Below are 72,089 nucleotides of genomic sequence, written 5' to 3'. Positions count from 1 at the left end.
TACTTTATTACATTTACATTTTAGTCATTTAGCAGACATTCTTATCCAGAGCAACTTACAGTTAGTGAGTGCATACATTTTTCATACTGGCCCCCAGTGGGAATCAAACCCACAACCCTGGCGTTGCAAGCGCCATGCTCTACCAACTGAGCTACAGGAGGCCTAAATGCACTGATCAATTTGATGTTATTTTAATGGACAAAAAAATTGCTTTTCTTTCGAAAAGAAGGACATTTCTAAGTGACCCCAAACTCTCCATCCAACCTGACATAACTTGAGAGGATCTGCAGAGAAGAATGGGAGACACTCCCCAAATACAGGTGTGCCAAGCTTGTAGCGTCATACCCAAGAAGACTTGAGGCTGAAATCGCTGCCAAAGGTGTTTCAACAAAGTACTGAGTAAAGGGTAAATGTGATATTTCAGTTTTACATTTTTTATAAATTTGCAACAATTTCAGAAAATCTGTTTTTGCTTTGTCATTATGGGGTATTGTGTGTAGATTTAATCAATTTTAGAATAAGGCTGTAACGCAACAAAATTTGGAAAAAGTCAAGGGGTCTGAATACTTCCCGAATGCACTCTAAATATGTATCTCTATCTCTGTATCTGCGCCTCTCAGCAGCGTAAAAGAGGGGGTGGGGTGGGGGGACAATGCAAATAGTCCAGGTAGCCATGATTAGCTGTTCAGGAGTCTTATGGCTTGGGGGTAGAAGCTGTTAAGAAGCCTTTTGGACCTAGACTTGGCGCTCCAGTACCGCTTGCCATGCGGTAGCAGAGAGAACAGTCTATAATAATAATAATAATAATATGCCATTTAGCAGACGCTTTTATCCAAAGCGACTTACAGTCATGTTTGCATACATTTTTGTGTATGGGTGGTCCCGGGGATCGAACCCACTACCTTGGCGTTACAAGCGCCGTGCTCTACCAGCTGAGCTACAGAGGACCACGAAGGGTGGCTGGAGTCTTTGACAATTTTTAGGGCCTTCCTCTGACACCGCCTGGTATAGAGGTCCTGGATGGCAGGAAGCTTGGCCACAGTGATGTATAGGGCCGTACGCACTACCCTCTGAAGTGCCTTGCAGTCGGAGGCCGAGCAGTTGCCATACCAGGCAGTGATGGAACCAGTCAGGATGCTCTCGATGGTGCAGCTGTATAACTTTTTGAGGATCTGAAGACCCATGCCAAATCTTTTCAGTCTCTTGAGGGGGAATAGGCTGTGTCGTGCTCTCTTCACGACTGTCTTGGTGTGTTTGGACCATAATAGTTTGTTGGTGATGTGGACACCAAGGAACTTGAAGCTCTCAACCTGTTCCACTACAGCCCCGTCGATGAGAATGGTGTTGATGTGAGCCATGACCAGCCTTTCAAAGCACTTCATAGCTACAGACGTGAGTGCTAAGGGTCGGTAGTCATTTAGGCAGGTTATATTAGTGTTTTTGGGCACAGGGACTATGGTGGTCTGCTTGAAACATGTTTGTATTACAGACTCAGTCAGGGACATGTTGAAAATGTCAGTGAAGACACTTGCCAGTTGGCCTGCGCATGCTCGGAGTACGCGTCCTGGTAATCCGTCTGGCCCTGCGGCCTTGTGAATGTTGACCTGCTTAAAAGTCTTACTCACATCGGCTACAGAGAACGTGATCACATAGTCATCCGGAACAGCTGATGCTCTCATGCATGCTTCAGTGTTGCTTGCCTTGAAGTGAGCATAGAAGTGATTTAGCTCATCTGGTAGGCTCGTGTCACTGGGCAGCTCGCGGCTGTGCTTCCCTTTGTGATCTGTAATAGTTTGCAAGCCCTGCCACATCCAACGAGCGTCGGAGCAGTTTTCTAGAGTAGAGTCAAGTAGAATCGAATAAAGTAAGATTTGTTGTTTTGTTTATCTCACATTTCTTCAACTCACAGGGCCAAACATTTCACACGGAAAAAACTGTATCGAATAATATGATGTTTGAGTGGTGAATATATTTATGTAGCATTGAAGTGTGAGTATCATCTCCACAGATTGTTATTATTTCCAATGCTTTCTAATCAGGCCAAATGATCCAGTGCCTTGCAATCCCGCAATCTGCCCAGCCACAACAACACCTCATCAGCCTGACCTGCCTGTGTGAGCAGTGGAAAAGCCACAAAAAGCCTTTTATTAGTGTGAAACTCTAGTAAAGCAGGTGTACCCTGGAGAAAAGGATGGACAGCCGCACGATAATTAGGGGTTTAAACAACAGATGCTAAGATTCTTCGGAGCAGTGTCCTACCTACCTACATCTCACGTCTCACACACTTCCTGCAGCTGTTACCAAGACAGATGAATGTGAAAGAGAGGCTCTGTCGGCATGTATGTATTACAGGAGGTTGGTGGCACCTTAATTGGAGAGAACGGGCTCGTGGTAATAACTGGAGCGGAATCAGTAGAATGGTATCAAATACATGAACCACATGGTTTCCAGGTGTTTGATGCCATTCCATTTGCGCCTTTCCGGCCATTATTATGAGCCGTTCTCCCATCGGCTGCCTCCACTGGTATGTATATATATGTGTGTGTGTGTGTGTACCTACATGCATATAGTATATGTTTGTGTATATGTACTGTATGTGTTAGCGGGTGATGATAACTATTTGTTTGGCTGAAAGTACAAACAAATGGAAAAGACGACTCTGATTTACTTTATACGAAGATCACTTAATTATCATAAACAGAATACTTGTTTGTTTTTGCAAATCTTGCCACATTCTCTGAGACACATTCCCTGTGACATGTTTGTATAATGTTGAGTTCTATTTCTGTACTATATGCAGATTCTCTTTGCCTGTTAAAATGTATCAATGGACCACCCAGGAGTTTTACACAAATCAAAGGGACAGAGGGGTTAGTCTAGCAACAAAGGACTGCACGTAGTGACACTGGGAGGACCTGAAGCTATAATCAGTCAATGTTCACGCTCAGTACCGCTAACATATACAGACGCCCCCACACGCCGCACACATGCACAAACACACCTCATGGCTTTGACAACACGGTCATATGTCATATCTTGTTTTGTGGAGGGTCCAGGGCTGGCTCTAATCTTTTGGGGGCCCTGAGTGAGATTTTTATTTATTTTTATTTTTAGGGGGTAGATCAGCTTTAATATTGCAGATAGATTGTGGCTTCCATCAGTGTAATTGTCTGCATCATTTCCAATCCCCCATATACAGTGCCTTGCAAAGGTATTCATCCCCCTTGAAGTTTTTCCTATTTTGTTGCATTACAACCTGTAATTTAAATGGATTTTTATTTGGATTTCATGTAATGGACATACACAAAATAGTCCAAATTGGTGAAGTGAAATGAAAAAAATAACTTATTTAAAAAAATTCTAAAACATTTATAACGGAAAAGTGGTGCGTGCATATGTATTCACCCCCTTTGCTATGAAGCCCCTAAATAAGATTTGGTCCACCAATTACCTTCAGAAGTCACATACTGAGTTAAATAAAGTCCACCTGTGTGCAATCTAAGCGTCACATGATCTCAGTATATATACACCTGTTCTGAAAGGCCCCTGAGTCTGCAACACCACTAACAAGGGGCACCACCAAGCAAGTGGCACCATGAAGACCAAGGAGCTCTCCAAACAGGTCAGGGACAAAGTTGTGGAGAAGTACAGATCAGGCTTGGGTTATAAAAAAAGATCAGAAACTTTGAATATCCCATGGAGCACCATTAAATTATTTATAAGAAAATGGAAAGAATATGGCACCACAACAAACCTGCCAAGAGAGGGCCGCCCACCAAAACTCACGGATCAGGCAAGGAGGGCATTAATCAGAGGGGCAACAAAGAGACCAAAGATAACCCTGAAGGAGCTGCAAAGCTCCACAGTGGAGATTGGAGTATCAGTCCATAGGACCACTTTAAGCCGTACACTCCACAGAGCTGGGCTTTACAGAAGAGTGGCTAGAAAAAAGCCATTGCTTAAAGAAAAAAATAAGCAAACACGTTTGGTGTTTGCCAAAAAGCATGTGGGAGACTCCCCAAACATATGGAAGAAGGTACTCTGGTCAGATGAGACTAAAATCGAGCTTTTTGGGCATCAAGGAAAATGTCTGGCGCAAACCCAACACCTCTCATCACCCCGAGAACACCATCCCCACAGTGAAGCATGGTGGTGGCAGCATCATGCTGTGGGGATGTTTTTCATCGGCAGGGACTGGGAAACTGGTCAGAATTGAAGGAATGATGGATGGCGCTAAATACAGGGAAATTCTTGAGGGAAACCTGTTTCAGTCTTCAAGAGATTTGAGACTGGGACCGCTTATGTCACTTATGCTTGGAACCAGCCCTGGGAGGGTCAATTTAGGTTGATGGCATCAGGTGGCCAGCTGTATTTGCTTGGTCCTGATAGTGGAACTGGGGAGCCAATTAACACACATTCCTTTAACACACTTTCATCCTCTCTACCAGGTCACAGCCATGTTAAATTAGTACACATCCTAAAACAAAGAGGATAAGCACACCAGTATTAAAGTTACAGTATTGTACACATTAAATTAGGTACCATCTGTAGATGTACTACAGACGATCTACAGAATATCAGTAACATTTCAACTATTGACTAACCCTAACCCTAGCCCTAACCTTAACCCTTACCCTAACCCTTATTCTAAGCCTAACCTTAACCCTAACTGTAACCTTAGTAAGCAGTTGCTTATCAACATATAGTTTGTTCATAGTATGACCATCTGTAGATCATCTACAAATGGAAAATCCAGACTATCCAAATAAAGTGTGACAAGTTATTTTGTGCTCCCATGTAGTCTGTGGAGTGGGGTTGGAAAGCCCTCCATGACAGTTGATGAGTGCAATGTGACACTGACAGCCTCTCCAGTGGAGTGGAGGTGTGTTTCAGGGGGTCCAGTAAGAAGCTATTCCTCACACCCCAACTCAAATGTCTGTTTGCTCGGCATTAACAAGTGTGATCCAGTTAGCCTGTGCTGTGGCTGGTTGGCACCCCACTGGAACCCCCAGGCTGAGGCTTTGAAGTGTCCGGCCGTCCCCCAGACAGGACGGGGCTGTGTGGAGGGGAGTAGGGCGTCGGAGTGGGGTAGGGTGGACCTTCATGAAAGGTGGGGCCAGAGCAGCCCAGCAGTTAGCCCAGCAAGCGAAGTAGCGGGGCGGAATCAGGATACCCCAGTGTCAATATTTGTCAATGCTCCAGTGTTCAATTTTAGGTACTGTGGCGGTTAACTTTTTATCAGATATTCAAGGGAGGAAAATGTTGACTTTAAGTGTAAGAGCTGGGATCAGCTATGCAGTCGCAGATCTTTGATTCAAATTGCTCACTTCATCTGGTGGTTTATTCATCTGAAATTAGTTGTGACTTTTTAGGCAGTTGGAGAGTAAAAGAGAAAACAAGTGATTTTTAAGGTGTGTGGTCTCACTAAGGAAATCAAATCAAATTGTATTATTGTATTAAAATATTAATGAATTAAGAAATAGCAGAACGAGCGACGTCAGAGTCCGGAATATAAATATATATGTGTATGTATGTGATGGTGTGTATAGACATTATGGACAGTATATGAATAGAAAAGGTGTGTATAGCAGTAGTTATATAGGATGAGCCTTGACTAGAATACAGCATATATACTAAAAAATATATAAACGCAACATGCAACAATTTCTAAGATTTTACTGAGTTAAAGTTCATATGAGGAAATCAGTCAATTGAAATAAATTAATTAGGCCCTAATCTATGGATTTCACATGACTGGGAATACAGATAAGCATCTGTTGGTCACAGATACCAACAAAAAAAAGGGCCTCACAATGGGCCTCAGGATCTCGGCACGGTATTTCTGTGCATTCAAATTGCCATCGATAAAATGCAATTGTGTTTGTTGTCCATAGCTTATGTCTTCCCATACCATAACCCCACCGCCACCATGAGGCTCTCTGTTGACAACGTGGACATCAGAAAACCGCTCGCCCACACGACGCCATACACGTGGTCTGCGGTTGTGAGGCCGGTATGGTAGAAAAATGAACATTAAATTCTCTGGCAACAGCTCTGTTGGACATTCCTGCAGTCTGCATGCCAATTGCACGCTCCCTCAAAACTTGAGACATCTGTGGCATTGTGTTGTGTGACAGAACTGCACATTTTAGAGTGGCCTTTTATTGTCCCCAGTACAAGGTCCACCTGTGTAATGATCATGCTGTTTAATCAGCTATGCCACACCTGTCAGGTGGAAGGATTATCTTGGCAAAGGAGAAATGCTCACTAACAGGGATGTAAACAAATTTGTTCCCAAAATTGGAGAGAAATAAGCTTTTTGTGCATAAAGAACATTTCTGGGATATTTTATTTCATGGGACCGACACTTTACATGTTGCATTTGTATTTTTGTTCAGTGTATATATGAAGTGGGTAAAACAGTATGTAAACATTATTAAAGTGACCAGTGTTCAATGACTATGTACATAGGGCAGCAGTATCTACGGTGCAGGGTAGAGTACCGCGTGGTAGCCGGCTAGTGGTGACTATTTAACAGTCTGATGACTTGGAGATAGAAGCTGTTTTTCAGTCTCTCGGTCCCAGCTTTGATGCACCTGTACTGTCTCCGCCTTCTAGATTGTAGCGGGGTGGACAGGCAGTGGCTCGGGTGGCTGAGGTCCTTGATGATCTTCTTTGCCTTCCTGTGACACTGGGTGCTGTGACACAAGCAGTGTTCCCCCAGTGATGAGTTGGGCTGAACCCACCATCCTCTGGAGAGCCCTGCGGTTGCGGACTGTGCAATTGCCATACCAGGAGGTGATACAGCCCGACAGGATGCTCTCAATGGTGCATCTGTAGAAGTTTGTGAGGGTCTTAGGGGCCAAGCCCAATTTCGTCAGCCTCCTAAGGTTGAAGAGGCTTTTTGTTGACGTTGAGGAAGAGGTTATTTTCCTGGCACCACTCCTCCAGGGCCCTCACCTCCTCCCTGTAGGCTGTCTCGTCGTTGTTGGTAATCAAGCTTACCACCGTTATGTCGTCTGCAAACTTGATGATTGAGTTGGAGACTTGGGTGGCCACGGAGTCATTGGTGAACAGGGAGTACAGGAGGGGGCTGAGAACGCACCCTTGTGGGGCCCCCGTGTTGAGGATCAGCGTAGCAGAGTTGTTGTTGCCTATGTTCACCACCTGGGGTCGGCCCGTAAATAAGTCCAGGACCCAGTTGCACAGGGCAGGGTTTAGACCCAGGGCCCCGAGCTTAGTGATGAGCTTGGAGGGCACTATGGTGTTGAAGGCTGAGCTGTAGTCGATGAACAGCATTATTACATAGGTATTCCTCTTGTCCAGATGAATAGGGCAGTGTGCGGTGCAATGGCGATTGCGTTATCCGTAGATCTGTGGCGGCGGTATGCAAATTGTAGTAGGTCTAGGGTGTCGGGTAAGGTTGAGGTGATATGTTCCTTAACTAGCCTCTCAAAGCACTTCATGATGACAGAAGTGAGTGCTCCAGGACAATAATCCAGGCTGGTCACTAGAAACACACATCGATTTTGGACGTTTGAAAAGGTCCTGAGGATGTCGTATATGCCGTCCTCAGCGCCCACCAAAAAAAACAAAGAAAAACAATGGCACAGCACTTGGCTTGAAATACCAACACACAGAGCCAGAGTACACTGCTTAGACCACTGTGCCACAGCAGCTCACAATTGTCTTGCAAGCAGAGAGCGTACTTGATGATACTAAATGGAAACATCACTTTTTTAAAATTATTATTTAGTTCTATGCTTTCCCCAAACCATAACCCTAACCTTAACCACTCTGAATTAATACCTAAACTGAACCCCTTGAGTTGTTTCTGTTTTAACCCTGTAACCACGCGGAATGAACCCTGTAACCACGCAGTATTAATAGTTCAAAAATCGGTGTTCATCCAATTGCGTCAAAATCCTGAATTGGAACTATGAGATCAAATTGGATAGTCATTTAGTTCAGTTACCTTCACTTTCTTGGGTACAGGAACAATGGTGGACGTCTTGAAGCAAGTGGGGACAACAGATGGGATAGGGAGAGACTGAATATATCCGTAAACACTCCAGCCACTTGGTCTGCACATGCTCTGAGGACACGGCTTGGGATGCTGTCTGGGCCGGCAGCCCTGCGAGGGTTAACACGCTTAAACGTCTTACTCAAGTCAGCCACGGAGAATGAGAGCTCACAGTCCTCGAGAGCAGCCCACGTCGGCGGCACTGTGTTTTCCTTGAAGCGGGTGAAGAATGTAGGCTATAAGCCTCTCTGGAACATGGTTTCCTGCATCTGTTACTTGTTGAGGCTTGGCTGTTTAATTTCGCTCTGCATAGTCTGTGAGCCACAGCAATGTCAAGGCAGCATGCGACTTGATTAGCAAGGAAGGCTAGGTATAGCCAAGCTTTCCTCTCCACGTGTGGCCCGTTGTCTCTGAACAGCTACAAAAAGTGGCGACCATTTTTACACGGTTGTAAAGAACATGGTTTGCCCTCTTGTCAGTATATCCAGGTGTGGAGAAGCACAGAGAGCACCTCCACTGACTCTACACATTTCACTCTAAACATGTCATTGACCCATTTAGCGGTAGCCGTGGAAAATTCCGGTTAGCAGCATTGTTTTGTTTGTTTTGTCAAAGCGTTCAAACATATCAGTTATTGATATACATGAAGCCTGATCAACTTACACATATTTGTTTTATATTTTTTTTATATATTAAATTTTTTAGCAGTTTTTTTATATTTTTTTTTACAACGTATTCATGTTTTAATCATATTTGTATGATTAACATTACCATTAACTTGCATCTTGTCTTTGTTTTTCTGAGTTTCTCTCTCCAGGACAGAATGGTGGAGTCAAGAGCTGCAGGTGTGTGCGCTCCAATACAAAATGCACACGCTTGATTGAGTCCTTTTTCACTGCGCAGGTGCTACTTTGTCCTTGGAGGTGGTATGTTTTTGGTTTAGAAATAATTTTGCCAGTGATTAAACTATGTATAATTAAAAGATACCGTATTTTCCGCACTATAAGGCGCACCGGAGTATAAGCCGCAGCAGCTAAATTGAATGATATTGAATGATGTGTACATATATAAGCCGCACTGGACTATAAGCCGCAGGTGTTTTAATGTTTAATTACCATATGTAAGGGTTTGTGCACAGAGGGGATTGTCGGGAAAGAGACAAACTGTCTCGCTCTCGTAATGTCTGTCTGTCTTGCTCTCGTTCTGTCTCTCGTTCTGTCTCTCGTACCACTCTTGGTTCCACTTTTACTTTTGCGCGCTACCTGTCTCACTCTTTTCTGGCCTCCAGCTTTTCCTACTGGAGCCCGCTGCTTAAAGGTGGGGGGCGCGGACCAGTCATAGAGCCCATAGAGTTAAAGTTGGTGGACTGTAACCTGTAAAATCCATAGATTTAGGAGGTCTTCTAGTGGCCGTTAGCTGTAAAAATCCATAGATTAGCCGCACCGTTATATAAGCCGCAGGGTCGAAAAATTGGAAAAAAGGCGCGGCTTATAGTCCGAAAAGTACGGTAATTTTAAATGCATTCTACACGGTGGAAATATTTAATGTTTAAATGATGTAGCTTAATCATGTGACTACTTACCTGCCTTGGTATCTTCCAGGTATGGGCGAGACTATAAGCGGCTATCTGACAAGGTTATGAAATCTCAGATTCAGAATCAGATTGGGACATTGTGGCTTCATCTAGCGTTTACCATCTGCGTCTCAGTATCTAGTGAGGTAGCTTTTTGGGGCTTTTGTACTGCAGGGTTTTGCAGGGTTAATTGTCATTATTTAAAGCAGCTTTCAATTTAGCTTTTAATGAATCAACTTTCCTTAATTTTTTGTTGTTGTTTGGAACAAAGTTCCTGCAAGATTTTGGTATTTTGGTCTTTTGGAGCCCTACAAGAAGAAAATAGAAACCGTAAGCTTGGATTCCTGGTGCCAAGACTCCCTCCCTCCTTCCAGTCCACCAACACCTTCTAGCCACCTGTTGTGCCATCATTTCAAGGTCTCTTTCTTACACCACGTGACATTCAACTTAAATTATGCTGCACACACCTACTCCTCTACACACACATGCACATACACACGCACGCACACACACACGCACGCACGCACGCACACACACACACACACACAGTATAAACAGTTTATATACACACAAACAGTTTACATACAATGCTATACACGCACACACACAAACAGTTTTCTACATTGTGTGTGGGTGTGTGCGTGTGTAAGTGAGCTGTAGATAAGTTAGACTAGAGGAATGCAGCCTCCACTGCCACCCTTCTCCTCCTCAGCCTGTCCATCTTCATTACATGTAACAGCCGTTCCCACATACTTGTCATGCGATTTACAGCTCGTGCTCTCCACTGAGATTTAGAGCAAATTCCTCACCGGGATCAGTCAAGTTCCACACACATCGGAAGCAAGGCCCCACTAATGGGCCCACAGCTAATGAAGTCACTGAAACCCTTAACAAAGAGTTGCAGTCAGTTTTGGAATGGGTGGCCAGTAATAAACTAGTCCTGAACATCTCTAATACTAAGAGCATTGTATTTGGTACAAATCATTCCCAAAGTTCTAGACCTCAGCTGAATCTGGTAATGAATGGTGTGGCTGTTGAACAAGTTGAGGTTACTAAATTACTTGGTGTTACCTTAGATTGTAAACTGCCATGGTCAAAACATATTCAATTGTTCTAAAGATGGGGAGAGTTCTGTCCGTAATAAAGAGATGCTCTGCTTTTTTGACACCACACTTTGACACCACAAAGCAAGTCCTGCAGGTTCTAGTTTTATCTTATCTTAATTATTGTCCAGTCATATGGTGCTGCAAATAAATACCTAGTTAAGCTGCAGCTGGCCCAGAACAGATTGGCAGGCTTTGCTCTTCATTGTAATCAGAGGGCTAATATTAATACTATGCATGCCAGTCTGTCTTGGCTAAGAGTTGAGGAAAGACTGACTGCATCACTTCTTGTTTTTATAAGAAACATTGTGTTAGAAATTCCAAATTGTTTGCATAGTCAACTTATAGCACTGGCACACACTTACCCCACCAGACATGCCACCAGGGGTCTTTTCACAGTCCACAGGTCCAGAACACATTTAAAGAAACGTACAGTATTATACAGAGCAATGATTGCATGGAACCCCCTTCCATCTCATATAGTGCAAGTGAACAGCAAACCTGGTTTTAAAAAAACGAATAAAGCAACACTTCATGGCACAACGCCTGTCCCCCATGTGACCTACTTGTTGTGTGTATATACTGACTTGTATGTGTAATTCACACACACACACACACACACACACACACACACACACACACACACACACACACGTATGTATGTAAATTGTAAAGTATTTTGTCTATAATGTATTTTTCGTTATGTGTCGGTCCCCAGTAAGACTAGTTGTCGCTGTTGGCGTCGGCTAATGTGGATCCTAGTAAATCAAATAAAAATGGGTCAAGCTGGAGAGGATACAGGATGGGCCCCTCATCGATCCCCTAGTCAGTACTGTATGGGTAATCGGGTACATCTCTGATGTGGTCTGAAGACCACAGGCTAGGTGAAAACAACATGGTGGATGCCTACTGGGGAGCTTTATTCACCATTTCATATCAGTTAATTAAACAGAAGAAGATGAGGAGAGGAAGCCTCTTCAGACTATCGAGATGAAAGGTACCCTGTACCTGTGGGACGAGGAATCAGGGAGGTACCAAAAGCCACTTTGTTGTCCTACTGCAGGGATTGCCCATTTCAGTCCTGGAGGGTCTGGTGTGGCCTGGTGTCACTCTACATGCCTAATGAGGAACTGATTTACACCTCTGGCAACAGGTGGGATGGCTGTTTATTCAAATAATGATGATTAGAGGCCTCACATCAGGGCTCAAGAAAGCGGGAGAACGATAGTCTCAATTTGGTGTTTGTCCCATTTAGTGAATTATTGGTTGGTGAGCGGACCCCAGACCTCACAACCATGAAGGGCAATGGGTTCTATAACTGATTCAAGTATTTTTAGCCAGATCCTAATTGGTATGTCAAATGTTATGTTCTTTTGATGGCATAGAATGCCCTAAAAAAGGAACATACCAGCTACCACACGTTCTTAGCTGTCATTAGTGATGCTAGATAAGAATGGCTTTAGGCTACTTTAATCATTGTGTTTCTCAATGGTGGAGCTTAGCTACCCATTGTAAGTGGGCATTTTTCAATTCAATTCAAGGGGCTTTATTGGCATGGGAAACATTTGTTTACATTGCCAAAGCAAGTGAAATGGATAAACAAAAGTGAAAAAAACTATAAAAAGTGAACAGTAAATATTACACTCACACAAGTTTCAAAAGAATAAAGGAATTTCAAATGTCACATTACAGAGCCTTGCAAAAGTATTCATCCCCCTTGGCATTTTTCCTATTTTGTTGCATTACAACCTGTAATTTAAATGGATTTTTATTTGGATTTCATGTAATGCACATGCACAAAATAGTCCAAATTGGTGAAGTGAAATGAAAAAATTAACTTGTTTCAAAAAATTCAAAATAATAAATAATGGAAAAGTGGTGCATGCATATGTATTCACCCCCTTTGCTATGAAGCCCCTAAATAAGATCTGGTGCAACCAATTACCTTCAGAAGTCACATAATTAGTTAAATAAAGTCCACCTGTGTGCAATCTAAGTGTCACATGATCTGTCACATGATCTCAGTATATATACACCTGTTCTGAAAGGCCCCAGAGTCTGCAACACCACTAAGCAAGGGGCACCACCAAGCAAGCGGCACCATGAAGACCAAGGAGCTCTCCAAACAGGTCAGGGACAAAGTTGATCAGGGTTGGGTTATAAAAAAAGATCAGAAACTTTGAACGTCCCACGGCGCACCATTAAATCCATTCTTAAAAATTGAAAGAATATGGCACCACAACAAACCTGCCAAGAGAGGGCCACCCACCAAAACTCATGGACCAGGCAAGGAGGGCATTAGTCAGAGAGGCAACAAAGAGACCAATGATAACCCTGAAGGAGCTGCAAAGCTCCACAGCGGAGATTGGAGTATCAGTCCATAGGACCACTTTAAGCCGTACACTCCACAGAGCTGGGCTTTACTGAAGAGTGGCCAGAATAAAGCCATTGCTTAAAGAAAAAAATAAGCAAACACATTTGGTGTTCGCCAAAAGGTACAGTGGGGAGAACAAGTATTTGATACACTGCCGATCTTGCAGGTTTTCCTACTTACAAAGCATGTAGAGGTCTGTAATTGTTATCATAGGTACACTTCAACTGTGAGAGACGGAATCTAAAACAAAAATCCAGAAAATCACATTGTATGATTTTTAAGTAATTAATTTGCATTTTATTGCATGACATAAGTATTTGATACATCAGAAAAGCAGAACTTTATATTTGGTACAGAAACCTTTGTTTTTAATTACAGAGATCATACGTTTCCTGTAGGTCTTGACCAGGTTTGCACACACTGCAGCAGGGATTTTGGCCCACTCCTCCATACAGACCTTCTCCAGATCCTTCAGGTTTCGGGGCTGTCGCTGGGCAATACGGACTTTCAGCTCCCTCCAAAGATTTTCTATTGGGTTCAGGTCTGGAGACTGGCTAGGCCACTCCAGGACCTTGAGATGCTTCTTACGGAGCCACTCCTTAGTTGCCCTGGCTGTGTGTTTCGGGTCGTTGTCATGCTTGAAGACCCAGTCACGACCCATCTTCAATGCCCTTACTGAGGGAAGGAGGTTGTTGGCCAAGATCTCGCGATACATGGCCCCATCCATCCTCCCCTCAATACGGTGCAGTCGTCTTGTCCCCTTTGCAGAAAAGCATCCCCAAAGAATGATGTTTCCACCTCCATGCTTCACGGTTGGGATGGTGTTCTTGGGGTTGTACTCATCCTTCTTCTTCCTCCAAACACGGCGAGTGGAGTTTAGACCAAAAAGCTTTATTTTGGTCTCATCAGACCACATGACCTTCTCTCATTCCTCCTCTGGATCATCCAGATGGTCATTGGCAAACTTCAGACGGGCCTGGACATGCGCTGGCTTGAGCAGGGGGACCTTGCGTGCGCTGCAGGATTTTAATCCATGACGGCGTAGTGTGTTACTAATGGTTTTCTTTGAGACTGTGGTCCCAGCTCTCTCCAGGTCATTGACCAGGGATTGCCGTGTAGTTCTGGGCTGATCCCTCACCTTCCTCATGATCATTGATGCCCCACGAGGTGAGATCTTGCATGGAGCCCCAGACCGAGGTTGATTGACCGTCATCTTGAACTTCTTCCATTTTCTAATAATTGCGCCAACAGTTGTTGCCTTCTCACCAAGTTGCTTGCCTTTTGTCCTGTAGCCCATCCCAGCCTTGTGCAGGTCTACAATTTTATCCCTGATGTCCTTACACAACTCTCTGGTCTTGGCCATTGTGGAGAGGTTGGAGTCTGTTTGATTGAGTGTGTGGACAGGTGTCTTTTATACAGGTAACGAGTTCAAACAGGTGCAGTTAATACAGGTAATGAGTGGAGAACAGGAGGGCTTCTTAAAGAAAAACTAACAGGTCTGTGAGAGCCGGAATTCTTACTGGTTGGTAGGTGATCAAATACTTATGTCATGCAATAAAATGCAAATTAATTACTTAAAAATCATACAATGTGATTTTCTGGATTTTTGTTTTAGATTCCGTCTCTCACAGTTGAAGTGTACCTATGATAAAAATTATAGACCTCTACATGCTTTTTAAGTAGGAAAACCTGCAAGATCGGCAGTGTATCAAATACTTGTTCTCCCCACTGTATGTGGGAGACTCCCCAAACATATGGAAGAAGGTACTCTGGTCACATGAGACTACAATTGAGCTTTTTGGGCATCAAGGAAAACTCTATGTCTGGTGCAAACCCAACACTTCTCATTACCCCGAGAACACCATCCCCACAGTGAAGCATGGTGGTGGCAGCATCATGCTGCGGGGATGTTTTTCATCGGCAGGGACTGGGAAACTGGTCAGAATTGAAGGAATGATGGATGGCGCTAAATACAGGGAAATTCTTGAGGGAAACCTGTTTCAGTCTTCCAGGAATTTGAGACTGGGACAGAGGTTCACCTTCCAGCAGGACAATGACCCTAAGCATACTGCTAAGGCAACACTCCAGTGGTTTAAGGGGAAACATTTAAATGTCTTGGAATGGCCTAGTCAAAGCCCAGACCTCAATCCAATTGAGAATCTGTGGTATGACTTAAATATTGCTGTACACCAGTGGAACCCATCCAACTTGAAGGAGCTGGAGCAGTTTTGCCTTGAGAATGGGCAAAAATCCCAGTGGCTAGATGTGCCAAGCTTATAGAGACATACCCCAAGAGACTTGCAGCTGTAATTGCTGTAAAATGTGGCTCTACAAAGTATTGACTTTGGGGGGGTGAATAGTTATGCACGCTCAAGTTTTCTGTTTTTCTGTCTTATTTGTTGTTTGTTTCACGTCTTCAAAGTGGTAGGCATGTTGTGTAAATCAAATGATACAAATCCCCCCCAAAATCCATCTTAATTCCAGGTTGTAAGGCAACAAAATAGGAAAAATGCCAAGGGGGATGAATACTTTCGCAAGCCACTGTATGTCTATATACAGTGTTGTAACGATGTGCAAATAGTTTAAGTAAAAAAGGGCAAATAAATAAACATAAATATGGGTTGTATTTACAATGGTGTTTGTTCTTCACTGGTTGCCCTTTTCTTGTGGCAACAGGTCACAAATCTTGCTGCTGTGATTGCACACTGTGGTATTTCACCCAATAGATATGGGAGTTTATCAAAATTGGATTTGTTTTCTAATTCTTTGTGGGTCTGTGTAATCTGAGGGAAATATGTGTCTCTAATATGGTCATACTTTTGGCAGGAGGTTAGGAAGTACAGCTCAGTTTCCATCTAATTTTGTGGGCAGTGTGCGCATAGCCTGTCTTCTCTTGAGAGCCAGGTCTGCCTACGGCGACCTTTCTCAATAGCAAGGCTATGCTCACTGAGTCTGTACATAGTCAAAGCTTTCCTTAATTTGGGTTCAGTCACAGTGGGCAGGTATTCTGCCACTGTGTACTCTCTGTTTAGGGCCAAATAGAATCCTAGTTTGCTCAGTTTTTTGTTAATTCTTTCCAATGTGTCAAGTAATTCTCTTTTTGTTTTCTCATGATTTGGTTGGGTCTAATTGTGTTGCTGTCCTGGGGCTCTGTGTGGTCTGTTTGTATTTGTGAACAGAGCCCCAGGACCAGCTTGCTTAGGGGACTCTTCTCCAGGTTCATCTGTCTGTAGGTGATGGCTTTGTTATGGAAGGTTTGGGAATCGCTTCCTTTTATGTGGTTGTAGAATTTAACGGCTCTTTTCTGGATTTTGATCATTAGCGGGTATCAGCCTAACTCTGCTCTGCATTTATTATTTGGTGTTTTACATTGTACACAGATGGTATTTTTGCAGAATTCTGCATGCAGTCTCAATTTGGTGTTTGTCCCATTTTGTGAATTATTGGTTGGTGAGCGGACCCCAGACCTCACAACCATAAAGGGCAATAGGTTCTATAACTGATTCAAGTATTTCTTGCCAGATCCTAATTGGTATGTAAATGTTTTTGCTCCTTTTGACGGCATAGAAGGCCCTCAAAAGGAACATACCAGCTACCACACGTTCTTAGCTGTCATTAGTGATGCTGGATAAGAATGGCTTTAGGCTATTTTAACCATTGTGTTTCTCAATGGTGGAGCTTAGCTACCCATTGTAAGTGGGCAGGGCCATTACCTACTCAAACAACTATGTGTAAAATATGGGAGATAATGTGAAGGACGTGCCATTAAATGTCAACATTGTGAAAATGATTATAACGGGGACAATATCGTACTGATAATGACGGTGATCTCGATAAGAAAACAAATGTCTTAATTATGTGGCAGATAGTACCTCTTGGCAAGCTTATGCACCACTTGGCCAACACACAGCTACATGCTAATCACCCCAATGTGGTTCCACTTACCTCCCTGTTGTTCTTTCAACCTCCGTCGCGCAACCTGTTCTCACAGCCGAAGGGAATTGGTCAAATGTGATGCAGCCAGTGCAGACTTTTAATAGTAGTTGATAATAATAATCATTACAGAAATGATTATGAAAGATGTCCTCGCTGAGAAAATCTATGATGTCATGTGGCGAGAATGAGGCCCCGGCAGGCGAGGCAGCTGTAAGTGTGAACTGACAGAGCTGGGCTAAGTGTGTGTGTGTGTTTGTGTGTGTGTGTGTGTGTGAGGAGAGTCAGACCTATAGTTCTCATATCCTCCTGACAAAGCAAGGAGTCTCTGTGACAAAATGCCCCATTACGGTGAAGATGACAACTAAGAAGTTCACTAATTGTTTCTGCACATTACTCTCCATGGACAGTTCAGACAATCAGTTAGAACTTTTACTGAAAAGTGTCATCTTCGGGAAATTCATTACATTTAACTTTTTAACATTTTTGTAATTTAGCAGATGATCTTATCCAGAACGACCTACAATTAGTGCATTAGTTTATTGTGCATATAGTCCCAAAATGTTTTGCTTGTCAGCAATCAATGTTTTCAACATATATAACTTTCAAAATACAGAAATACAGCCGGCATGATGCATTTTGCTTCATATGATGCAAAACGCAGCATCATATGATGCACAATGCATGATACCAGCTGTATTTCTGTATTTTGAACGTTAAATATCTTGAAAACTTGATTGCTGATATGCAAAACATTTTGGGACTATATCATAGACTAATGAAACAAATACCAAAAGATAGTTTTTGGATGGCGTTTTCCTTTAAGATAGCTAGGTAAGACAAATGAAATGAAATCACATTTAATGTGTACATGCTTCGTAAACAAACAGGTGTAGACTAACAGGGAAATGCTTACTTATGGGTCCTTTTCCTTTTCCAACAATGCAGAGTTAAGATAAAGATTAAAAAGAAGAAGAAAAAAATTGATAACAGACAATAGCAGCAGCGTGTGTGTGTGTGTGTGGCGTCAGTATGCATGTGTGTGCGTGCAATGTGTGTGTTGGCGTATGTAGGGTGTGTGTGTGTGTGTGTGTGTGTATGTGTGTGTTAGGATGTCAATGTAAGTATGTGTAAACCAACACCTCACGGCACAACGCCTGTCCCTTATTTGACCTAGATATTTTGTGTGTTTGTATTGATATGTAGCTATGTGTGCCATTTTTACATTTATGTAGTTCTGTCCTTGAGCTGTTCTTGTCTATTTATGTTCTGTATTGTGTCATGCTTCATGTTTTGTGTGGACTCTAGGAAGAGCAGCTGCTGCTTTCGCAACAGTTAATGGGGATCCTAATAAAATACCAAATACCAAAACAGAACGTCTTTGTTTTGGCGACAACACTGCCACTTAAATGCCTAGCAGAGGTGAAAGACACACCTCCCAGCACTGATTGCTGATTTGCCTGGCAACACGCCCACAAATTAGCAAGAGTGTTACACAAATATGCCTGAAACTAATCTACGTCTACAACTACAGTCACAAGTACTGAGCAATCAGACAGTTCAAACAACAGTGATTAAGTAGGCTACTAGGTAAAAGAAAGCACTTAAATTCAATTACCCTTGCAAGAAAATACCAACAGCTACTTATTGAATATTTTTTTTTTCTTCCAAACTATAGATGGCACATTACAACTACTGTAATTCCTGTAAACCCATCCATATCTGTCCTAAGTGGAAATCCAGACTGACAGGAAACACTGATACCGGCCCTCTAAGTCTGTGTCCTGGCCTGAGTGGCCTGGGTGAGAGATAGAACCAGGCATGTGACACACAGGACCTGGCGTGGACAGAGATCTGGCAGGCAAGCTGAGAGAGTGGGAAGAGAGAGATAGATGGGTGAGAGAGGGCTAGAGAGAGTGTGAGAGAGTCCAGAGAGAGGAAAAGAGCAGAGAGAGGGAAAGTGTGACGAGAGAAGAGAGAGAGGGGATCTAAGAAGCCAGACAGAGGAGAGGAAAAGATTACTAGCTCTCTGGGAAAGCCATCTGAGCAGTGAAAGGGGAGATAGAGAAACAAAACAGAGGGGTCAGAGAATGGGATATCATTCATTTAAATGGCATTGAGGTTTATTACCTAAAGATGTCGTTATACTGTATATAAATGATTTACTTGTGTCATGATGTTACCATCATTTAACCATTTTAATATTACTGCTTTGTGAAAAGGATGTTGTCTTTTTTGGATTCCTTATCAAACCACTTAATTTGATCAATTAGATTACCATTAGACCTTTATTAAAGGTTAAGTTGAATTAAAGGTTTTATGGTGAATACAGTTCAGTTGAGATTTACATAACGTTTTAGAAAAGGAGAGCCACCTATTGGCCAGTCAGTCAACTGAACTACTTTGGGTTACTTGGCTCTGATTTTGCAGAACCTTGAAACAATATGAACAATATGTGTAAACAATTTACATGATCTCTTATCCAGAGCGACTTACAGTTAGTGCATACATCTTAAGATAGCTAGGTGGGACAACCACATATCACAGCCATAGTAAGTAACATTTTCCTCAATAAAGTAGCTATCAGAAAAGTCAGCGCTAGTAAGGAGGGGAAAAAAAGTCAAGTACGAGTGTTAGTTTGTATTATTATTACTTTTGGAAATTAACATAGCCTACCTCATGTTTTCACTTTATAAAGTAACTTTTAGAAAATACATATGATAATACCTAACTTTACCATTCTGGGCGTAGTGTCTTTTTAGTTTCCATTGCATATCACCATTGAAGCATTGAGACAATGTTATGGAAAATGTACAAGAATGCAGAATGAAGTCACATTTACATTTACATTCCAAACAGATGACATACAATGTCTCCATTGTGCTTGCTGCCTCACAGTGAGTGTTTTCTATTACCTCCACTGAATTCCACTATGGAGACGAAGCGAGAGATGATAGGACAGACAGAACTCTTGGGCTCAATTCAATCAAACCCACATTGCAGTGTTTACACAGTAACGAGTAAACATATTTTTCTCCCTTGTCAAATCAAATTGCTAAAATAGCAGGTACACTACACTTCCCTAGCAGGTAGATGCTTCAGTTTTCTGAATAAGATGAGTGTGTGTGTGGGCACTGCAGTATATAAACAAGTTGCCTACCCTGAATTCACCCCTACTGCAATCAAGAAGTCATAAATTGAGAGAAGTTAGTCAGAGCAACACCAGACCCATGCCCTTACAAACCGATAAGATGATCTGACCACCTAAGCTCAGAGTAGCAGCCAGACAGACAGAGGTTGATAAAGAACTGCTGGGAGGCAGGGAACACAGCCATCTCTTCAGCCTCTCCTCTGCCTCGAACCCACCCACCCCTCCAAAACGGATAACCAGAAGAAAGGTTCTGCGTTGTTTCAGATGGAGGAAACATGAAACCAGGGTGGAAGTTGATGGAAGTAGATTTTTTTTAGAGGACAGATAGGTCATTCATTGCATGATGGGAACTGTTTTGGTGTTGGTCCAAGTAGCGTTCATTACAGTAATACAGCAGTATCAACACCAGCTCAGCTTTTCTACTTATACACTATATATACAAAAGTATGTGGACACCCCTTCAAATTTGTGGATTCAGTTATTTCAGCCACACCCGTTGCTGACAGGAATATAAAACCGAGCACACAGCCATGCAATCTCCACAGACAAACATTGGCAGTAGAGTGGCCTTACTGAAGAGCTCAGTGACTTTCAACGTGGCACTGTCATAGGATGCCACCTTTCCAACAAGTCAGTTTGTAAAATTTCTGCCCTGCTAGAGCTGCCCGGGTCAACTGTAAGTGCTGTTATTGTGAAGTAGAAACATCTAGGAGCAACAACAGCTCAGCCGCAAAGTGATAGGCCACACAAGCTCACAGAATGGGACCGCCGAGTGCTGAAGTGCGTAAAGATTATCTGTCCTCAGTTGCAACACTCACTACCGAGTTCCAAACTGCCTCTGGAGCAACGTCAGTAGAAGAACTGTTCGTCGGGAGCTTCATGAAATGGGTTTCCATGGCCAAGTAACCACACACAAGCCTAAGATCACCATGCGCAATGCCAAGCGTCGGCTGGAGTAGTGTGAAGCTCGCCTCCATTGGACTCTGGAGCAGTGGAAACGCGTTCTCTGGAGCGATGAATCACACTTCACCATCTGGCAGTACAAAGGATGAATCTGGATTTGGCGGATGCCAGGAGAACGCTACCTGCCCCAATGCATAGTGCCAACTGTAAAGTTTGGTGGAGGAGGAATAATGGTCTGGGGCTGTTTTTCATGGTTCAGGCTAGGACCCTTAGTTCCAATAAAGGGAAATCGTAACGCTAAAGCATACAATGACATTCTAGACGATTCTGTGCTTCCAACTTTGTGGCAACAGTTTGGGGAAGGCCCTTTCCTGTTTCAGCATGACAATGCCCCCGTGCACAAAGCGAGGTCCATACAGAAATGGTTTGTCGAGATCGGTGTGGAAGAACTTGAAAGGCCTGTACAGAGCCCTGACCTCAACCCCATCGAACACCTTCGGGATGAATTGGAACACCGACTGCGAGCCAGGCCTAATCACCCAACATCAGTGCCCAACCTCACTAATGCTCTTGTGGCTGAATGGAAGCAAGTTCCTGCAGCAATGTTCCAACATCTAGTGGGAAGCCTTCACAGAAGAGTGGAGGCTGTTATAGCAGCAAAGGGGGGACCAACTCCATATTAATGCCCATGATTTTGGAATGAGATGTTCGACCAGCAGGGTTCCACATACTTTTGGTCATGTAGTGTACCAGACATTACTTAGAATACTAAACGATGGCATGCAGAGCCAAGTTCATAAAAAATGTCTGACAAATACTGTGTGGCAGTACAGGACATATTTGGACACATGAAATAATTTTGATTATACTTATTATATTGTAAAAGCAATCTTAAACGGCTATTGTAACAAATTCCATTCACAAAGTCATAAATAGAAAAGCCAAATGGGTTCATTTCCTATGTAACACAATAAAACAATGATACATTTCATCCACTAAGGGGTTTTAAATGAAGTGTTCATTTGGTTTTGTCAAATAACCATTTTCCATGTCATTTATCCCAAAGAGCTGTGGCAGAGCAACAATGCATCAGCCCAAGACTCATACTAATGTGCGCTCTCTGCTGGACGATGAAGGTATAGCAACACCGTAATGTTATTCACAATGGGATGAGGTCAGTGAGTGCGATTTTCAATTAGCTGGCCCCAGAGCAACATTCATGTCTCAAGTTGTTGTGTTATCCTTTGCCTTAGAGTGTGTGTCTTAAGAGAGGGTTAGTGCTGTTTTTTTTTAGCTCAGCATTAGAGTGCTTGCTCTGGGGGTCCGAGAGGGTCCACGCCAAAAACAACAGGATGAAAAACAACACTGGGTGGAAGGGTTGAGCAAGGAAGGAGGGGGGTCAGGGACAGTGGTGGTTAGAACTTATGAGATTTTTCTCTCTGAGTGAGAAAGGTACCCAGCAATGTTTTATATGCAGTTTGAAACAGTGGTCCTGTTGTGTAGGCAACCAGGGAGCAGTCCAGACACCTGGCACACACAGACCGAGACATTGCTCAGCTTGCCTCTGCCTTGTTGGAGGCAGGACTGTGATACTTAGGGTGGAAAGTCATAGGAGCATGGGGACTGGCACTGAGGAAAGATGGAACCAGGCCTGAAGGTGTGTGTATGTGTTTGTGTGCGTGTGTGCAAACACGTGTGCTTGCGTGTGAGTGTGTGTTTGCGTGTGTGCTTACATGTATATGTTTGCTTACGTGTGTGTGAACCTGGGTCAGGAGGATCCCGTGGGAAAGCAGAGTGTGTTTCCTGGACCTCTCTCTCTCTGGGCAAAACGTGACTCCATTAGGGCCAGGTCTTCAGCAGCTCAGCTCAGCGGCGATGTGAAATATTGGTTTCCTGTCCACATTCCCTACCTCCCCGGCTGTGTTATTGTTGGCCCTAAGAGAGGTACCAGGGTGGGAGGCTGTTGCCTAGCGGGCCTCCCCACGGCCCCTCAGGACTGCCTGCCTGTGGTATTGCTTAACCCATAGACTCTTGGCAGCCAGTTAGGTCCACTTTATTTTATCTGACTCCTTTTGACTTGTTTCACACCCTCTCTGTCTGTTTAATTGTTGTTTCCTCTCTGAGGCTGAGGCTGGGCTGTCTGAGTCTAAGCTGGATCGATGTGAAGTTCAGCCAGAGCAGAACAGCTTGCATCACTGGCAGACTAGAGATGTCTCCTCCATTAACAAAGGCTATGAGAACTATGGTCAGTTTTACCTTCCACCACACATCACACCATCATTTGTAACAGTCTAAAAACATTATTCAGAAAGCTCTCATCACTGTCTAAAACACAACACACTGAAGATGTTGAAAACAGTGAACTATGTTGAAATGTTCCCAATTGATTCTGTACTGTATTTCAGCTCAGCTTTGTAATGGCTGGTATTGGTGCCTTTGACTTTGAACGTGGAAGCATGAATTATTCATGTAAATGCATTTCTGTGCAGATTGGGTGACTTTGTTTTCTTTTCCCTACTAAAGGTCAGACAGACTGTCTGAAACAGGTTAACTTTGTACACTTATATTAGTCATCGCTGTACATTTTTATTTCTCTTTTGTGATTGGCTGAGTAACAGGACATGAGCTCAGGGCTCATATGCTTGGACAGTGGTCCCTGTCGGTAGTAACAACCATCTAACAGGCACACACACACACACGCCCGCCCACACACACACACACACACACAACCCCTCCGAATGACACACTGTTTTCACAAAGGTTATTGGCCCTGTTGATCATGAGAAATCCACACTATAAAACGCTCTCTGGCCTAATGTCAAGACCAACACCAAGCAGAGTTTTTTCCCCCTTCTCTCCCTACAATGTTTCAAGAAGTTACAACCTCCAGGATCGACAGGGGGAAATGTCCATCTGTCCTTCTCAGGTTGTTTATTTTCCCCCTCTGCCCCTGTCTGTGTGTGTAATGACTTAGGCCTTCAGAGGGCGCTTTGATTATTTTTTCCCTGATGCTGTCTGCAGGCCGGCTGGCTGGCAAGGGAGGCTGCCTGAACACCCCAGTCCAAGTCAGACTACATTCCAGCGTGGGTCTAATAACACCATTACGTCTCACAGATTCGCTGACTGCTTTGAGGGTATAAATCACATCGCTGCAGCCGGGGCTCCATGGCAAACATGCCCTGTGACAGCTTAACCATCGGACTGATGGCCCAGAGTGATAGCAGAGTGAAAAATGAAAACACAGAAGAGGTTAGTGTGTGTTTGTGTCTGTGTGTGTGTGTGTGTGTGTGTGTTTGCATGTGTTTGCGTGTGTTTGCGTGTGTGTGTTCATGTGTGGGCATGAAAAAGCATCATGCGAATGTTGAAAGAAGTGCTGCTTGTATTTCTGGGGACAAACATTCAATGGTAACAGATGACAACAACCTATAGGACTAGGTCAATTCCCTCCCGGTGGAGATGCTATCGAGGTCTCAGCCCTACAGTACATAGGAAACAACACTGCTGATCCTCAACACTGGGGCCCCACAAGGGTGCGTGCTCAGCCCACTCCTGTACTCCCTGTTCACCCATGACTGCGTGGCCACGCACGCCTCCAACTCAATCATCAAGTTTGCAGACGACACAACAGTAGTAGGCTTGATTTCCAACAATGACGAGACAGCCTACAGGGAGGAGGTGAGGGCTCTGGGAGTGTGGTGCCAGGAAAATAACCTCTCACTCAACGTCAACAAAGGAGATGATCGTGGACTTCAGGAAACAGCAGAGGGTATACCCCCCTACCCACATCGACGGGACCGCAGTGGAGAAGGTGGAAAGCTTCAAGTTCCTTGGCGTACACATCACTGACAAACTGAAATGGACCACCCACACAGACAGTGTGGTGAAGAAGGCGCAACAGAGCCTCTTCAACCTTAGGAGGCTAAAGAAATTAGGCTTGGCACCTAAAACCCTCACAGACTTTTACAGATGCACAATTGAAAGCATCCTGTCGGGCTGTATCACCGCCAGGAAAATAACCTCTCACTCAACGTCAACAAAGGAGATGATTGTGGACTTCAGGAAACAGCAGAGGGTGCACCCCACTACCCACATCGACGGGACCGCAGTGGAGAAGGTGGAAAGCTTCAAGTTCCTTGGCATACACATCACTGACAAACTGAAATGGACCACCCACACAGACAGTGTGGTGAAGAAGGCGCAACAGAGCCTCTTCAACCTTAGGAGGCTAAAGAAATTAGGCTTGGCACCTAAAACCCTCACAGACTTTTACAGATGCACAATTGAGAGCATCCTGTCGGGCTGTATCACTGCCTGGTACGGCAACTGCACTGCCCGCAACCGCAAGGCTCTCCAGAGGGTGGTGCGGGGGCAAACTACCCGCCCTCCAGGACACCTACAGCACCTGATGTCACAGGAAGGCCAAAAAGATAATCAGGGACATCAACCACCCGAGCCACTGCCTGTTCACCCCGCCATCATCCAGAAGGCGAGGTCAGTACAGGTGCATCAAAGCTGGGACCGAGACACTGAAAAACAGTTTCTATCTCAAGGTCATCAGACTGTTAAACAGCCATCACTAGCACATTAGAGGCTGCTGCCTATAGACATGGACTAGAAATCACTGGCCACTTTAAGAAATGGAACACTAGCCATTTTAATAATGTTTACGTATCTTGGATTACTCATCTCACATGTATATACTGTATTCTATAATATTCTACTGTATCTTAGTCCATGCCGCTCTGACATCACTCGTCCATATATGTATATATTCTTAATTCATTCCTTACTTAGATTTGTGTGTATTGGGTATATGTTTTGAAATTGTTAGATATTACTTGTTAGATATTACTGCATGCCGGAGCTAGAAGCACAAGCATTTCGCTACACTCGCAATCACATCTGCTAAACACGTGTATGTGACCAATACAATTTTATTTTATTTTATTTGAACGTAGACCTGTCAACAAGAACAAGCAGCACTATCATGGTTGCTGTGGTCACAGTGCCCCCACGGTGACCTGTGTAGCTGGTGCCTTTGGGGACAGTAGTAAAGGAAACATAAACTGTACTGTTGCAAACACATCACTGTAAATCACATTTAAAGCGGTTGTGATAACAAAGGCGGAAATGTTTTGATTAAATTAGATGTGTGTCAAGTTAAATAAACACTAGGATTTGATGTACAACTAGTCGAATAGCTTGGAACATGAGCTTGTGTTTGGTTAGTGGTGTTTCCATTTTAACTGATAGCTTCTCCAAAAATATCTCCCCAAAAATATAGCTATTATACTTAATCACTATGCATCATCAACCTGGACTCACGGGTAAACGTAACATAGTAAACGGGACACACCAATTAGTATGATATGTTACATTTGTATGGTGTGTATTCATTTGTGGATGTACATCATCCATTTCGTATGATATGTTACGAATTACAAACTGTAAGATATGTTATGTGACGACCCTCCCACTCTGTCTGCCGAATACTCTCTTTGTTCTTGTTTTCATTAATAGGATGTCAGTGGGCGGAGCCGGGAGGGTCGTCAGAGAAATGGGACACACCTGGGCTCGGGTGTGTCCCAGGGATAAATACACCTTTCCCCCATTCATTGGGGAGACTCTTTCCATGCAGACACACTGTTGGATTTTGGTTGTGGCATTTTTGTGGCTGTATTGGTTGTTTGTTTGCTTTGGCACCTTTCAACACTCCTCATTATCACATCTATGCACATATCCACTCACTTACACTACTGATTACTGACTACACACACCATTGTTAATTGTATATAGTTTGCTTTTGTCTCCCTATTTGTTACGGGTTACGAGCCGGTTCGTGACAGTTACGTATTGCAATTCTTACAATATGTTACGAATTTCAATTCGTACAATATGTTCTGAATTTGCTAAACATATGATAAGTTACAAATTCCAATTTGTTGTTGCTAATGTTAGCTAGGTGGCTAACGCTAACGTTAGCTAGGCTAGTGGTTAGCGGTTAGGGTTAAGGTTAGGGTTAGTTTAAATAGTTAAGGTTAGGGGAAGGGTTAGCTAACATGCTAAGTAGTTGCAAAGTAGCTAAAAAGTAGTAAGTATTTACAAAAATGCTAAAGTTGTCCAATAATGAGATTCGAACATGCAACCTTTTGGTTGCTAGACGTTCGCGTTATATGCCTATCCATCCACCCCGACCAACTACCCTACTTTCATTTTTGCTTCTGTCTTATGTAATCATACCAAACGTAACATATCATACTGATTTGAGTGTTACGGATTTAAGTTTGCTATGTTACGTCTAGTCTATGAGACCAGGCTGGCAGCATTTTAAGAATATACAAATCCACACACTAATAACATCTAATATAGTCTCCAGGTTATTATTTGGAATCTGATAGGAGTATAAATACAGTGAGGGAAAAAAGTATTTGATCCCCTGCTGATTTTGTACGTTTGCCCACTGACAAAGACATGATCAGTCTATAATTTTAATGGTAGGTTTATTTGAACAGTGAGAGACAGAATAACAACAAAAACATCCAGAAAAACGCATGTCAAAAATGTTATAAATGTATTTGACTTTTTAATGAGGGAAATAAGTATTTGACCCCTCTGCAAAACATGACTTAGTACTTGGTGGCAAAACCCTTGTTGGCAATCACAGAGGTCAGACGTTTCTTGTAGTTGGCCACCAGGTTTGCACACATCTCAGGAGGGATTTTGTTCCATTCCTCTTTGCAGATCTTCTCCAAGTTATTAAGGTTTCGAGGCTAAGGTTTTTGGCAACTCGAACCTTCAGCTCCCTCCACAGATTTTCTATGCGATTAAGGTCTGGAGACTGGCTAGGCCACTCCAGGACCTTAATGTGCTTCTTCTTGAGCCACTGCTTTGTTGCCTTGGCCGTGTGTTTTGGGTCATTGTCATGCTGGAATACCCATCCACGACCCATTTTCAATGCCCTGGCTGAGGGAAGGAGGTTCTCACCCAAGATTTGACGGTACATGGCCCCGTCCATCGTCCCTTTGATGCGGTGAAGTTGTCCTGTCCCCATAGCAGAAAAACACCCCCAAAGCATAATGTTTCCACCTCCATGTTTGACGGTGGGGATGGTGTTCTTGGGGTCATAGGCAGCATTCCTCCTCCTCCAAACACGGCGAGTTGAGTTGATGCCAAAGAGCTCCATTTTGGTCTCATCTGACCACAACACTTTCACCCAGTTCTCCTCTGAATCATTCAGATGTTCATTGGCAAACTTCAGACGGGCATGTATATGTGCTTTCTTGAGCAGGGGGACCTTGCGGGCGCTACAGGATTTCAGTCCTTCACGGAGTAGTGTGTTACCAATTGTTTTCTTGGTGACTATGGTCCCAGCTGCCTTGAGATCATTGACAAGATCCTCCCGTGTAATTCTGGGCTGATTCCTCACTGTTCTCATGATCATTGCAACTCCACGAGGTGAGATCTTGCATGGAGCCCCAGGCTGAGGGAGGTTGACAGTTCTTTTGTGTTTCTTCCATTTGCGAATAATCGCACCAACTGTTGTCACCTTCTCACCAAGCTGCTTGGCGATGGTCTTGTAGCCCATTCCAGCCTTGTGTAGGTCTACAATCTTGTCCCTGACATCCTTGGAGAGCTCTTTGGTCTTGGCCATGGTGGAGAGTTTGGAATCTGATTGATTGATTGCTTCTGTGGACAGGTGTCTTTTATACAGGTAACAAGCTGAGATTAGGAGCACTCCATTTAAGAGTGTGCTCCTAATCTCAGCTCGTTACCTGTATAAAAGACACCTGGGAGCCAGAAATCTTTCTGATTGAGAGGGGGTCAAATACCTATTTCCCTCATTAAAATGGAAATCAATTTATAAAAATTTTTACATGCGTTTTTCTGGATTTTGTTGTTGTTATTCTGTCTCTCACTGTTCAAATAAACCTACCATTAAAATTATAGACTGATCATTTCTTTGTCAGTGGGCAAACGTACAAAATCAGCAGGGGATCAAATACTTTTTTCCCTCACTGTATGTATAAAGTGTTTCTATATAGTATATATGTAAAGTGTTTCTAAATCCATTTTTCCTTCTGCCTGATAGGTTTAGTCATACAGATAGAACTATCTAGTTCTTCAACCTTTCACTGGGAATTGTGTAATATTACTCACTCTTTCCTGGGTGAGTATGACTTGAGGCATCTTTTTCATTGATTCCTGTGGTTCTGCTTGGAGTTCCCAGGGTTTGCTGTTGTGCAAGTGCCAACTTATTTCATGCGGTCATAAACTGAAATGATAGTTCCACGATAGTTCCACAACCATATGCTTATTCATTAGTGCACATGCTCAAGTAAGCCTACAGAAGGTTTCAGCTCATTAGGTAAGTGATGGGTATGGCATGGGCCCTCTGAAAATATAATAAAGTGAAAAACACTAATCAATTCCAAAGAAACTATTCACATCTGCATGCAACATCTGTATGCCCATATTTTTCTTCAGATTGGGAAATTACACTGAGTATACAAAACATTAAGAACACCTGCTCTTTCTATGACATAGACTGACCAGGTGAATCCAGGTGAAAGCTATGATCCCTTATTGATGTCACTTGTTAAATCCACTTCAATCAATGTAGATGAAGTGGAGGAGACAGGTTAAAGAAGGATTTTTAAGACTTGATTGTGGATTGTGTATGCGTGCCATTCAGAGGGTGAATGGACAAGACAAAATATTTAAGTAGAATAACAATTTGATGTAATCTTAATGACACAGTTCATCATATTTTTTTATTTATTTTTTATTTTATTTTACAACACCTGGATCAGGTGTGCCAAGAGGTCACTAGATGGGCACTTGTAGTTACATCCAGGAGGGAGATAGGGAAGATGGGGAGGGAGCGCCTTCTAGCGATGGAGGGAGAGTTGGGGGGACAGCTCTGGGGGGAGGGAGGCGGGGGTACAACCCTGGGAGGGAGGGACGGACGGAGGGGAGGGAAGGAGTTGGGTGGGGGTCTCATTATCTTTAGGTTTTTATTTTCCTCTCCCTATCCCAACATAAAGAAGGTAAAGGGAACATTATTTCTTTTGTATGCATAGCTGACTATTATATATGAATGTATATCAATAGGATGACTTTTGATTTCCAATAGGAAAAAATGTGTCCAATAGGATTCCGATAGAGGTGACACAAAATCCTATAGGATTGTGAGAATCCTACAGGGTTCTATTGGAAAAATCACTAATCCTATAGGATTTTTTGACTATATTTCTATAGAGCTCGCCAGTTTGTAGTCCTAAAAAACAGAAATGATTTACCTCTGGTTCGTTCAGCCATTCCTATGGGCAAAGTGAATGGGGAAATAATAAGGTTTTGGAATAAACGCGGAAAATAAGGTTAACACAGGCTTATGAGATCTCATACATTTTTTCCTATAATATAATATCTGTCAGTTAACCTGCCCTTTATGAATTATGAAGCCTTTATGTGCATTGTTTTTATTATTATTACATAAATGCTTCCAAATTCACAAAAAGTGACGTTAGCTGATGAAGATTAGTCTATCTCATAGAACAAAACGTAGGGGCTCTTCTAAGCCTTTGTTTACCACAGACCTTATTTTCGACGTTTATCCAAAAACCCTACAACGAACCATGGCGGAGTTAGTGCCTACAAAAAGACGCCATTACTATTGCTCTCTATAGATGGGGAAAACGGGGAAAGCGCCATATTTACCGCCTTGTGTTCACCGTGTGTTGATGTGAGCGGTGCTTTATCCCCGTGTTCCGTTTGAAGGATACGTAGCCCGCCACAAACGGCTCCTCCTTGCCCGTTAACAGCTGTGACAACACTGTGCCTCCCATCCCATTATTCGAGCGTGGACAGGTAATCTCAAAGTTGTTGTTAATTTAAATCAATTTCAGTAACACTGACCGTCTTCCATAATGCCTTTTTGCAAATTGATGTTGTAAGCTACCCAATAGATGGCTATTGTTGAACTATTTATCTCGTTGTTTTTGTTGTCGTTGGGTATTGAGACAGGTTTGTTGAAGATTGCGGGGCTGTACATCGTAATATTATGTAATCGATTTAAGGCTATCCTGCGCTTACTTTCCATTTGACCGAAACCGTTGCTTTCTTTGACCAGGCCTGTGTTTTGGTCTCTATCTCAGACAGTAGGCAACATTAGGAGCGATTTGTGAATTAATCAAAGGGCTACGCCAAACGCTTAATTTAGTCATTGCGTCGTTATGGTAGGAGTATGCATTGGGATTTATCACCAGGCTGATAAATGCAGAGAAATTAGCTGAAGAAGGCATATTTAGTGATCTCCTAATCGCGCAAGGTTGATGGAGGGAGGTGCGCACTCATGACTGTTTATCAGGTGTATTATGGCGGGTGCAGTAAAATGCATATGTTCAGTGTTCTTCAACTGCAAATTGCACCTGCTCAGAGCACTTCGTCGGTGAATGCACTGCCCCCCCAGCTCCCCGTCTCCCTCTCCTGCTGAGTCTGACTCGCTAGTAGGCCTATTAGCTAGTGGAGGTGCCAGTGGTGATGTTGAACTGGCGGGATTAGCAGCGCTGCTAGCTAAGGCATCGCCACCAGGAACAGTTTCCTCCTCACTCCTCTCCTCCGGCACTGACAGTTCTCTGGCTCGTTCTGGGTTCGACTCACCATCTTTCTTTGGATTTTTGGACTTGAAATAACGAGGACGCAACTTGATTTAACGCTGACAACTTTTATTACAATGTCTACAGTGCGAACAGTGAAACAATTAATAAATGTCGCGAGAGGTACCGGATCCGGCCAAATAAACTCAGCAAAAAAAGAAACGTCAGTTTTTCATGAACCTGTCTTTCAAAGATAATTTGTAAAAATCAAAATAACTTCACAGATCTTCATTGTAAAGGGTTTAAACACTGTTTCCCATGCTTGTTCGATGAACCATAAACAATTAATGAACATGCACCTCTGGAACAGTTGTTAAAACACTAACAGCTGACAGACGGTAGGCAATTAAGGTCACCGTTATGAAAACTTAGGACACTAAAGAGGCTTTTCTACTGACTCTTACATTTTAGTCATTTAGCAGACGCTCTTATCCAGAGTGACATACAGTTAGTGAGTGCATACATGATACTTTTTTTTTTTTTTTCATACTGGCCCCCCGTGGGAATCGAACCCACAACCCTGGCGTTGCAAACGCCATGCTCTACCAACTGAGCTACATCCCTGCCGGCCATTCCCTCCCCTACCCTGGTCGACGCTGGGGCAATTGTGCGCCGCCCCATGGGTCTCCCGGTTGCGGCTGGCCACGACAGAGCCTGGATTCGAACCAGGATCTCTAGTGGCACAGCTAGCACTGCGATGCAGTGCCGTAGACCACTGCGCCACTCCAAAAGAAAGATGCCCAGGGTCCCTGCTCATCTGCGTGAACGTGCCTTAGGCATGCTGCAAGGAGGCATGAGGACTGCAGATTTACATTTACATTTTAGTCATTTAGCAGACGCTCTTATCCAGAGCGACTTAGATGTGGCCAGGGCAATAAATTGCAATGTCTGTACTGTGAGACGCCTAAGACAGCGCTACAGGGAGACAGGATGGACAGCTGATCGTCCTCGCAGTGGCAGACCACATGTAACAACACCTGCACAGGATCGGTACATCCGAACATCACACCTGCAGGACAGGTACAGGATGGCAATAAGAATTGCCCGAGTTACACCAGGAACGTACAATCCCTACATCAGTGCTCAGACTGTCCGCAATAGGCTGAGAGAGGCTGGACTGAGGGCTTGTACGCCTATTGTAAGGCAGGTCCTCACCAGACATCACCGGCAACAATGTCACCTATGGGCACAAACCCACCGTCGGAGTTGCAAAGAAAAAGTCCAGTGTCTGTGTTCTTTTGCCCATCTTAATCTTTTCTTTTTATTGACCAGTCTGAGATATGGCTTTTTCTTTGCAACTCTGTTGACGTTGAGACTGGTGTTTTGCGGGTACTATTTAATGAAGCTGCCAGTTGAGGACCTGTGAGGCGTCTGTTTCTCAAACTAGACACTCTGTATTTGTTCTCTTGCTCAGTTGTGTACCGGGGCCTCCCAATCCTCTTTCTATTCTGGTTAGAGCCAGTTTGTGCTGTTCTGTGAAGGGAGTAGTACACAGCATTGTACGAGATCTTCAGTTTCTTGGCAATTTCTCGCATGGAATAGCCTTCATTTCTCAGAAGAAGAATAGACTGACGAGTTTCAGAAGAAAGTTATTTGTTTCTGGCCATTTTGAGCCTGTAATCGAACCCACAATTGCTGATGCTCCAGATACTCAACTAGTCTCAAGAAGGCCAGTTTTATTGCTTCTTTAATCAGCACAACAGTTTTCAGCTGTGCTAACATAATTGCAAAAGGGTTTTATAATGATCAATTAGCCCTTTAAAATTATAAACTTGGATTAGCAAACACAATGTGCCATTAGAACACATGACTGATGGTTGCTGATAATGGGCCTCTGTACGCCTACAGTGAGGGAAAAAAGTATTTGATCCCCTGCTGATTTTGTACGTTTGCTCACTGACAAAGAAATGATCAGTCTATAATTTTAATGGTAGGTTTATTTGAACAGTGAGAGACAAAATAACAACAACAAAATCCAGAGAAACGCATTGATTTGCATTTTAATGAGGGAAATAAGTATTTGACCCGCTCTCAATCAGAAAGATTTCTGGCTCCCAGGTGTCTTTTATACAGGTAACGAGCTGAGATTAGGAGCACACTCTTAAAGGGAGTGCTCCTAATCTCAGTTTGTTACCTGTATAAAAGACACCTGTCCACAGAAGCAATCAATCAATCAGATTCCAAACTCTCCACCATGGCCAAGACCAAAGAGCTCTCCAAGGATGTCAGGGACAAGATTGTAGACCTACACAAGGCTGGAATGGGCTCAAGAAAGCACAAATACATGCCCATCTGAAGTTTGCCAATGAACATCTGAATGATTCAGAAGAGAACTGGGTGAAAGTGTTGTGGTCAGATGAGACCAAAATGGAGCTCTTTGGCATCAACTCAACTCGCCGTGTTTGGAGGAGGAGGAATGCTGCCTTTGACCCCAAGAACACCATCCCCACCGTCAAACATGGAGGTGGAAACATTATGCATTGGAGCTGTTTTTCTGTTAAGGGGACAGGACAACTTCACCGCATCAAAGGGACGATGGACAGGGCCATGTACCGTCAAATCTTGGGTGAGAACCTCCTTCCCTCAGCCAGGGCACTGAAAATGGGTCGTGGATGGGTATTCCAGCATGACAATGACCCAAAACACACGGCCAAGGCAACAAAGGAGTGGCTCAAGAAGAAGCATATTAAGGTCCTGGAGTGGCCTAGCCAGTCTCAAGACCTTAATCCCATAGAAAATCTGTGGAGGGAGCTGAAGGTTCTGGAGCAGGTTTTCATCAAGGATCTCTCTGTACATTGCTCCGTTCATCTTTCCCTCGATCCTGACTAGTCTCCCAGACCCCGCCGCTGAAAAACATCCCCACAGCATGATGCTGCCACCACCATGCTTCACCGTAGGGATGGTGCCAGGTTTCCTCCAGACGTGACGCTTGGCATTCAGGCCAAATAGTTCAATCTTGGTTTCATCAGACCAGAGAATCTTGTTTCTCATGGTTTGAGTCCTTTAGGTGCCTTTTGGCAAACTCCAAGCGGGCTGTCATGTGCCTTTTACTGAGGAGTGGCTTCCGTCTGGCCACTCTACCATAAAGGCCTGATTGGTGGAGTGCTGCAGAGATGGTTGTGCTTCTGGAAGGTTCTCCCATCTCCACAGAGGAACTCTGGAGCTCTGTCAGAGTGACCATCGGTATATTGGTAACCTCCCTGACCAAGGCCCTTCTCCCCTGTTTTCTCAGTCTGGCCAGGTGGCCAGCTCTAGGAAGAGTCTTGGTGGTTCCAAACTTCTTCCATTTAAGAATGATGGAGGCCACTATGTTGTTGGGGACCTTCAATGCTGCAGACATTTTTTGGTACCCTTCCCCAGATCTGTGCCTCGACACAATTCTGTCTCGGAGCTCTACAGACAATTCTTTCGACCTCATGGCTTGTTTTTTGCTCTGACATGCACTGTCAACTGTGGGACCTTATATAGACAGGTGTGTGCCTTTCCAAATCATGTCCAATCAATTGAATTTACCACAGGTGGACTCCAATCAAGTTGTAGAAACATCTCAAGGATGATCAGTGGAAACAGGATGCACCTGAGCTCAATTTCGAGTCTCATAGCAAAGGGTCTGAATACTTATGTAAATAAAGTATTTATGTTTTTTTTTATTTTTATAAATTTGCCAAAATTTCAAAAAACCTGTTTTCACTTAGTCATTATTGGGAATTCAAATAAAATAAAATCAAATTGTATTGGTCACATGCGCCGAATACAACAGGTACAGACATTACAGTGAAATGCTTACTTACAGCCCTTAACCAACAGTGCATTTATTTTTAACAAAAAAAGTACAAATAAAACAACAACAAAAAAAGTGTTGAGAAAAAAAGAGCAGAAGTAAAATAAAATAACAGTAGGGAGGCTATATATACAGGGGGGTACCGGTGCAGAGTCAATGTGCGGGGGCACCGGCTAGTTGAGATAGTTGAAGTAATATGTACATGTGGGTAGAGTTAAACTGACTATGCATAAATAATTAACAGAGTAGCAGCAGCGTAAAAAGGATGGGGTGGGGGGGCAGTGCAAATAGTCCGGGTAGCCATGATTAGCTGTTCAGGAGTCTTATGGCTTGGGGGTAGAAGCTGTTGAGAAGTCTTTTGGACCTAGACTTGGCACTCCGGTACCGCTTGCCGTGCGGTAGCAGGGAGAACAGTCTATGACTAGGGTGGCTGGAGTCTTTGACAATTTTTAGGGCCTTCCTTTGACACCGCCTGGTATAGAGGTCCTGGATGGCAGGAAGCTTGTTCCCAGTGATGTACTGGGCCGTACGCACTACCCTCTGTAGTGCCTTGCGGTCGGAGGCCAAGCAGTTGCCATACCAGGCGGTGATGCAACCAGTCAGGATGCTCTCGATGGTGCAGCTGTATAATTTTTTGAGGATCTGAGGACCCATGCCAAATCTTTTCAGTCTCCTGAGGGGGAATAGGCTTTGTCGTGCCCTCTTCACGACTGTCTTGGTGTGTTTGGACCATGACAGTTCGTTGGTGATGTGGACACCAAGGAACTTGAAGCTCTCAACCTGTTCCACTACAGCCCCGTCGATGAGAATGGGGGCGTGCTCAGTCCTCTTTTTTTTCCTGTAGTCCACAATCATCTCCTTTGTCTTGGTCACGTTGAGGGAGAGGTTGTTGTCCTGGCACCACACGGCCAGGTCTCTGACCTCCTCCCTATAGGCTGTCTCATCGTTGTCGGTGATCAGGCCTACCACTGTTGTGTCGTCGGCAAACTTAATGATGGTGTTGGAGTCGTGCCTGGCCATGCAGTCATGGGTGAACAGAGAGTACAGGAGGGGACTGAGCACGCACCCCTGAGGGGCCCCCGTGTTGAGGATCAGTGTGGCAGATGTGTTGTTACCTACCCTTACCACCTGGGGGCGGCCCGTCAGGAAGTCCAGGATCCAGTTGCAGAGGGAGGTGTTTAGTCCCAGGATCCTTAGCTTAGTGATGAGCTTAGAGGGCACTATGGTGTTGAATGTAAGGCTGAACGATTTTGGAAAATAATCTAATTGCGATTTTTTGCCCCCAATATTGCGATTGCGATTTAATATGCGATTTAATTTATTTATCCTTTTTCCCCTACAAAACATAATGAATGATTTAAATATGACCAACACAATAGTATATACATTTAGTGTGAAATGTTCTTTCCCATAGGCTGGGTCTATTTGTTAGAATTAAATTCAAACATGTATGACTTGAAATAAATGACATTTTTATTGAACTGCTCATTACAGAAACATCTGTGGCTTTGCCACTGTGCATTTAAATAATGTAAACAAAGGCATGAACTTTGTAAACACTTTGTGCAAAAGGTACAGTCTTAAGAAAAAAATAATTTTAAATTGTATGTATCTTACTGCTCCCAAGTCAGTAACATTTCACACAACTGAAACAAGGAATTTGCTTTGAAAATATTTTGTAAAATCAAAGTAAATAAAGTTATAAATAAAAAATGAGAAATGCACTTTTAATTTAGACAAACTATTTTTTATAAACGATTTGAATATTATAATATAAAATAGATGAGCCTCACTTATCTCAAGTACACAACAATAACACACCACACAGACTAAAGTTCACTACGAGTATGGCACTGCCAGCCATACTTATCCAACAGTTCTGTTCTCAGTGGCTCACAGGTTTTTTGCTAAGAAAACCAGAATATTGACTTTTTCTGGCTTCAAGGCTGAGCGAGTGCAAGTCACAATATTCCCTCCTGTGCTAAAAAGACGCTCTGAGGGAGCGCTTGTAGCAGGTACACAAAGATACTTGCGTGCCATGGTGCACAACTGTGGGTAGCTGATCTTGTGCACCCTCCACCAAGCCAATGGATCATCTTCTCCATCAATGGTAGGAGTCATCAGGTAATTGTTTATCTCTGCCTCTGCGACATCTTCAAGATTTACAGGCAAAGAAGGAGAGGCTGAACTGGTCTTGAAAAAACTGCCAAGAGACCTCTTCGTCTTTTCCCCCAAGGACTGTGCACTTTGAGGCATCTGAACAGTTTCAGTACGAGACCTCTTCTCCTATTAGATGAAAACAACAGCCATTAGTTTTCCAGTTAGATTTTACAGAAAATTTTTGTTTTTGTGAAATACATAATTATTTACCCAATGATATGTACGTTGTGCCAAGTCTACTATCTCTGTCTTCAGACGAGTCTTGATAGCAGGGATGTTGTCTGTACTGATGTACTGTATTTTGAACCTAGGGTCCAGGAAACAGGCAACATCCAAAAGCTCCTGGATGTTTGGGTCTCCATATTTGTTATTGAGGTATGCTAGGACTTTGGTTTTTATTGATTTAGTCAGGTCAGTGTCCTCAGCATCTTCAGCCAGGACTGATGTGGCAAAAAGGTGGAGAACTGGCTTGAGGTAGGAGATGCTTACATACTCCTCTCCAGAAAGAGCATCAGTAAACTCCAGTAGAGGATGCAGTGCCTTGTGAATCGACTCCAACACGTCAATATCCTGCCAGGTTGGGATAAGGGAGCGTGCATATCGATCTCCAGACAATACCTGAGAAATGGCTTTGGCCTGTTCAAGCACTCTGGCAATCATCATTTCTTTAGAACCCCATCTTGTTGGGCACTCCGTTATGAGGTTGTGCTCAGGGAGTTTGAGCTCTCTCTGTGCCTCCGTCAGGGCTGCTTTCTTCTTCCAACTGTGGGAAAAGTGCCCCACCAGCTTCCTGCACAGTGCTGTTGCCCTTGACACTCTGTCATCTTTGAGTGCATTTTCTAAAAGAAATAAAAAGTAGTGTATTACACACAATTTGAGTTTTGATACAAGGCTCTCACTATTACACACTCAAATTAGCTGTAATTCTGAAATACACACATCCACAACACATCCTCTCTCTCTCTCTCAATTCAAAGGGTCTTTATTTGCATGTCAATTCTCTCTCTCTTTCTCTCTCTCTCTCTCTCATAAACACTAAAAAAACATGTAAAAAACAAAAACAAGAAAAGAAAAAAAATGCAGGTGGGCATTCCACCACAGACAGACATATGATATAAGCAAGTAAAATGAATTTACATATTAGAAAAGGAGTGGAAGTATGAATTTATTTAATCCCATCCGATTTATATAATATCATTTATATATATTTGTATATTCAGCTTTACTAATCGACGCATCTCTCTCTCTCGCACTCGCGCACACACACACACACACACACACACAAACACACACACACACACACACACACACACACACACGATAACTTACCAATGGCAAGATGTAATCTGTGGCCAAAACATTGGAGCCTCGTCCATTCATTAAGCCGCGCAGCAAGCACCATATTCGACGCGTTGTCCGTCGTGATGCAGACGTGATTCTCCTCGTGGAGATCCCAGCTGACAAGCCCTTCTCTCAGGCCGGCTGCAATATTTTCCCCTGTGTGATCGTCTGGGAAGTAGGTAGTTTGTAGGCAGCGAGCTCGGAGGTTGAAATCTTCATCAATAAAATGGACTGTAAGACTCTGGTACGGCTCAGCTGTGCGGCTTGACCACATATCAGTAGTGCTAGCAAAAAACTCCACCGTTTTAAGTTCCGCGGCGACTTTCTCTTTGCACTTTTTGTACAGCTCCGGTATGGCAGTCTGACTGAAGTATGTGCGGGAGGGTATACTGTAACGTTTATCAAGCGTATGTATTAATGCCATGAACCCAGGCTTGGTCACCGTGCTGAGAGGCATCATATCTTTGGCTATGAACTCGGTTATTGTCCGAGTGATTTCTCCGTGCCGTTTTGAATTACGTTCATACGGAGTGACACTTTCGAACATTTCTGTCAGTGATCCCTGTCTTGAGGTATTTGGCTTGTCTCGCGCACTGATGCTCGGCATTTTGGTCATACAACTGTCATGCATTGATTTGTGGTATTTTTTTAAGTGCTGAAACAGGTTTGTAGTGTTACCCCGTGAAGTAGCAATCGGAGCACGGCATGCTCTGCACAACACCTGACGCTGCTCAGCATCTTCTTTTTTAAAACCAAAATAGTTCCACACCACCGACGTGCTGTTCCTCTTCGATATTAAAGTATCAGCTGTGTCAGTTTCTGACTGTTCCGTCGAGCAAGAGGCCATTGCGCTGGACAGCATGAAAAGTCGCGTCACGTGACCACCTCAAATCGCGCACGTTGCGATTAGAAAATCGCGTTCAGTCAAATCGCGATATTATCGCGAATGCAATTAATCGTTCAGCCCTAGTTGAATGCTGAGCTGTAGTCAATGAATAGCATTCTCACGTAGGTGTTCCTCTTGTCCAGGTGGGAAAGGGCAGTGTGGAGTGCAATAGAGATTGCATCATCTGTGGATCTGTTGGGGCGGTATGCAAATTGGAGTGGGTCTAGGGTTTCTGGGATAATGCTGTTGATGTGAGCCATGACCAGCCTTTCGAAGCACTTCATGGCTACAGACGTCAGTGCTACGGGTCGGTAGTCATTTAGGCAGGTTATCTTAGAGTCCTTGGGCACGGGGACTATGGTGGTCTGCTTGAAACATGTTGGTATTACAGACTCAGTCAGGGACATGTTGAAAATGTCAGTGAAGACACTTGCCAGTTGGTCAGCACATGCTCGGAGTACACGTCCTGGTAATCCGTCTGGCCCTGCGGCCTTGTGAATGTTGACCTGCTTAAAAGTCTTACTCACATCGGCTACGGAGAGCGTGATCACATAGTCATCCGGAACAGCTGGTGCTCTCATGCATGCTTCAGTGTTGCTTGCCTCGAAGCGAGCATAGAAGTGGTTTAGCTCGTCTGGTAGGCTTGTGTCACTGGGCAGCTCGCGGCTGTGCTTCCCTTTGTAGTCTGTAATAGTTTTCAAGCCCTGCCACATCCGACGAGCGTCAGAGCCGGTGTAGTACGATTCAATCTTAGTCCTGTATTGACTCTATGCCTGTTTGATGGTTCGTCGGAGGGCATAGCGGGATTTCTTATAAGCGTCCGGGTTAGAGTCCCGCTCCCTGAAAGCGGCAGCTCTACCCTTTAGCTCAGTGCAGATGTTGCCTGTAATCCATGGCTTCTGGTTGGGGTATGTACGTACGGTCACTGTGGGGATGACATCATCGATGCACTTATTGATGAAGCCAGTCACTGATGTGGTGTACTCCTCAATGCTATCTGAAGAATCCCGGAACATGTTCCAGTCTGTGCTAGCAAAACAGTCCTGTAGCTTAGCATCTGCGTCGTCTGACCACTTTTTTATTAACCGAGTCACTGGTGCTTCCTGTTTTAGTTTTTGCATATAAGCAGGAATCAGGAGGATAGAGTTATGGTCAGATTTACCAAATGGAGGGCGAGGGAGAGCTCTGTATGCGTCTCTGTGTGTGGAGTAAAGGTGGTCTAGAGTTTATTTTCCTCTGGTTGCACATTTAACATGCTGATAGAAATGAGGTATAACGGATTTCAGTTTCCCTGCATTAAAGTCCACGGCCACTAGGAGCGCTGCCTCTGGATGAGCGGTTTCCTGTTCACTTATGGCCTTATAAAGCTCATTCAGTGCAATCTTAATGCCAGCATTAGCATTTCTTTAGACTTTGGACTATTTAAGGAGAGTTGTGTTGAAGCATTAGGTTGCTAAGAGAGGGACAAACTGAATTTCTTTCATGGAGGTCTGGCTTGAATTATGAGGATGACCACACAATTTATTTTAATAATTAGCCAAATCTATTGGTTTTCTATCCAAAGTTGCAAAGGAAATGTTGTGATATTTTTAATAAACCCAAGAGACCAGCAAAATGGATAAAAGAGTTTGGCAGTATAGCAGGAACAGCGGCATCTTGTGGTCAAAACCTGGTACTTTTACACTACTTTATGGTAAATAATGCAAGGGACTTCAATGGCTAATTCCTCTGAACAGGGGAAAAAAAACGATCTCCAGATTCACAGGGAATACATTACATAGTATGGAGAAGCAATACTTACACGCCACAGCGTCATACTACTTGTCAAACATAGAGATCGGATACTGTATACTGGTTGTTGGGGTGGGATGGCATGGGGTGTGGGGTATCCGTGGGTGGCTTTTGAATTTATTTTGGGATTCCTTCGTGTCTTACTCATGGGTAGAAAGAAGTTTGGTCCAAATCGGATGTTGGGTACTATATTTATTGAATATTATCTGAATCCTATGAATTAAAATGACAATTTTGGGTGCAAGCAATTAGCTTAATTTCAACAAAATAATTTTTCAGGAATGCTAATCGCAACTGTTACTAACTACTGAAACGATTTCAGACAAATCTGAGATGGGTGTCGAATTCCCCTTTCCTGTAGTTTTTGAGGTGAAACGAACCTAAAGCAAACTTTTTGGTTTACCTTTTGTTAATAAATAATTTTTCTGCTAACAGATCCCTCTGTATGTATTCAATTATAGTTTTTAATCCTGGTCCTGAGTTAATATGTTAATGTGTAGCGGCTAATTGTATAGCTAATATGCTATGAGTTTCTAGATCGACTGAAGTGAATGAAGCTACAGCAATGAATGTGATAATGGCTGGGGTAATTTTTGCTTGTTTTTGCTGTTTTCCAGTAAATGTGCTTCAACTTTCTTAAAAGTTATTGGATGGGGGGAGACCTCACTAAAACTCAGACCCTGACTATGGCCCTGGTCATACCTTGTCCATAGACTGCTTACAGGGTAATGAAACCTATGTGTAATTTTGTAATTTGGTTGAACTATCCCTTTAAGCCTCACACACAGACTTCATGTTGGCTTTAACTATGTTTCTGTCTGGGAAGTGTGAATCAAGGACACATACCGTCTTGTTCACTCTCTTTAGCTTGTCATATTTAATTTGGAGGTTCCCAGTCGCTGTCTTCTCCATAAATATGAATCATAGCAGCATCAATGTTTCAGCAGGCACAGCCACTTCTGAGGATCGAGCTCTCAAACATTCTCCCCTCCTTTCACCCTCCCCTCCCCTCTCCTCTTCTCTCTGTAGGATGGAGGGACTGCTGGACCAATGGCTATGGAAGGAGGAGTACTGGCTGCCTCCAGGGGTCACCTGGAAGGACATAGAGATGGAGGGGGACCGGTACCCTCTACCCCGAGACCTCTTCTACACCCTGCCGCTGGCTCTGGGCTTCATCGTCCTGCGCTACGTCTTTGAGAGGTGAGCTGGTTGGCATTCATTTGGGCACACTGTAGCAAAACATCGGCGAGGGGCGCGGGGGTCCTCCCCCCTTTTTTAAAGGAACTCAGTCCGGCTTTCAACTTACTCTTGAAAGTTGTATTAGTAGAATGCACAAGGTGCAATTTCTAAATTGGGTAGTGCATCATCAGTTTTCCTCTTGTCATGTCAGTCATTGCATACATAAGAGAGCTATTTATAACTTGTTAGAAATGTGTTCACTCAAATATCACATGGGGGGGGGGGGGTTGCACAGGATGTTCCCAATGCTAGAAGGGGGCCTGAGTGAAAAAGTTTGGGAACCCCTGTCTTATCAAATCAGAATTTCAAACCAAATCAAAAATACAGTAGATAGACATGGGTTGGGTTACAGCAGGCGCTGAGGATGAAATGCACTCAATGGTATCTCAGAAGGAGTTGGATATTTGAAAATACGAATCTTTATAATTTTAACTTGTATTTATTCAGGGTAGCCCAATTGAGTCCAGGGTCTCATTTTCAATGGTGCCCTGAAAACAAACAATTCACAAATCAACATGAGGTGAGATACGCAGGGCCAGGGCAGGGAGGGGTTTGTTAAAATGTGAGTAGTAGTAGTCAGTGAGGACTTCATTAGCAGCAGGTGTTTCCTGTGGGGTTCCTGTAACCGGAAAGCCCTGGAGTCTCCGAGCTAAACTACCCTGAACTTCCATCCATTCTGATCTCCCTGCCTGCCCACTTACCTATGATTATCACTCTGGTAGAGGTACACACACTCGTACTGTACACACATACTGTAGAAATGCACACACACACACACACTCTCTTACCTGCACCCTTTCCCACCCGTGCGCATACTGTACACACAAGCACATTCACACCCTCTCACTCAGACACACAAACATAGATCAAGTGTCCCTGGAGGCGTAGTATCAATTAAGCACAAAGGTTGTCTGGCCCAATGTAACTCTAAGTGTATGGGAATGGGAGAGGCTCCAGTGGTTGTCAGTGCATTTGTTAGGATGAAGACTCACATGGAGTGACATGAGGAGCTCTCGTGTTCTTGCTCTTTGTTGTTGAGGAGATAATGGTTGTGCCTTAAGTGATATTCTATTCCAAGGGACAGGAATTTTTCCTAACCACCTGACAGTTTTTCACCCCACCTGACCTACCCAATGAAAACTCTGGTGCCTGTTATATGCTATAATATAACTAGGGCCTGGAGTTTCTTGTAGTAAGCGAAACACCTGGTCTTAAGCTATTCAACAATAGTGCACCTTTGACCAAAACCCACATAAATAGTGCAGCTTTGGTCAAAAGCAGTGTGACATATGGAAAATAGGGTGTAACTGAGATTTGTCTTTGAATTGAAAAACTGCAGAACTCAATTTTCTGTCTGTCTTCTCTACAGGGTCATAGCCATGCCACTGAGCAGACAGCTGGGGGTGAGAGACAGGGTGCGGGTTCGAGCCCTGCCTGTCCCAAAGCTGGATACATTTTACAAACAGAACAAACAGCAACCCTCACAGGTCAGTTATGATACACTCAACTAAATCTACTTTATCCATCTCTGTCACTCTGTTAATGGGATATGGAATATTCCTTTATAGAATTGTAGAAACATCTATGATTAATTTTGAAATTGATAAGGAGTACGTTTTAGCAGAGATTACTAAGCCTCTACACATAGCATTACAGATATTGCAGACAGTACTCATGAGATAAGATGAGAGATGAGATGAGATACAATTTCTCCCCTGGAGAAACTATTGCTTCATGAGTTTAGCCCTCAAGTAGAATTAGAGCATTGGTGCATAAAGGTTGAGTTGTAATTATATGGTTTACTGGGTGAATCGGGATCAGGTTGAAGTTTAAGTACTTTCTGCTATAATAGGGAACCATTATGCGGAACTCGTTTAGGGGTATCTGGTTAGGGTTGGGTTTTGTGTCTACTATTGTGGGTTGTAGTACACCAGGAAATGATAAGATAGTTGTTTATTAGCCAGGTATATTTGGTGGAATAGGATAAATAATAGAGTACTTCCTTGTGTAAAACCCTTATTACACAAACATGACTTGGCTAAATGCTTTGGCGGGCATTGCTCTAGTAGGCTATCCCTTCCTTGTCAGTCAGGTAGGTACAGGTGCAGGTCATATTTTATGGCTTGGCTCTGTTCACATGGAAATATTCCACCCTTATTACTCGTTAGGAGTTACGAGGCAGAATTTGCAAGTGTTGACATGTTGGACTGTACATCTGCCGGGGCATGTGTCTTCTCGTTTACATGATCAAATACAGTGGGGAGAACAAGTATTTGATACACTGCCAATTTTGCAGGTTTTCCTACTTACAAAGCATGTAGAGGTCTGTAATTTTTATCATAGGTACACTTCAACTGTGAGAGACAGAATCTAAAACAAAAATCCAGGAAATCACATTGTATGATCTTTAAGTAATTAATTTGCATTTTATTGCATGACATAAGTATTTGATACATCAGAAAAGCAGAACTTAATATTTTGTACAGAAACCTTTGTTTGCAATTACAGAGATAATATGTTTCCTGTAGGTCTTGACCAGGTTTGCACACAATGCAGCAGGGATTTTGGCCCACTCCTCCATACAGACCTTCTCCAGATCCTTCAGGTTTCGGGGCTGTCGCTGGGCAATACGGACTTTCAGCTCCCTCCAAAGATTTTCTATTGGGTTCAGGTCTGGAGACTGGCTAGGCCACTCCAGGACCTTGAGATGCTTCTTACGGAGCCACTCCTTAGTTGCCCTGGCTGTGTGTTTCGGGTCGTTGTCATGCTGGAATACCCAGCCACGACCTATCTTTAATGCTCTTACTGAGGGAAGGAGGTTGTTGGCCAAGATCTCGCGATACATGGCCCCATCCATCCTCCCCTCAATACGGTGCAGTCGTCCTGTCCCCTTTGCAGAAAAGCATCCCCAAAGAATGATGTTTCCACCTCCATGCTTCACGGTTGGGATGGTGTTCTTGGGGTTGTACTCATCCTTCTTCTTCCTTCAAACACGGCGAGTGGAGTTTAGACCAAAAAGCTCAATTTTTGTCTCATCAGACCACATGACCTTCTCCCATTCCTCCTCTGGATCATCCAGATGGTCATTGGCAAACTTCAGACGGGCCTGGACATGCGCTGGCTTGAGCAGGGGGACCTTGCATGCGCTGCAGGATTTTAATCCATGACAGCGTAGTGTGTTACTAATGGTTTTCTTTGAGACTGTGTTCCCAGCTCTCTTCAGGTCATTGACCAGGTCCTGCCGTGTAGTTCTGGGCTGATCCCTCACCTTCCTCATGATCATTGATGCCCCACGAGGTGAGATCTTGCATGGAGCCCCAGACCGAGGTTGATTGACCGTCATCTTGAATTTCTTCAATTTTCTAATAATTGCGCTAACAGTTGTCACCTTCTCACCAAGCTTCTTGCCTTTTGTCCTGTAGCCCACCCCAGCCTTGTGCAGGTCTACAATTTTATCCCTGATGTCCTTACACAGCTCTCTGGTCTTGGCCATTGTGGAGAGGTTGGAGTCTGTTTGATTGAGTGTGTGGACAGGTGTCTTTTATACAGGTAACGAGTTCAAACAGGTGCAGTTAATACAGGTAATGAGTGGAGAACAGGAGGGCTTCTTAAAGAAAAACTAACAGGTCTGTGAGAGCCGGAATTCTTACTGGTTGGTAGGTGATCAAATACTTATGTCATGCAATAAAATGCAAATTAATTACTTAAAGATCATACAATGTGATTTTCTGGATTTTTGTTTTAGATTCCGTCTCTCACAGTTGAAGTGTACCTATGATAAAAATTACAGACCTCTACATGCTTTGTAAGTAGGAAAACCTGCAAAATCGGCAGTGTATCAAATACTTGTTCTCCCCACTGTATCTGATAGTAGAAATACTATAGTATATGGAAGTACACAAATCCTATTCTCTCTGTGCATTTAGATGTTGTCTTCTGTCTATTGTTGAAGCAGGTTATGTTGTTGGTACAGTATTACCTGGCTGTCAGTCTCTGTGTTAGAACTAACACGCTTCAGTCTTCTTCCTGCCTCATTTGCAAACCATTTTCATGATGCACAGGGACGTTCCCTGGATGTTCCGTGAAGGTTAATGCGCTCAACATATACAATCACCATGACTACACTAGCCCACACCCATATTGTGTAACCACCTCATTGGTATGTCACGATGATTAAATTAAATCAATCAGTTCCAAACAAAACTTTTCTCAAAGGTTTAGGTGAGCAGTTTGTCTATCGCTGTGTTCTGCCTTTACTCAGGAGTGACATACTGGAGTGTTTTTGCTGACTTTACTGTAGTATTTACGGTTTCTTACTTATGGGTGGCACAAAATGTGATATGGGGGGAGGGGAATGGGCAGGGTATACAGTACAGGTCAAAGGTTTGGACACACCTAATCATTAAAGGGTTTTTCTTTATTTTGACAATTTTCTACAGTGTAGAATAATAGTGAATACAGCAAAACTATGAAATAACACATATGGAATCATGTAGTAACCAAAAAAGTGTTAAACAAATCAAAATATATTTTCTATTTGAGATTCTTCAAATAGCCACCCTTTGCCTTGATGACAGCTTTGCACACTCTTGGCATTTGACATAGAAGTCAAGGCTTTCTCTTTCAGGAAACCTACTGGAGGAATAATAAAATAGCACATTTTCCATAACCTGTAGGACTGGGGGGCTGAACAGATAGTTCCCAACTTTTGACTAGTACTGTATGCAAATTAAATACTGTAGTATTTACTATAGTTTTAAAAAGTGTAGTGTTTTTGCGGACAATACTGACACTGCAGTGTTTTTTTTGCGGATAATACTTTAGTGTTTACTGTAGTATTCTACAGTATACTACAACATTCTATAGTAAGTACTACACAAGATCGAGGGATACTAGCGAAAGAGGAAAGGGGATACCTAGTCAGTTGCACAAATGAATGCATTCAACCGAAATGTGTCTTCCTCGTTTAACCCAACCCCTTTGAATCAGAGAGGTGCGGGGGGCTGCCTTAAATCGACGCCCACGTCATTGGCGCCCAGGGAGCAGTTGTTGTTGGGGGTTAAATGCCTTGCTCAAGTGCAAAACGGCAGGTTTTTCCACATTGCCATCTCAGGGATTTGAACCAGCAACTGGCCCAACGCTCTTAACCGCTAGGCTAACTGCTGCCCCCACAGTGTGTAGTATAGTATTCTACAGTATACTACAGTTTACTATAGAATTGTATAGTAAGTACTGTATTATTCTATAGTAAACTGTAGTATTTTGTCATGTGGGCAGGGAGGAGTGGAGGCGAGAGGGAATAGCTTACACAGAGCAGGGATCAGGGGAAGGCAAATGGAGGGATTTAACACATTTGTCATTTTAAGAATCTTCCTTTTTTGACATACTGTAAATATTGGAATTCTGCTCTAATGAAGCTGTGATAAAACACCTATTGAGATAAATTTAAGGCGCAGAAGTAGGTAATGGATTATCTTTCTGAAAAAGCTGTATATGAAAGATATGCTGAGGGTCTTCTTAGGAAAGGAACAATGGAGCTTCTCTCTCTGAGGTGATTTGGTCCTGTCTGTGTTCAGAGTGAGGTCCTGGGCCTGGGGAAGCAGTGTGGTCTCAGTCAGCGCCAGATAGAAACGTGGTTCCGCCATCGCCGCAACCAAGACAGACCGAGCAACACCAAGAAGTTTTGTGAAGCCTCGTGAGTCAGCTCTCATTCAGAGTTCTATGTACTCATGTGATCTATTTCATTTCAATGTATAGTTTATAGAAAGGATATTATGTTATCTTATGACAAATATTTTGTTTTGTTTTTGCAGTTGGAGGTTTGTTTTCTACCTCATTGCATTTGTAGCAGCGCTTGCCTCCCTGATTGATGTGAGTATATTAAGCACATTCACTTTGGCTACCTTTACCCCGAACAGTGCTACTGCTCCTTGTTCTTCTACTAAGAGGCCCTCACTGTGACTATTTGTTCTGTCCCTCTACCCCTCAGACCCCCTGGTTCTGGGACCACAGAGAGTGCTGGCAGGGCTACCCCAAACAAGTGAGTAGAACAGTTCACTTTAACTTTCAGTTGACCAGTGGTTCCCAAACATGTTTGTTCTTTCACTCATCAAAAGGCTATGGAATTGTCCTGTCACCCACTAAGTAAATACATCAAATGTTTCTAGTGACAACCCAGTCTACAGTATAGCCACAATAAGCCACATCCCACACCATTGAGTCTCAAAACACGATTTGGGAATCTGAGAACACTGCTTTGGACAATCTCAGGAAACTCACTCCTTCTGCTGGAGGAATTGAACAACGCCCCTCCAGATAACAGTTATGACATTCCTACAGGGGACTTAACCCCTCCTCCTCCTTCCCTAGAAGGGGATGACCTGAAACAGAACACACTACAAGCACAAATAACACAACATCTCTATCTACAGTTAAACCAATTATTGAAGTTTTTAGTTCTTACCCCGTGGGAGACGAACCCACAACCCTGGCGTTGCAAGCGCCATGCTCTACCAACTGAGCTACAGTGGGGAAAAAAAGTATTTAGTCAGCCACCAATTGTGCAAGTTCTCCCACTTAAAAAGATGAGAGAGGCCTGTAATTTTCATCATAGGTACACGTCACCTATGACAGACAAATTGAGAAAAGAAAATCCAGAAAATCACATTGTAGGATTTTTTATGAATTTATTAGCAAATTATGGTGGAAAATAAGTATTTGGTCACCTACAAACAAGCAAGATTTCTGGCTCTCACAGACCTGTAACTTCTTCTTTAAGAGGCTCCTCTGTCCTCCACTCATTACCTGTATTAATGGCTCCTGTTTGAACTTGTTATCAGTATAAAAGACACCTGTCCACAACCTCAAACAGTCACACTCCAAACTCCACTATGGCCAAGACCAAAGAGCTGTGAAAGGACACCAGAAACAAAATCGTAGACCTGCACTAGGCTGGGAAGACTGAATCTGCAATAGGTAAGCAGCGTGGTTTGAAGAAATCAACTGTGGGAGCAATTATTAGGAAATGGAAGACATACAAGTCCACTGATAATCTCCCTCGATCTGGGGCTCCACGCAAGATCTCACCCCGTGGGGTCAAAATGATCACAAGAACAGTAAGCAAAAATCCCAGAACCACACAGGGGGACCTAGTGAATGACCTGCAGAGAGCTGGGACCAAAGTAACAAAGCCTACCATCAGTAACACACTACGCCGCCAGGGACTCAAATCCTGCAGTTCCAGACGTGTCCCCCTGCTTAAGCCAGTACATGTCCAGGCCCGTCTGAAGTTTGCTAGAGTGCATTTGGATGATCCAGAAGAGGATTGGGAGAATGTCATATGGTCAGATGAAACCAAAATATAACGTTTTGGTAAAAACTCAACTCGTCGTGTTTGGAGGACAAAGAATGTTGAGTTGCATCCAAAGAACACCATACCTACTGTGAAGCATGGGGGTGGAAACATCATGCTTTGGGGCTGTTTTTCTGCAAAGGGACCAGGACGACTAATCCGTGTAAAGGAAAGAATGAATGGGGCCATGTATCGTGAGATTTTGAGTGAAAACCTCCTTCCATCAGCAAGGGCATTGAAGATGAAACGTGGCTGGGTCTTTCAGCATGACAATGATCCCAAACACACTGCCCGGGCAACGAAGGAGTGGCTTCGTAAGAAGCATTTCAAGGTCCTGGAGTGGCCTAGCCAGTCTCCAGATCTCAACCCCATAGAAAATCTTTGAGGGAGTTGAAAGTCCGTGTTGCCCAGCGACAGCCCCAAAACATCACTGCTCTAGAGGAGATCTGCATGGAGGAATGGGCCAAAATAGTGTGTGAAAACCTTGTAAAGACTTACAGAAAACGTTTGACCTGTGTCATTGCCAACAAAGGGTATATAACAAAGTATTGAGAAACTTTTGTTATTGACCAAATACTTATTTTCCACCATAATTTGCAAATAAATTCATTAAAAATCCTACAATGTGATTTTCTGTATTTTTTTTTCTCATTTTGTCTGCCATAGTTGATGTGTACCTATGATGAAAATTACAGGCCTCTCTCATCTTTTTAAGTGGGAGAACTTGCACAATTGGTGGCTGACTAAATACTTTTTTCCCCCACTGTACATGGGACTGTAACTCCCTAATGCTGTTGACCTTCCCTTTGTTGAAGCCAGGCTGTGTTCTGTGCCTTGCAGGGATGGAGCATGTGATTTCTAGGGGTTAAATGGCTCAGTAAACTTCCCTCTATTGTCTCTCTGGAGCCTTGGAGAGTACTGTTTGGTGGTGGGTGTTTGGGTCACTTCACGGCCATTTAGATTTATCAGCACTTTCTATACATGTACACATCCGCTCTGATTTGAATGTTAAGCCTTGACTGTGGACGTGTGGGGAAACGCTTGCTAAAGGAAGGGAGTTTCAAAGCTTCCACTTCAAATCAAAATCAAATCAAATTGTATTTGTCACATGCGCCGAATACAACAGGTGTAGACCTTACCCGTGAAATGCTTACTTACAAGCCCTTAACCAATGCAGTTCAAGAAATAAAGTTAAGAAAATATTTACTAAATTAACTAAAGTAAAAAATTAAAATAGAAAGTAACACAATAAAATAACAATAACAAGGCTCCCGAGTGGCGCAGTGGTCTAAGGCACTGCATCTCAGTGCTTGAGGTGTCACTACAGACCCCATGGTTTGATTCCAGGCTGTATCACAACTGGCTGTGATTGGGAGTTCCATAGGGCGGTGCACAATTGGCCCAGCGTCGTCTGGGTTTGGCCGGTGTAGGCTGTCGTTGTAAATAAGAAATTGTTCTTAACTGACTTGCCTAGTTAAATAAAGGTAAAATAAACAAAAAATATTCAGGGGGTACCAGTACTGAGTTAATGTGCGGGGGTACAGGTTAGTTGAGGTAATTTGTACATGTAGGTAGGGGTAAAGTGACTATGCATAAATAATAAACAGTGAGTAGCAGCAGTGTGAAAACAAAGGGTGTGGTGGTGTCAATGTAGAGTGGCCATTTGATTAATTGTTCAACAATCTTATGGCTTGGGGGTAGATGCTGTTAAGAAGCCTTTTGGACTTAGACTTGGCGCTCCGGTACCGCTTGCCGTGTGGTAGCAGAGAGAACAGTCTATGACTAGGGTGACTGGAGTCTTTGACAATTTTTTGGGCCTTCCTCTGACACCGCCTAGTATATAGGTTCTGGATGGCAGGAAGCTTGGCCCCAGTGATGTACTGGGCCGTACGCACTACCCTCTGTAGTGCCTTACGGTCGGATGCCGAGTAGTTGCCATACCAGGAGGTGATGCAACCGGTCAGGATGCTCTTAATGGTGCAGCTGTAGAACATTTTGAGGATCTGGGGACCCATGCTACTTTAAAGCTTTGGTTGGGAATATGAGGGGGTTTAAACAAAGCAGCATTCAGAAGTCTACATTTTTGTCATTTAGCAGACAGTCTTATCCAGAGCAACTAACAATTAGGGTTAAGTGCCTTGCTCAAGGGCACATAGACAGATGTTTTGTCTAGTCGGCTCTGGGATTTGAACCAGCGACTTTCTGGTTACTGGCCCGCCCCAGGGGTGCGTTGATTCAAAGCCTGTGCTCCAGGTGTGTGTAATCCTGAGTTTCTCTATTTCAATCGAGGGCTGCTCCCCAAACAAAGAGCCCCCTGTTGTAAATGCTCAGCTGTGTGGACTCTCAGGCCTGGCAGTGGGCTGGGTGTTTATCTGCTGCTGCTGGGAAAAGGCCTCCTTGGTAAACTCCCCTGACTGACTGATCTCTCCCAGTGCACAGGTGGGGGATGGAGTCACAGTCAGTCCACACATTAACTCCTTCCTACCTGGGCTGTGTCTCAATAGTCTCAAAATGCCTCCTTCCTCTCCCTGGTTTCCCTTTCTTTGTCATCTACCAGTGGAGGCTGCTGAGGGGAGGACGGCTCATAATAATGGCTGGAGCGGAGTGAATGGAATGGCATCAAACACATGGAAACGTATTGGAATGGCATCTAACACATCTACGTATTCCGTTCCAGCCATTACCACGGGCCCGTCCTCCCCAATTAAGGTGCCACCAACCTCCTGTGTCATCTACGCTTTTGTGTGAGAACCGGACAGGTGAAAGCAAATACCTCCATGTAGGCTTCCATTCCCATATAGCCTTCAACTTTCCTTTTCTGTCAGATAGGTGCAGATAAAGGTGAGGAGGAAATTAAAGGAAGCCACTTTAGACTATTGGGATGTACCACCTGGAGTCATGCTCAGTAATCTTCAACCCCCTGGTGTTTGTTTTGTTTCTGTCTGTCCCTGCAGCCTGTCGCTGAGGCTCACTACTGGTATTACATCACAGAACTGGGTTTCTATTGGTCCCTGCTGCTCTGTGTATCTGTGGATGTGAAGCGGAAGGTATGTGTCACTCCTGTCTCCACACACACCTGTATGGTTTTTAAGCAACTTTTTCTGTATTCTGTACCATTGATAAATCAATCCATACAGTACAAAGATGACTGATTTACGGCACCAGGAGCGCAGAACTGCTAATGTCCAGGTTATAGTATATCCTCTATACAGTGAGGGAAAAAAGTATTTGATCCCCTGCTGATTTTGTACGTTTGTCCACTGACAAAGAAATGATCACTCTTTAATTTATATGGTACGTTAATTTGAACAGTGAGAGACAGAATAACAAAAAAAAATCCAGAAAAATGCATGTCAAAAATGTTATAAATTGATTAGCATTTTAATGAGGGAAATAAGTATTTGACCCCCTCTCATTCAGAAAGATTTCAGGCTCCCAGGTGTCTTTTATACAGGTAACGAGCTGAGATTAGGAGCACACTCTTAAAGGGAGTGCTCCTAATCTCAGCTTGTTACCTGTATAAAAGACACCTGTCCACAGAAGCAATCAATCAATCAGATTCCAAACTCTCCACCATGGCCAAGAGCAAAGAGCTCTCCAAGGATGTCAGGGACAAGATTGTAGACCTACACAAGGCTGGAATGGGCTACAAGACCATCGCCAAACAGCTTGGTGAGAAGGTGACAACAGTTGGTGCGATTATTCGCAAATGGAAGAAACACAAAATAACTGTCAATCTCCCTCGGCCTGGGGCTCCATGCAAGATCTCACCTCGTGGAGTTGCAATGATCATGAGAACGGTGAAGAATCAGCCCAGAACTACACGGGAGGATCTTGTCAATGATCTCAAGGCAGCTGGGACCATAGTCACCAAGAAAACAATTGGTAACACACTATGCCTTGAAGGACTGAAATCCTGCAGCGCCCGCAAGGTCCCCCTGCTCAAGAAAGCACATATAGAGGCCCGTCTGAAGTTTGCCAATGAACATCTGAATGATTCAGAGGAGAACTGGGTGAAAGTGTTGTGGTCAGATGAGACCAAAATCGAGCTCTTTGGCAACAACTCAACTCGCCGTGTTTGGAGGAGGAGGAATGCTGCCTATGACCCCAAGAACATCATCCCCACCGTCAAACAAGGAGGTGGAAACATTTTGCTTTGGGGGTGTTTTTCTGCTAAGGGGACAGGACAACTTCACCGCATCAAAGGGACGATGGACGGGGCCATGTACCGTCAAATCTTGGGTGAGAACCTCCTTCCCTCAGCCAGGGCATTGAAAATGGGTCGTGGATGGGTATTCCAGCATGACAATGACCCAAAACACACGTCCAAGGCAACAAAGGAGTGGCTCAAGAAGAAGTACATTAAGGTCCTGTAGTGGCCTAGCCAGTCTCCAGACCTTAATCCCATAGAAAATCTGTGGAGGGAGCTGAAGGTTCGAGTTGCCAAACGTCAGGCTCGAAACCTTAATGACTTGGAGAAGATCTGCAAAGAGGAGTGGGACAAAATCCCTTGTGAGATGTGTGCAAACCTGGTGGCCAACTACAAGAAACGTCTGACCTCTGTGATTGCCAACAAGGGTTTTGCCACCAAGTACTAAGTCATGTTTTGCAGAGGGGTCAAATACTTATTTCCGTCATTAAAATGCAAATCAATTTATAACATTTTCGACATGCGTTTTTCTGGATGTTTTTGTTGTTATTCTGTCTCTCACTGTTCAAATAAACCTACCATTAAAATTATAGACTAATCATGTCTTTGTCAGTGGGGAAACGTACAAAATCAGCAGGGGATCAAATACTTTTTTCCCTCACTGTAGCTGTGTGGTTTGTGTGTGTTTTCAGGATTTCAAGGAACAGATCATCCACCACATCGCTACCATTTTCCTCATCGGTTTCTCGTACTGTGCCAATTATGTGCGCGTTGGCACTCTGGTGATACTAGTTCATGATTCCTCAGACTTCCTCCTGGAGGTAGGAGCTCAGTCTCAGTTTTCAAGTCTCACACAGATCATACAGACACAGGGAACTAAAGGGGGAATGATTACTCTTATCATACATGCATGTGGTCAAGCTAATTTGGCACTACCATTTTCCCACATACTGTTTTGATGGGTTGTGTGGTTATCTAAGCAAGGTTATTTGTTCACATGTAGGTCACTGTAAACTTGATTTGAATACAGGGTTTGTTTATTCACATAACTTAATCTTATTTTTTGTAAGGGTTGATACATTTTTCCATAGGGCAAATCAAGTCTGAAATTTCAAAGTGGAAATTACAAACTTTAGAAGCCTTTTAAAAAACTCAAATACACTACAAGTTTGCATTTCCTGCTTTGCAGGAAAATTCTCAGAAACAAAAGAGTCATCAAATGAAGATCCTGCATCTGTAGGTTGATAGCGATCAAACACATTTGGTTATAATTAGCCATTTTATGTGGTAAAAGGAAAACATGTCTTGAGGCTGAACTTATCTTACCTCTCCCAAGAGACTTTCAGCTCTGAAGTAGAACGTCTATTATCACATTTATTCCTAAATATGTTTTTTAATTAACTCAGTAAAGCAGTGTAGTATTGCCCTGATGTTATCTCACAATAAACAATGTCTCCATCATCTTGGGCCTGATGAAATACAGTTGAGGTCGGAAGTTTGCATACACTTAGGTTGGAGTCATTAAAACTAGTTTTTCAACCACTCCACAAATTTCTTGTTAACAAACTATAGTTTTGCATGACACAAGTAATTTTTCCAACAATTGTTTACAGACATTATTTCACTTATAATTCACTGTATCACAATTCCAGTGGGTCAGAAGTTTACATACACTAAGTTGACTGTGCCTTTAAAAAGCTTGGAAATTTCCAGAAAATGATGTCATGGCTTTAGAAGGTTCTGATAGGCTAATTGACATAATTTGAGTCAATTGGAGGTGTACCTGTGGATGTATTTCAAGGCCTACCTTCAAACTCAGTGCCTCTTTGCTTGACATCATGGGAAAATCAAAAGAAATCAGCCAAGACCTCAAAAAGAAAATTGTAGACCTCCACAAGTCTGGTTCATCCTTGGGAGCAATTTCCAAATGCCTGAAGGTACCACGTTCATCTGTACAAACAATAGTATGCAAGTATAAACACCATGGGACCACGCAGCCGTCATACCGCTCAGGAAGGAGACGCGTTCTGTCTCCTAGAGATGAACTTACTTTGGTGCGAAAAGTGCAAATCAATCCCAGAACAACAGTAAAGGACCTTATGAAGATGCTGGAGGAAACAGGTACAACAGTATCTATATCCACAGTAAAACAAGTCCTATATCGACATAACCTGAAAGGCCGCTCAGCAAGGAAGAAGCCACTGCTCCAAAACCGCCATAAAAAAGCCAGACTACGGTTTGCAACTGCACATGGGGACAAAGATCGTACTTTTTGGAGAAATGTCCTCTGGTCTGATGAAACAAAAATAGAACTGTTTGGCCATAATGACCATCGTTATGTTTGGAGGAAAAAGGGCGGGCTTGCAAGCCGAAGAACACCATCCCAACCATGAAGGACGGGGGTGGCAGCATCATGCTGTGGGGGTGCTTTACTGCAGGAGGGACTGGTCCACTTCACAAAATAGATGGCATCATGAGGAAGGAAAATTATGTGGATATATTGAAGCAACATCTCAAGACATCAGTCAGGAAGTTAAAGCTTGGTCGCAAATGGGTCTTCCAAATGGACATTGACCCCAAGCAACATAAGTTGTTGCAAAATGGCATAAGGACAACAAAGTCAAAGTATTGGAGTGGCCATCACAAAGCCCTGACCTCAATCCTATAGAAAATGTGTGGGCAGAACTGAAAAAGCATGTGCGAGCAAGAAGGCCTACAAACCTGACTCAGTTACACCAGCTCTGTCAGGAGTAATAGGCCAGAATTCACCCAACTTATTGTGGGAAGCTTGTGGAAAGCTACCCGAAACGTTTGACCCAAGTTAAACAATTTAAAGGCAACGCTACCAAATACTAATTGAGTGTATGTAAACTTCTGACCCACCAGGAATGTGATGAAATGAATAAAAGCTGAAATAAATCATTCTCTCTACTATTATTCTGACATTTCACATTCTTAAAATAAAGTGGTGATCCTAACTGACCTAAAACAGGGCATTTTTACTAGGATTAAATGTCATGAATTGTGAAAAACTGAGTTTAAATGTATTTGGCTAAGGTGTATGTAAACTTCCGACTTCAACTGTATGTATCGCTTGTCGTGTGGATCCAGGCGTGACATAATGCCTCCTTTAGAAGCAGTCAATGGGAGACATTGGGTCAGAAGGGGACATTGGTTGTCAATGTATGCTAGAGAAAACCACTCCATCAGAGAGTATGGACTGGGAGGTCATACAATATGTTGGAGAACATCAATACTGTATGTTATTATTTGTACAGCCACTGTGCTATATTGGTCAACCCAGCTGGTAACACATAGTGACTGTGTCATTACTAGTGCCTCATGAGGGTTCTGAATAAGCCCAACTGTGATCGGAGTATTATTATATTTCACTTACAGTCTGCCAAGATGTTCAACTACGCTGGCTGGAGGAAGACATGTGACACACTGTTTGTCATCTTCGCCCTGGTGTTCCTGCTAACACGACTAGTGGTCTTCCCTGGCAGGTGAGACTGGACGCTTTCTCACACAGTCATTTGACAATTTATTAGGAGTGTATTACAAAGGTCAAGTACAGTGGGGGAAAAAAGTATTTAGTCAGCCACCAATTGTGCAAGTTCTCCCACTTAAAAAGATGAGAGAGGCCTGTAATTATCATCATAGGTACACGTCAACTATGACAGACAAATTGAAAATTTTTTTCCCAGAAAATCACATTGTAGGATTTTTTATGAATTTATTTGCAGATTATGGTGGAAAATAAGTATTTGGTCACCTACAAACAAGCAAGATTTCTGGCTCTCACAGACCTGTAACTTCTTCTTTAAGAGGCTCCTCTGTCCTCCACTCGTTACCTGTATTAATGGCACCTGTTTGAACTTGTTATCAGTATAAAAGACACCTGTCCACAACCTCAAACAGTCACACTCCAAACTCCACTATGGCCAAGACCAAAGAGCTGTCAAAGGACACCAGAAACAAAATTGTAGACCTGCACCAGGCTGGGAAGACTGAATCTGCAATAGGTAAGCAGCTTGGTTTGAAGAAATCAACTGTGGGAGCAATTATTAGGAAATGGAAGACATACAAGACCACTGATAATCTCCCTCGATCTGGGGCTCCACGCAAGATCTCACCCCGTGGGGTCAAAATGATCACAAGAACGGTGAGCAAAAATCCCAGAACCACACGGGGGGACCTAGTGAATGACCTGCAGAGAGCTGGGACCAAAGTAACAAAGCCTACCATCAGTAACGCACTACGCCGCCAGGGACTCAAATCCTGCAGTGCCAGACGTGTCCCCCTGCTTAAGCCAGTACATGTCCAGGCCCGTCTGAAGTTTGCTAGAGTGCATTTGGATGATCCAGAAGAGGATTGGGAGAATGTCATATGGTCAGATGAAACCAAAATAGAACTTTTTGGTAAAAACTCAACTCGTCGTGTTTGGAGGACAAAGAATGCTGAGTTGCATCCAAAGAACACCATACCTACTGTGAAGCATGGGGGTGGAAACATCATGCTTTGGGGCTGTTTTTCTGCAAAAGGACCAGGACGACTGATCCATGTAAAGGAAAGAATTAATGGGGCCATGTATCGTGAGATTTTGAGTGAAAAAAAAAAAAGTCTCCAGATGTCAACCCCATAGAAAATCTTTGGAGGGAGTTGAAAGTCTGTGTTGCCCAGCGACAGCCCCAAAACGTCACTGCTCTAGAGGAGATCTGCATGGAGGAATGGGCCAAAATACCAGCAACAGTGTGTGAAAACCTTGTGAAGACTTACAGAAAATGTTTGACCTGTGTCATTGCCAACAAAGGGTATATAACAAAGTATTGAGAAACTTTTGTTATTGACCAAATACTTATTTTCCACCATAATTTGCAAATCAATTCATAAAAAATCCTACAATGTGATTTTCTGGATTTTTGTTTCTCATTTTGTCTGTCATAGTTGACGTGTACCTATGATGAAAATTACAGGCCTCTCTCATCTTTTTAAGTGGGAGAACTTGCACAATTGGTGGCTGACTAAATACTTTTTTTCCCCACTGTATAATAAAAGTAGTAATAAGATTACTCAGGGTCTATCCTTTTCTGACAGTTTACACAACTCAAATGTAGGCCTACATGCAAATATTCCATTACTTCTGATGTACGCACATCTCAAGTCAGAACATAGTGTGTACTGTAAATCAGTTAAGGGAATGTGTTCAGAAGAACCGCTTAGGGAATGTTATAAATGCAAGGCTTGAGGATGGATTAATTTACTGTTTTATATGCACCTTCTTGCCCCTTCAGAATAGTCCACTCCACCCTGGTTGTGTCTTTGGATTTCTTCCAGCCTTTCTTTGGCTACTACTTCTTCAATGCACTTCTGTTGGTGCTGCAAGCTCTGCACATCTTCTGGGCCTGGCTGATCCTACGCATGGTCTACAAGTTTGTCTTTATGGGCAAGGTCAGTAGACTCAAGTTATTATCCGCCTTACTTACTAATGGTGATTTCATTGGATGCCATGATACAGTAGAATAATAGATAACATGCTCACTCATATTATTTTTCAGAAGTAGTTGGGTGATTAATCATCTTAGTACAGCCCACAATTAAATAAATGGACAGAACACCATAAATATTCTTCAATGATTCATTTATTCTTAGTACAGACGTGTTTTCGTCCAACTGCGGCCAAAACACGTCCGTACAAATAATACATTAGTCACTGAAGATTATTATGGTGTACTGTCCGTTTCTTTCATTGTACACCTTGGAAGTATCACAGGGTACTGCCTTTAAGGCATAGTGTTTGTAAGATTTATTGGCATTATCAATACATTCTGTGCTATACCATCTGGTTGTGTTCCGTTTGTAGATTTATTTTGCAGCCTTAAACGGTCACTTACATATATCCTATGCTGTAGGTGGAGAAAGATGAGCGCAGCGATGAGGAAAGCGAGCCTGAGGAGGAGGTGGAGGCAGAGGAGGAAGAGGAGACTAGCTGGGAGCAAAGAAAGGGCGCCCTCAATTCCAAATTGGCTTCGCTTGCCAACAATTGTGTCCTGAACAACCTAACCAACCAGAGAAATATGAACAGCAGACTACCCAAAGCCAGATAGTACCACTCTCTTTTCGCACTAGGTTAAACTTAGAACGTTTTCCTATCCTTCCACAGTATATACTGGTAAGATATAATACATTTATATGGCTTATATATTACAAATATGGTCCATTTATGATTTCATTTATGGTTTCGGATAATACTTCACTTCACTACGTTTGAAGTACATAACTGTTCACTGCACTGTCAAACATTATGGTCAAACAAGAAGTACACTGGTTTTACTTTAAGATGAAGTATGTTTTTCTATAGTTTATATTTATAATTTATTTGTTTTTGTTTGGATTGTGTGTAAATAGTGAAAGACATTAACTCAATCAAATCAAAGTTTATTGGTTGCGTACACCGATTTGCAGATGTTATGGGAGGTGCAGCGAAATGCTTGTGTTTCTGGCTCCAACAGTGCAGTAATACCTAGCAAAAAAACAAACAATACACACGTAATCCAGAAAAATACAATAAAAAAATTAAGAAATTAAGAATTATCTGAACAAGCAATGTCAAAGACTGGAATATATATATAGAATGTGTGTATAGACTGTATGGACAGTTTATGAATAGAAAAGGTGTGTACCATGACTAGAATACCGTATACACATAGAGTGTATAAAGTGGGTGAAACCGTATGTAAACATTATTAAAGTGACCAGTGTTCAATGACTCTGTACATAGGGCAGCAGTTTCTTAAGGTGCAGGGTAGAGTACCGAGTGGTAGCCGGCTACAACAGTAACTAAGGTTCAGGACAGGGTCCTGTGCGGAGGCCGGCTAGTGGTGACTGTTTAACAGTCTGATGGCCTGGAGATAGAAGCTGTTTCTCAGTCTCTGTCCCAGCTTTGATGCACCTGTACTGTCTTCACTGTCTAGATGGTAGCTGGATGAACAGGCGGTTGCTCGGGTGGCTGAGGTCCTTGATGATCTTCTTGGCCTTCTTGTGACACTGGGTGCTGTAGATGCCCTGGAGGGCAGGCAGTGTGCTCCCGGTGATGCATTGGGCTGACCGCACCACCCTCTGGAGAGCCCTGAGGTTGCGGATGGTGCAATTGCCGTACCAGGCAGTGATACAACCTGACAGGATGCTCTCAATAGTGCATCTGTATAAGTTTTTGAGGGTCTTAGGGGCCAAGATGAATTTCTTCAGCCTCCTGAAGTTGAAGAGGCGCTGTTGCTCCTTCTTCACCAGCTGTTTGTGTGAAGGGACCATTCAGGTTGTCAGTGATGTGCACGCCGAGGAGCTTTTGACCCTCTCCACTGCGGCCCCGTCGATGTGGATGGGGGCGTGCCCTCTCTACTGTCTCCTGTAGTCCACGATCAGCTCCTTCGTTTTGTTGACGTTGAGGGAGAGGTTATTTCCCTGGCACCACTCCGCCAGGGCTCTCGCCTCCTCCCTGTAGGCTGTCTCATCGTTGTTGGTAATCAGGCCTACCACTGTTGTGTCGTCAGCAAACTTGATGATTGAGTTGGAGGCGTGCCTGGCAACGCAGTCATGGGTGAACAAGGAGTACAGGAGGGGGCTGAGCTGTAGTCGGTTAACAGCATTCTTACATAGTTATTTATCTTGTCCAGGTGGGATAGGGCAGTGTGCAGTGCAATGGCGATTAACTCTGGTACAGTCAAAGGGTGCATTTGTAAATTGCCTCCAGTGTGTCAGAGTGCGCTCTGGGTCGTACGTAAATTCAGAGCATTGTCAGATTGTCTGTTCGTCAATTCAGAGCGTTTCGCTCTCACAGCGTTCAGGGCGCCATTGGATGCTCTGGCTGAGGAGTAGGGTTGATCCATGTGTTCTGACCTCAACGGCAGTCAAGCAAAGCTTAAGTTGGCTAGCTTGCTAGCTACTTCCAGACACAAATGAGAGAACACCTCACTCTGACCATTTTACTCGCCCTAGCAGAGCTGGTTAGGCTGTTTTCATGTTATCCAGAGCGTTGGTGACTGTAACAAGTGTGTCAATTCCTCCCTGGATAATTTCTCCCTGGATTTTCTTTTTAATGAAAATGGCGGAATCAGGATTTTTACAAAACCCAGAGTAATCTATGGCATTCATATTCATTATATTAACCACTGTGGCACTATTAACACATGTAAGATAATTGATTTTGGATAAAATAATGTATCTATTGAACAATTAGCTTTTTATTCAAATTAAGGATATCATAGGCAACAGTATGCCAGCCTCTAGAATGAAATATGCAGATAATATAGCTTTGTAGCTGATAGTTTTTATCAGACACTTCCCAAAAGTGCTCAAAATTTTAGAAGATTGAATTGGTCAAATTGCTCTTGTTAGAATGGTGATAGCGCCCTCTTGCGAAGAAAAGGAAAACATGTCTATTTGTTAGGAAAGGGTCCCCAAGTAGAAGTTGCCATAGGATTGTAGGTGACAAACCTTAGATAAGTATCTTGGGCTAACTACTCCTGCTCGCTTATAAAACATTTTACAAGTAAAGCCTTGGGGGAAAAAATATTATGTGTTTTTCTATAATCAATGTGACAATAGAGAAGATCTTGCAGCATGTTTCTCCACAAGGTGTTTTACTCTGTGCTACTGAACTTTGTTATTTTGTGCCTTGGCTGCTATTTTAAAACGTTTTCTGCCACAAGCACATGTAGCTCTATTTATTAGTATAGCTTTACAAACGATCGGGAAAAATCTTCACTTGCTGCTCTTGTTTTTATTGAGAATCTGGAGAGCCATCCAGTGCCTATGTACAGATGTTGGAGCTTAATTTGAGCCAGTTTGCTACAGCAGGAAAATAATCCTGCAGCAACAGGAAATGTAAATTATTATGTGGATTATAATTAATGGACATTTTTGAAGGGGTATATACATTTTTCTTAAGTGAAAATCAAGTCTGAAATTTCTAAGTGGAAATTACAAACTTCAGAAGCCTTTTTAAACCTAAAATACACTACAAGTTCTACATGTTGCACATCATTGTGCTCTCACTCTCTCTCTCTCAAATCAAATTCTTCATACACACGGGAAACTGTTGAGCGTGAAAAACCCAGCAGCGTTGCAGTTCTTGACACACTCAAACCAGTGCGCCTGGCACTTAAATATTCACCCTCTGAATGGCACACATACACAATCCATGTCTCAATTGTCTCAAGGCTTAAACATCCTTCTTTAACCTGTCTCCTCCCCTTCATCTACACTGATTGAAGTGGATTTAACAGTTGACATCAATAAGGGATCATAGCTTTCACCTGGATTCACCTGGTCAGTCTATGTCATGGAAAGAGCAGGTGTTCCTAATGTTTTGTACACTCAGTGTATATAGTCTTGTGAGTGTGCATAGAGTCAGTGCAAGATAGGGTCAGTGCAGATAGTCCGGGTAACCATTAATGAACTATTTAGCAGTCTTATGGCTATTTAGCAGTCTTATGGCTTGGGGGTAGAAGCTGTGAGCCGATGCTCCGGTACCCTTTGATGGATGGTGGCAGGGTGAACAGACTATAGCTGGAGTCTTTGGCAATTTTTCGGGCCTCTGCTGTGTCCACTGAGCCGTTGGGCTTGCCCTGCAACCTCATTGGATAACGCTGGGCAGGTCTCTTGCTAGCTGCCACTCAAATGTGAGGGGCTGAAGCTCATCGGGTAGAACTCAAATTGCTAGGGGGCTGGCCCACGTGGGGGGAAATGTAAGGAAAATGGCGCAGAACAGCTTCAAGAAAACAGTCGCTTTCACACTAGGGATTTCATGGCTAATTGAGGTAAGACAGTAATTCTGCTCATCCATTATGCATGTATGAACTACACATTGACACATCCAGCCCAGAGCGGGAGGTTTAAAAAATAATATTTGAGTTGCCAGGGTAGCGGAGCACGTCTTTAAGATCCTACATATTTAGGAGAGCCATGTAATGTGCCCATGCTGATGGGTACCCTCAAAATATAACAATGTTTTTAGATTCTGTCTAAATCTATAGGTATGGAATAATGTCTGGATCAATACAAGTTTACTGTTCATATAACTGACATATGTATAGTTTGAAATGTGACAAATCGTTCTTGCACTGAAAGCATGATACTACTGTGCAAGATGGGGGTTTGAAATTACCTGTAATTATCTTTCGCCCAGAGATGTGTCAATCACAATCATCTCTATCTGTCTAACACTGAAATACACTAACTAGCCTGGTCCCAGATCTGTATGTGCTTGACAGTGAGGATCAGATGAGTTGACTAAAGCACATATGGACCACGGTAGGAACACACTTCTTTGTTGCCAGGGTCTGTGTGCCTCACTCTCTGATAATGTACTATTGTCTCCAGTATGACACGTTCACACTGAGTGTCTGTGGGTTTTTATCTGTGGTCTGTTTCTAGAGCACCAAAAGGACTGATACACTCAATGACTCACTTAAATCATGATTATTGGATGTTTATTTTATTAAAAGTTCAACTATTGCAACAAGAGAAATGCCATGGTCTTCATGGCAATAACATATGACCAGTCTTTTTGTTCTGCGTATAATGAATGCACACACCCTGTGGCCAGTTCAACACAATCAATAAATGACTTTTATTTAACTATTGATACATTTGTTGTACCTTTTCATTCAAAAGAAAAATCAATAGCTGATAGGTGTTTAACCATTTCAATATATAAATATCTCTTATATTGGTGAGAGGGAGTTGGTGAGAAGGATGTGAACTGCAAACTAGTTTACTTGCAGCATGGTGACACAGCCACGGAGAGGTAAAGGACAGGGTATGGCATTGTCTATTTCCTTGCTTATAAGGATCCGTCAGTACCATGTTGTGGAATGCTTTCTTCATCTTTTGCTTGCTCAGCAGGTAGATCTGGCCATTGACTGTGGTGCATCCACCAAATAACTCTCTGTCCAGACATTCTTCTAGAACTGTCCATTCGTCTGTCTCCACAACCAACCTTAGAGCCTGGCCTCCCAGGAGATAGATGGCCCCGTTGAGCTCTGTTGTGAGAAGGTCATACCTACGGGACATACACATCTATTTTATAAGGAACATGTCCCAGACAAAAGTTTGTTGAAGCAACCTAGTTCAATGACTTTCAACCTAGTAGAACTAGTACAAGCTCTGAGTTCACTTACCTGGGCAGAGGGGAGTAGATGACCACATCCCATTGGTCCTCCTTCACCAGGTATCTCTGAATGCCGCTGTACACCTCCCCATTCTCATCCAGTCCACAAGCGACATAAATACACAAACCCAGAGTGACAGTGGCAGCCATCACCACAGCCTGCGCCATGGGGCTAACCTCCTCCCAGCCCTCTGCTCCCAGCAACAGCTTCTCCACGTGGGCCACAGGCCCCTTGTCCATGCTTCCCCCCAGGACGTACAACTCCTGCCCCAGGCCCACAGAGCAGTGGCTGTCTCTGGACTTCTGCAGCGGGGGGCCATCCACCCAGCGCTGGTTGCCACACTGGTACATCCGCACCCAGTCCACGCTGTACCAAAACACATCACAGAAGTAGCCGCCAGTGACTACAATGTTTTCTCCTGGGAGAAGTAGAAAATAAGAGACTGACATAAATTACTTGATTTATCACTCCTATGGCTTATTCAAGTATACATACCAGTGGCGGTCAGTGGCGTTTATGATGAGGGAGGACAATTGTATTTTTCATGAGCATGGTCTTATTTCTATTACAGCATGTTGGATGACTGTCATTCATATTCCATTCACCCAGTTCAATGTAACATCGCTAGGTTTAGGCTACTACATGATACTTGAATTTTCCATATACCCATCATGAGGTTGCAACAACCTAGCCTATGAATGAAAGTTTACGACGTAGGTGCACACAGGTCGAGAGAAACATTTGAGATGACAGACAGTGACACATGGACAGACAGTGACACATTCAATACCGCCTTGTACACTCTTGCCTGCATCTAGCTTATCTAGGGTGTAATCATTAGTCCAACAGTTGCAAATGAGAGTTTCTATTGGACAAATTCAGGTATTTTTCGTTTGCTTCCGTTTAAGAAAAGTTTTTCAACAGAATCGGTGGAATGAATACACCCCTAATCACGCATAAACACAGTTCACTTTCATAGCAGCCACGTTGTATTCCTTCTCGCCTCTATGCGCTCTCCTCCTCTCACCTTCGTTTGTGGACTTCAATGAACAACACATCAGCTGTATGTGACCAGGCAAAAAAACCTTAACAAGCCAAACCATGTCAAACCATGTCATAACCGTTACACACAGCCTACATCATTGTCCTCATATTAGATAAAGTAACGTCCTAGTCAACATAGCTAATAGAACTAATGCATTAGTAAACCCGCTACAATCATGCAGTAATGTTACAGTGTATAATCAGTAAGCAGTTACACCTGCGGGCCCCGGTGGCAATAAATTAATAAAACCAAAAGCTTACCTTGACTTGGAAGAGTTCCAGTGTTGTGTTGGACAGTCATAGCCAGCTAGCTAACATAGCATCCCTCTGTTTGAGTCGGGTGTTTGAGTAACTAAACTAGCCAGCTGCATTTGTTAGCTAAGTAAGTGAAACTGAAAGTGAAAAAAATGACACTCTCTCTCTCTCTTGCTTCTCCTTCATTTTTGAAGAAATGAATTTGTTGAAAACGGTTCAACTTTTGTCTTTCTCTCTGTTTGAGTCAACTACTCACCACATTTTATGCACTGCAAGTGCTAGCTAGCTGTAGCGTATGCTTTCAGTATTAGATTGATACTCTGATCCTTTGATTGGGTGGACAACATGTCAGTTCATGCTGCAAGAGCTCTGATAGGTTGGAGGACGTCCTCCGGAAGTTGTCATAAATACTGTGTGAGTCTATGGAAGGGGGTGAGAACCAAGAGCCTCCTAGGTTTTGTATTGAAGTCAATGTACCAGGAGGAGGACGGAAGCTAGCTGTCCTCCGGCTACACCATGGTGCTACCCTACAGAGTGCTGTTGAGGCTACTGTAGACCTTCAATGTCTTTTAATCTATTATTATTATGTGAATATATTTAGTAAAGTTGTATCTAAAAAGGAACACTTTTTCAATGTTTTACAATTTTTATATTTATGAAATTCACGGAGGAGGGTGGTCCTCCCCTTCCTCCTCTGAGGAGCCTCCACTGATACATACTCTTGATAGCATGTTGATAGCATGTTGATAGCAGTGGCAGAGCCCCACCTGTTTTGAGCCTCACCTGTTTAGTTAAAAAATATATAGAGTTGAAGTCGGAAGTTTACATACACCTTAGCCAAATACATTTAAACTCAGTTTTTCACAATTCCTGACATTTAATCCTAGTAAAAATGCCCTGTTTTAGGTCAGTTAGGATCACCACTTTATTTTAAGAATGTGAAATGTCAGAATAATAGTAGAGAGAATGATTTATTTCAGCTTTTATTTCTTTCATCACATTCCCAGTGGGTCAGAAGTTTACATACACTCAGTTAGTATTTGGTAGCATTGCCTTTAAATTGTTTAACTTGGGTCAAACGCTTCGTGTAGCCTTCCACAAGCTTCCCACAATAAGTTGGGTGAATTTTGGCCCATTCCTCCTGACAGAGCTGGTGTAACTGAGTCAGGTTTGTAGGCCTCCTTGCTCGCACACACCTTTTCAGTTCTGTCCACAAATTTTCTATAGGATTGAGGTCAGGGCATTGTGATGGCCACTCCAATACCTTGACTTTGTTGTCCTTAAGCCATTTTGCCACAACTTTGGACGTATGCTTGGGGTCGTTGTCCATTTGGAAGACCCATTTGCGACCAAGCTTTTACTTCCTGACTGATGTCTTGAGATGTTGCTTCAATATATCCACATAATTTTCCTTCCTCATGATGCCATCTATTTTGTAAAGTGCACCAGTCCCTCCTGCAGCAAAGCACCCCCACAGCATGATGCTGCCACCCCCGTGCTTCACGGTTGGGATGGTGTTCTTCGGCTTGCAAGCCACCCCCTTTTTCCTCCAAACATAACTATGGTCATTATTGCCAAACAGTTCTATTTTTGTTTCATCAGACCAGAGGACATTTCTCCAAAAAGTACGATCTTTGTCCCCATGTGCAGTTGCAAACCGTAGTCTGGCTTTTTAATGGCGGTTTTGGAGCAGTGGCTTCTTCCTTGCTGAGCGGCCTTTCAGGTTATGTCGATATAGGACTCGCTCTACTGTGGATATAGATACTTTTGTACCTATTTCCTCCAGCATCTTCAAATCAAATCAAATCAAATCAAATGTTATTGGCCACATGCGCCGAATACAACAGGTGCAGACATTACAGTGAAACGCTTACTTACAGCCCTTAACCAACAGTGCATTTATTTTTAACAAAAAAGTACAATTAAACAACAACAAAAAAAGTGTTGAGAAAAAAAGAGCAGAAGTAAAATAAAATAACAGTAGGGAGGCTATATATACAGGGGGGTGCCGGTGCAGATTCAATGTGCGGGGGCACCAGCTAGTTGAGGTAGTTGAAGTAATATGTACATGTGGGCAGAGTTAAAGTGACTATGCATAAATAATTAACAGAGTAGCAGCAGCGTAAAAGGATGGGGTGGGGGGGCAGTGCCATATAGTCTGGGTAGCCATGATTAGCTGTTCAGGAGTCTTATGGCTTGGGGGTAGAAGCTGTTGAGAAGTCTTTTGGACCTAGACTTGGCACTCCGGTACCGCTTGCCGTGCGGTAGCAGAGAGAACAGTCTATGACTAGGGTGGCTGGAGTCTCTGACAATTTTGAGGGCTTTCCTCTGACACTGCCTGGTATAGAGGTCCTGGATGGCAGGAAGCTTGGCCCCAGTGATGTACTGGGCCGTATGCACTACCCTCTGTAGTGCCTTGCGGTCGGAGGCCAAGCAGTTGCCATACCAGGCGGTGATGCAACCAGTCAGGATGCTCTCGATGGTGCAGCTGTAGAATTTTTTGAGGATCTGAGGACCCATGCCAAATCTTTTCTGTCTCCTGATGGGGAATAGGCTTTGTCATGCCCTCTTCACGACTGTCTTGGTGTGTTTGGACCATGACAGTTCGTTGGTGATGTGGACACCAAGGAACTTGAAGCTCTCAACCTGTTCCACTACAGCCCTGTCGATGAGAATGGGGGCGTGCTCAGTCCTCTTTTTTTTCCTGTAGTCCACAATCATCTCCTTTGTCTTGGTCACGTTGAGGGAGAGGTTGTTGTCCTGGCACCACACGGCCAGGTCTCTGACCTCCTCCCTATAGGCTGTCTCATCGTTGTCGGTGATCAGGCCTACCACTGTTGTGTCGTCGGCAAACTTAATGATGGTGTTGGAGTCGTGCCTGGCCATGCAGTAATGGGTGAACAGTGAGTACAGGAGGGGACTGAGCACGCACCCCTGAGGGGCCCCCGTGTTGAGGATCAGTGTGGCAGATGTGTTGTTACCTACCCTTACCACTTGGGGGCGGCCTGTCAGGAAGTCCAGGATCCAGTTGCAGAGGGAGGTGTTTAGTCCCAGGATCCTTAGCTTAGTGATGAGCTTTGAGGGCACTATGGTGTTGAATGCTGAGCTGTAGTCAATGAATAGCATTCTCATGTAGGTGTTCCTCTTGTCCAGGTGGGAAAGGGCAGTGTGGAGTGCAATAGAGATTGCATCATCTGTGGATCTGTTGGGGCGGTATGGAAATTGGAGTGGGTCTAGGGTTTCTGGGATAATGCTGTTGATGTGAGCCATGACCAGCCTTTCGAAGCACTTCATGGCTACAGACGTCAGTGCTACGGGTCGGTAGTCATTTAGGCAGGTTATCTTAGAGTCCTTGGGCACGGGGACTATGGTGGTCTGCTTGAAACATGTTGGTATTACAGACTCAGTCAGGGACATGTTGAAAATGGTCCTTTGCTGTTGTTCTGGGATTGATTTGGACTTTTCGCACCAAAGTACGTTCATCTCTAGGAAACAGAACGCATCTCCTTCTTGGGCGGTATGACGGCCGCGTGGTCCCATGGTGTTTATACTTGCATACTATTGTTTGTACAGATGAACGTGTCACCTTAAGGCGTTTGGAAATTGCTCCCAAGGATGAACCAGAAATTTTTTTCTGAGGTCTTGGCTGATTTCTTTTGATTTTCCCATGATGTCAAGCAAAGAGGCACTGAGTTTGATGGTAGGCCTTGAAATACATCCACAGGTACTCCTCCAATTGACTCAAATGATGTCAATTAGCCTATCAGAAGCTTCTAAAGCCATGACATCGTTATCTGGAATTTTCCAAGCTGTTTAAAGGCACAGTCAACTTAGTGTATGTAAACTTCTGACCCACTAGAATTGTGACACAGTGAATCTTAAGTGAAATAATCTGTCTGTAAACAATTGTTGTAAAAATTACTTGTGTCATGCACAAAGTAGATGTCCTAACCGACTTGCTAAAACTATAGTTTGTTAACAAGAAATTTGTTGTGGTTGAAAAACTAGTTTTAATGACTCCAACCTAAGTGTATGTAAACCTCCGACTACAACTGTATACATATATATGATTTGCATGTTATTTTGGCATTAATATGTGTCACATATCAGTTTGCAAACAATGTAAAAAATAATAATATTTGAGTTAATAAAGCCACATACAAACATGGTCTATTTTTTGCTTTCTTGAGGAAGGCAGCTCCAAAATGCAGGTGTTTCAGCCTAATTCAGTGTTTTCTGTGGTGGTGGGGCAGCCAGCGGAAAATACGAAGCGTAGGAGTTGGTAATGTTCACTAGTAGCGCCGTGACTGGCTCAGTGTTCTGTCACTCATGGGGACACTACGTCACCGCAAAATCTACGGGGAGAGCTCGAAAAAATTAAAACCCCTTGGGTGCTGCCATAGAGTTTCATTAGAAGTGCCCATCCAAGAAGGCTCAAGGTCATTGGCCACAGATAAAATGACGTCAAATCACGTTATATCTACCGTAGCTTTGATCGGACTGATCATGTCAACATCATACTTTCAAAATCTTAGCTAGCAAGCTAGACAAGCAGTCATCATCATGAATCAAGTCGACAATCTACTGGCAAATCCTTTTCAATCCTTGTCATATGAAGATCAATTATAGATAAAACGTATCTGTGTTCATCGGCCATTGCATATAAACATTACACAAGTTGTAAATCGTAAATTCAACAATGAGTGGTTTGGAAGGTCATCCAACTCGGAATTCCAAGTCGGGAACTCGGTCCTCTTTCTAGAGCTCCGACCTGAAGATCACTGACGTCATGATTCGACCTTGTTTTTTTCTGAGTTCCCAGTTGTCTTGAAAGCACCATAAATCCAGAGAATGCCAGACTTCGATGACGAAGTTTGATGACAAAATATACCCACAAGAAGGACTGCCGCGCCACCTTCCTGTTCAAGTGAGCACAGCACAACAACTTGAGTCCAAAAATGTATTGTATGCTGCTGCATAAATGATGTAATATGGCAGGGAGATATGTACAGTGGAGAGAACAAGTATTTGATACACTGCCGATTTTGCAGGTTTTCCTACTTACAAAGCATGTAGAGGTCTGTAATTTTTATCATAGGTACACTTCAACTGTGAGACACGGAATCTAAAACAAAAATCCAGAAAATCACATTGTATGATTTCTAAGTAATTAATTTGCATTTTATTGCATGACATAAGTATTTG

At 43.3% G+C, this 72,089-nt stretch overlaps 1 protein-coding gene and 1 pseudogene across 2 annotated transcripts in view; one reads left to right on the top strand and one right to left on the bottom strand.

Moving 5' to 3' along the window:
- Positions 1 to 30,859: 30,859 nt before the first annotated feature.
- LOC311130691 (ceramide synthase 2-like) lies at positions 30,860 to 60,704 on the top strand. Its single transcript, XM_084163476.1, has 11 exons — positions 30,860 to 30,927; positions 42,704 to 42,874; positions 44,283 to 44,400; positions 48,490 to 48,608; positions 48,727 to 48,784; positions 48,903 to 48,953; positions 53,219 to 53,311; positions 55,107 to 55,235; positions 57,814 to 57,920; positions 59,709 to 59,865; positions 60,327 to 60,704. Exons 2-11 carry the CDS (start codon positions 42,705 to 42,707, stop codon positions 60,519 to 60,521), a joined length of 1,197 nt encoding a protein of 398 aa, XP_084019602.1. The 5' UTR covers positions 30,860 to 30,927; position 42,704; the 3' UTR covers positions 60,522 to 60,704.
- A 4,479-nt stretch (positions 60,705 to 65,183) lies between these two features.
- LOC311131027 (kelch-like protein 23) overlaps positions 65,184 to 72,089 on the bottom strand; it is a 9,904-nt pseudogene continuing 2,998 nt past the window's right edge. Inside the window, exons 3-4 of the transcript in view lie at positions 65,595 to 66,003; positions 65,184 to 65,476 (exon numbers count right to left, since the gene is read on the bottom strand). The product of the transcript in view is annotated as a kelch-like protein 23 (transcript). The remainder of the gene's footprint in view (positions 65,477 to 65,594; positions 66,004 to 72,089) is intronic.

This window comes from Coregonus lavaretus (assembly GCF_964263955.1).
Source record: "Coregonus lavaretus genome assembly, chromosome: 6".
Lineage (NCBI taxonomy): Eukaryota > Metazoa > Chordata > Actinopteri > Salmoniformes > Salmonidae > Coregonus > Coregonus lavaretus.
The sequence above is the reverse complement of the archived record's forward strand: the minus strand, read 5'-3'. Positions and strand labels throughout refer to the sequence as shown.

Bases quoted from the DNA above. Each gene is read 5' to 3' on its own strand.
- LOC311130691 (XM_084163476.1), top strand. From the start codon at position 42,705: ATGGAGGGACTGCTGGACCAATGGCTATGGAAGGAGGAGTACTGGCTG. The intron at 48,609-48,726 runs GTGAGTCAGCTC...TTGTTTTTGCAG, and splicing joins AAGAAGTTTTGTGAAGCCTC to TTGGAGGTTTGTTTTCTACC. The intron at 57,921-59,708 runs GTGAGACTGGAC...TTGCCCCTTCAG, and splicing joins CTAGTGGTCTTCCCTGGCAG to AATAGTCCACTCCACCCTGG.